Genomic DNA, 72,089 nt, shown 5'->3' with positions numbered 1-72,089 from the left:
AAACAGACCTGTCCACTCCAGAGGGGGTGGGATGAGCCCCTGCTGCCACCTCTGACCACCCCTGTGACTACTGCGGCAGAAAATTTGAGGTGAAATTTTACTTTCTTCCTATACCAGTATACTCTGAGCCAGTTCGAGCCAAACTGGACCTAGTTCGGCTCAAATTCAGGTCAAACGAGGCCCAGTTTGGCTTGACCCAAACACCGTCAAACCAGATTGTACATCCCTAGCCATAACCGCCAGTGGACATATTGTTACAGATACTGGCCACAATCCAGAGAAAAACCTTTTTAGCTCTCTGCATAGCAAACTGTTTTTCAAATAATTGAATATAATTTTTTAATTATATTCCTTCTGACAGAATCCATTCCTTCTCTACACCCACCCACATGGAAAACCACTTCTACAATTATTTGAAAAACAGTTTGGACTCATAAATCCATGCATATGCCCTAAAATAATTTTCTGGCTTCTTATGGCAGTTAGTCATAATATCATAAACTGGTCTAATTGGTCCAATTTTACAGTTTGCTATTTCTTCCATGGTTTTATGTCACATGTCATTTGGGGAATGGGCCATAATGCTTTGCATGCAGATCAGATCAGAGAGCAAGGGAGAGAAAGCAGAGATTGCATTCCTCGCCTCCAAAGAAACACAAAGAAGCCAGTAAAAGACCAGCCCTTTCCAATAGCTGCTCTCTAACCCAAATTAGAGATTGGATTATTCTGCGATGCGAAAAGAAAAATACTTCCTCACCCTCTGGGCACTCTGATTGGCTGTCTGAGGAGTCAGTCAGCCTAAGCTCTGTCTGATTGGTTTATAGAGCAGTCCTTGGACAGCCCATGCTGCAACCCTGTGCAGAATGTGAGTCCCTGAAAACTGAATTTTAATATTGAGCATTACTTCACGTGACCTAGAGCTGAGCAGAACTGCCTGTGATTTCATTTAATAAAGTTTTTCATTATTTTATCTCCATGATAAGAAAACTACAACTGTTGAATTTCTGCCTAGCATAGAGTGATGTGTTAAAGGCACAGAATACCTGCTAGAAAAAGAATAGCAATACAAATCTAGGAGTGAGTCCAGCTAAACCTTGTAGTCTATTGTTTCTGATTTAGGCAACTACTGTACATGACCTGGGAAACACACTCATACATACATATACACATCTTTGATTCAAAATGTCATTTTCTGTCACAATACTGTTGCTTCATAATAACAATTCACAAAAAGGTTTTCCTGAACACAGCTTTGAACTCAGATGTGTCAGTCATCCCCCCACATTTCACCCACCCATCCGGTGGGAATAAATGAACTGGCAGCAGTGGCTTACAAAGAGCAAGAAGTAGCTATTACTGGGCAAAGAGATGTTTGTTGTGTTCTGTTTGGTCAAACATTTCTCTCTTATTTTGCAGGCCTGCTCTTCAGCCTTGAAAGCGGGCAGACCATTGGGCTCCTGTACAGTCTAAATAATTTTTAACAACTTCATTTTGGAATTAGTTATAATCCAGTCTTTAAAATGCTGGCTGGCGTTCTGTGCAGGCTATGAAAACAGAAGTAGCCCTGAGGTACAGTTGCCAGCTAAAGACTTTTATAGAGGACATGCAACTATAGAGGACCAAACAACCTTTTTGCATTAGGAGGACAAGAGAGAATATTCTGCAGGACCAAACAACTTTTTTTGCATATGTTGTGGTGTCTGAAGTTCTGGGAAGCACCTGGGACATTTTCAGCCGCGGATGGAGCCAAGCAACGGCCTAGATGCTGCCTCCGTCACACACACCCCAGCCCCACCCCCTGCATCCGACATCATCTGCAGGGAGCATTTAGCCATGCCCCTGTGTCTGACGTCAGACACAGGGGCATGGTTTCACTTCCAAATGGGGCTGCGTGGCCCTGTTTGGGAGCTCAGTTGGCCAGCGCTGTGGCCAACTTTTAAAGGCAGGGAGAGCTGCTCTGGCCATGCTATGAATACAGTGCTGGCTGATCTAACTAGCAAATGGGGCCACACAGTATTTTAAAAAAGCGGGGGGGGGGCAAACACCTGGCTGAAAACAAATGTCTTCAATAAGGTTTTGAAGGCTGAAAGGGAGGAGGCAGACCAAATCGGGGGTGGGGGGAGAATTCCAAAGTGAAGGGGTGGCAACAGAGAAAGCCCTTCCATGGGCCCTAGTACTATGGACCTCTCTGAGACCAGGGACCAAAAGAAGGGGCACCTGAGAAGATATCACAGGATGGGCCAAGATAGGCCGGGAGAGGCGGTCCTGAACAGGTGGTAAGCCGTGAAGGGTTTTAAATGTAAGAACCAGTGCTTTGAATTGGACCAGGAAACAAATAGGTAACCAGTGCAGCGACCGCAAGAGAGATGTCACACTATCATATTTTTACCCGTGTATAGTTTTTCTGTTTGTATTTTATAGATTTTAAATTAGATTTGTTTTATATTTCTAGCTTAATATTTTTATTGTCATTTTATTGTATGTTTTTAATCCTTGGGATTGTTTTTAATGAAAGGCGGCATATAAATTCAACGATAGATAGATAGATAGATAGATAGATAGATAGATAGATAGATAGATAGATAGATAGATAGATAATCTCCTAGCACCCATAAGCAAGCGGGCCACCGCATTCTGGACCAACTGAAGCTTCTGGGTCATCTCCAAAGGCAACCCCAGGTAGAGCTCATTACAGTAATCCAAGTGAGAGATGATGAAGGCATGAGTTACCTTTGGCAGGGCCTGCTGGTCAAGATAGGGCTGGCAGAATGTAAAGCAAAGCAAATACATTGTCAAAAATGTAGAGCAAAGAGCTGCACGGATTTCTCTGAGGTATGGGGAGGTGGACATGGGGACAGGAGCCAAAAACCACCCGGCTCCTCTGCTGCTTACAAAGCCAAGGGTAGGCACGTCAACGACACCTCTTTGTCCACTCATTAGAGGAGCTCTAGCAAGTGGTCCGCCTAGTGAGAGGAAACTGGTCTTCCCTGGCATGTCAGCCAAAAAAGTGCCACTGCTGTGCCTGCCATTACCTTTGTGAGCAGCAGAGGAGTCAAGTAATTGTTGCCTTCTGTCTCCATCAGCTAGGGACTTTGTATGTGCCTTCAGCTTACTTAAGTTTATAATTTTCTATACATTTGGTGCTTTCAGTACTGAAAGCCAAGGTCACTAATGTTCTAATTGTCTTAATAATTGATTTGCAAATGTACATATATCACTGGATGACTGCCATCAAGTAATAGACATACATGTGTGAATGAGTCATTACAGATCCAACACCTCAGGTAGAATTTTTATTTTACCCAGTGCCATCTCAAATAAATTTTTTAAATAGAGTCAGTGGATATATCTAGCTGCAAGTTGTCAAGTGATATACATGCATGCTGTGAACCAGCCCATAGTAAGCCTTTCCCCAATAGCCTGGAGCCTCAATAGCACTGGCTTCTATCAGTAAGATAGAAAGATAGCAAGAAATTAAGGTCCTTAGTTAAATAACTAAAATTGATTGATATGTTTAAATCCAGAGGGCTATAGTAATGGAAAACTGAACATCATTAATTTTTCATAAACATCCTTCTATTGCAATATTTAATTCTCAATATTAATAGTTCATGAAAATTGCCATTCCAGGAATCAATTTTCTTCAGTGAGTGGCAGTAGTGGGCTACTATTTGACATTATGTATTTGGGGCAAAGAACTGAAATAGTTTGTGTTTTATGGCATGCAAAATAAGAACATAAGAAGAGCTGAATTGGATCAAAAGTCCATCTAGTACATCTTGCGCTGTTCAAATGAACAGTGGCAACTTTATGTGATAACATTGGGGCCACGGTGAGAATGCACCCCACGCCCCAAACATTACTAAAAGACATGTTGATGTGATCCTATCATATCCTTTAATTGTGTATAAGGGGTGTTTATTGATAGTGCTTCTACTTGCGCAACAAAACCCTGATTAAACCCTGTTATTGCTATGGCCCTGACATTATTATGTGTAGCTGAACTGGCCCCTTGTTTTCCACCAGATGATTATGGGAAACTCATGAGCAGGGCATGAAGGCAACAGCCCTACAAGGCTCTGCAGATCTTTTTGTTTGGGGGAGGAAATCTTGTGCATAGATTGGTTTGGCAGCTCTTTACAATAACTAACTAGCTCAGCAGATAAATCAGACTTCAGCCAGTTCTGTGCAATCTTAGCTGAGGGTTGCACAGTCCTCAGGGACATATTCCTGGAAATAGAAACACCATGATCTGGGAGGAGGAGAGAGCAGCAAAAATATTGCCCTCCTCCCACCTGCTGCTGCTGGGGCTGCAAGGAAAGTCTGGCACACAGTTAAGCTCCAATCCATTTGCATTTCCACACGGTAGCATTGCCAGATTGCAGGGGTGGGGGGGATCAACCTCCATCACCAAAGAAAGTGGAAACAGAGGATGCATTTAACAAAAAAATAAGTCCCCACTTTGCATAAAGTGTGCATATGTTTATTGGTATTATATATGCATATTGTGATTTTAAAAATTGGATAATTTGACAATAAATACAGCTCACCATTGTGAAGTTGATGACCTGTATGTATGCTCAGTCTGCTGTCTAGGTCAGGCGCGGGCCGTGAATGCGCCTCCGGGGTGGGGCGGTGGGCGGCTTCTTTAAGTATAAACGGAGCAGGTGATCCGTGCCACCCAGCAGCCCCCGCGTCGGGGAATCGCCTCCGCCACTCACCTGGCTCCCACGGGGGCGATCCCCAGCCAGCGGCCAGGTGAGTGGCGGACATGATTCCCCACCACGGGGGCTGCTGGGCAGCTTGGAGCACCGGCTCCATTTACATTTAAAGAAGCTGCCCGCCACCCCTCCGGAGGCGCGTTCATGAAAATGACCACCAAACCAGTTTGTGCATATCCCTAGATAGAATACTGAGTTTAGATTAAAGAGGATCCCAGTTTCTGCTTACCATGAAGTTCAGTGGGAGTAATTCCCTCTCCCAGGTTTGCATCAGTAACATGATCCCCCCCACCCCCGCTTTGTCTTTAGATGTGTGTTGGAGACAAACATATTTCCTTATCTTACGGAGGCCTAATTAGTAGGTAAATGTTGGGAAACCCTCATTGTCAAAATGATGTCTTAGCATGTTAGTCATACTGCATAAATTGAAATATTTCCCCACACTTTCTCCATGAGTCATCTTGCTACAGTTCTTTTCTGCATAATCAGTATAATAAGTAAACCTAAGGCTGCAGCCCTAAACACGCTTGCCTGAAGAATTCCCACTAAATTCAGGCCAAATTAGACAGTGGTGACATCAGGGGGAAAATGAGGGGGGCATAGAAGGGGCAAAGTGCATTAATGGGTGGGTGAGCATTGTCCCACATATTAGATTTCTGAAACATAAATGGGGGTGGGCAGGCAGACCACTTGAGGGAGGATTTGTCACCCTTGCCCCCCTCTGTTGCCACTCTTGAAATTAGATGTGGCATTATTTAAGTGCTTCACCATCGAATTAGGAATGTACATTTACTTGAAAGTAGCAGCTACACAGGTGCAATTGAGATTGTGGTGTGAATGTAGGAAGTGTTTGATTTTTCACTTCCACACTTGCTTAAAGGTAAAGGTAAAGTGTGCTGTCAAGTTGATTTCGACTCTTGGCGACCACAGAGCCCTGTAGTTTACTTTTGGAAGAATACAGGAGGGATTTACCATTGCCTCTTCCCATGCAGTATGAGATGATGCCTTTCAACATCTTCCTATATCGCTGCTGCCCGATATAATACCAGCAGGGATTAGAACCAGCAACCTTCTGCTTGTTAGTCAAGCATTTCCCCACTGTGCCACTTAAGGTGACCCACACTGTTTAGCCACTGAAAATTCCTCCCTGAATCAACTATTTAAATTTGAAATTGTCATTTGCCACAATGGCACTTGCAGCATTAAATATTATTATTCTTCATTCGATTTCAATACCACCCTTCCAAAAATGGCTCAGGGCAGTTTACATAGGAAAATAATAAATAAATAAGATGGCTCCCTGTCCCCAAAGGGCTCACAATCTAAGAAGAAACATAAGATAGATACCAGCAACGGTCACTGAGGTACTGTGCTGGGGGTGGATAGGTCATAACAAATAGCTGTTATGGGAGGTGGTTTTTGGTGAGAACACAATGTAGGAGTGTCATAGGCCTGATCCCAAATTGCAGCAGCATATAGCTACTACTTGTGAGTAAATTCAAGCCCATAATTAGTTGATGCATTTTACATCTCTTATCTATCTATCTACCTACCTACCTATCACATTTTTATACCGCCCAAAAGGTGGGTTCTCTGGGCGGTTTACAAGACAATAAGATCTTCTGGCTTGCCTGTCCGTAATACTTCCTGCCAAATAAACATGCATAGGATTGGGCTGCCTGTGGATTCCAGCATGGGGACCTATTAAGAGCAGCTGCCTCAAAGAACAGGTTTTCAGAGTCCCTTTCCCCGCAGAAAGACCTGCAAGGAGTTATGAGGAAAGTGGCACTTATTTTGAAACAGAGAGCCACAATTTGGTCTGGGTGTGCATGTGTGCTGTCACTTGTGTGTATTTGAAAAAATCATGGTGGGTTTTTTTTAAAGGTATATCTTATTTAATTGCCTTTCACAATATCACATAAGCTCTAGACATATTGTTAAACATACATTGAATCTGCATACAGCTTACAAATATAGAGACCTGTATGCATGTACAGTTATATACATGTTCAATGTACAGGTGGCCCTCATTATTCGCAGGGGTTCCGTTCACACCTATAGGCACAAATACAGAAGCCATGAATGATGAAACCTTATCCCTATGGAAATCTAGGGGTTAGATTCCTACCCGCACACACCACTAAAAATTGGCGGGAGCATAAATAAGAAAAATAAACTACTCTTCCTTGCTCTCCAGATCCCTAGCAGTGCCCCTCCCAAACCCTCAATTCCTCCAGTTTTAGCAAAAAAATCCTGGCGGGGTGGGCTAAAAGAGCCACAAAATGGCTCCGCACTGCCTCCAGACCTGAAATGACTTTTGAAGTCATTTCCAGTGGCCATGAAACACTGACAGATGAAAACTGCCAATTTTTGCACCCATGGATATGGAAATCAGGTCTCTAGTACCTCACCATGGATACACGAAACCGTGGTTGCTGGAACCTCAGATAACAAAGGCCACCTGTACATAGAATAGTACAGTATTCTTCCTATCTATATCTGCAAATTGAACCTGTACCCAGATTCACTTTTAAAATGAGCACATGTACATGTTATATACACAAAAATCTCTACAGCATGTGTAAAGACACCTGCACCATGTTCAAACAGGGCTATAGTCACAGCAAAATCTGGTGTCTTGATCTGAGCATTAAGCAATTCAGACTTCAAGCAATGACAGAGTGTTGTATCCCAACAAAGAGAGGTTCTTTTCTGGGTCAGTTGCCAAACACTTCACCAGCCGAGAAGGATGTAAAGGCTTTATTTGCTCTATAGTAGCAGAGGTGCTGCTTGGCTCGCGCTCAAAGCAGGACAAAGACCCAATACAGAGAGCAATACATTTATACTCTAAATTATTCTTCAGAAAACAACTGCATAGAAGAGGCAGATAGTTGTCGTCACCCGTGGCCAAGGTTCCTGCCGTTAGGGAATAGGTTACAAGATATGTGTGCAAGCAGTCGGCCAGTCTGTTCCAGCCTTATCTTACTTGCGGTTACTCTGACTTTTGCTAACAAGGGAAAACTACCAGCAGGGGTGAACAGTAGTGAAAACTACTGACAGGACTTTTCTGCAAAGCAGATCCTTGAGACTAGTTAAACAAAATGGCATAGCTTATGTCAAGCTGTGCACTTCTATATCTAATTTGCCATACAGCACTTACATCTCTACCAACAAGCAGCAGGATCAGTCAATCCTCTGTAGCAGTAATTGTTCCTGTAGTGTTTCTGACTGTACATTCAGTCAACAAACATATGATACAGAATATAAGTCAAACTATGACTCCCAGAGATATTTGGCATGGGAAACTTCAATTAATAAGGCTTTGAGGCCTACTTAAGTTCTGACGAGCAGCCCTTCCTTGCTGCTGCAATGCAGATTTTGAAGAAAGAGAGAAGGGAGCACAGGGTCCTCACAAGGGGGTGAAAGTAGGAAAGCCCCATCAGGGAAAGGGGTGGGGCTTCCTTCCTTGATTCTTCATCACTGGGATCATTCTGGGCATTCAGAAAGCACTTGGAAAAAGCAAACCCAATCCAAATAGAGATGTTCTTACCCATCTCTACAGATAATAATGAGCTACCTGACTAAACAGGGATGCATTTGAATCACTCACATTCAAACCTGATACTCTACCCATTCCATACCAAACTCCTTTAAATTTGTTTCTTTTAACACTGAAAGTAATGTAGAACCTAAAAGAGGTCCCAAAATATCTGGCTAATCAAAAGTTAAAGATAATTGGGAGTGCTGCTATAATGGTTTAAAGACCCATGGCAAATTCCAATGATCAGAAACATCAAGTATCTGAGGTTACTGAACTCTCTGCTTAAGACAAGATTTGTGCATCATTATTCTGAAGAATCTACTCCCTGTTCCAGAAGGAGATCAAGCCAGATACCCATTGAATTTCAAATATAATGGCCTGAAGGACACCACAATATGGTGGGTTGCCTGTCATCTTTTTAAATAAAAATTCTTCTTTTTTCACCTTTCAAATATATAATTTAATGAGAGGCTATGCCCTTCTTCAGGATAACATTTACCTGCCTTGATCAGCTTTGAGCATCCTCATCCTAAAATGTTCTAGAAAGCATGTTAGTTGGTTCCTAGTATAACTGGATGAAAAGTATAACTGGATGAAAAAATAGACCTAGATATCTTGTTACAGTATATTGTGTGGATCCAAAGAATAGTGGCTGGCATCCAGACTAACAAAGCACGGGCACTTCTGAAAAGTTCATCTAATTCAGCTACACTACTGACTCTGTGGTGGGGGCAAATTCCAACAACCTCCCCTTCTCCAGGATGTTGGGATTTAGGTGTATATACGTTGTCTTTGTCCTTGCCCCGATGTATATTATGTATATGTGTGTATAGGCTTGAGGTAGAGTTTAGAATGTTCATGTCAGTCTTCTGCAGACTGATTGGTCAGTTTGTATTTCTTACTGGACGCTCTGAGACCACTTTCAGACTTATTTTTCTGTTAGGATTATCTTTCACTCAGAGTAGTACTGTTTATAATTTGGTAATAATTACATAATAAACCTAAGTAACGTTGTTCAACAAACTTAACAAGTCTCAGTTTCAACTCTGAAATACAGGGTTATAGGCCCAGAGTGCTGGGACTAATAACATAGGCAACAAGAAGTTTATGAACAAGAAATTGCTACCTACAGGTCTACACAGATGCATCCAGCTGAAGAGATTCTGAGTGATACAAACTATAGAAGTTGGTCTTTTAAAGTAAAGATGTGGCTAAATACTCTTGGACTGTCTTTTGTACTAGAAGAGCAGAGATCATCAGAGAGTGAAAAGAGCAGCAGGCATGGAAGCTATTCTCACGATCAGTGGAAAGCGGGCTAAGGGTGCTTAGCCTGCTTCCCACCGATCGTGAGACTCACCGGGCTTGTAGCCAAGCCCAGTTTAGTCAGAGCGGGTAACCCGCTTAATTGCCCCTGCCTTAAGCCCAGGTTAGCAGAGTGAGTGCTCTGCTAACATGAGCTTTCTGATTGTGAGTTGCTGCGGTGCAGCTCTGTGCTGTGGCAACTCACGAGTAGACCCCCAACCGAAAAAGCAGCCTCCTGGCTCGTGAGTCTCTCCAGCATGCCCTGCATGCTCGTGGCCCCTGATCCCCCCAGCCCCCACCAGCTCTGTAACGGAGCCAGCAGTCGTGTGGGCGACTGGTTCGGCCGCCCGTAGCAGACTTGACTGCTTGTCTGCAAACCCCATCCAGGCTCTTCTCACTGATCATGAGAAGAGCCTCATGGTGTGCTGCAAACATGCAGGCCATGGAGCATATCTCCTTAACTGTAAGTGATAAATCGATATATCATATAGAAGAAAGAAAATGCAAGTTAAATGTGGGAGAGATTAAAGGAGCTTTTTCAACAACAAAAAACTATCGCCAGTCAAGTCTCTTTCATGCTAGAGTTGTGCAACAAAAGATTCAAATAAGGAGAAAATTACAGGAGCGCATAGGCTCTTTCTTGGGAGAGTTGAAAGAATTAGAAGAGCAAGAGATAAGATTACTTGAACCAGCCAAAATCGGGCTCTTGCTAAATACTTTGCCTAAGCATTTCAAAAGTATTATTAACTTCCTGCAAATAAAGGAGAATGTGATTTGAAGCTTTGTTCAAGAACATTTGTTGGCGTTTGATCTGGGAGAACAGACAGAAAGGGAAGATGCAGTCCAAGATTATACTCATAAACTTACTAATGGCAGGCAATGTTTTGTGTGTGGAAGTACTCGATATTTAAAGAGTACATGTACTAACAGAGAACAGAAAAACACTATGAAGGATAAATATCAGAAAGGTGGTTTTTTGTTTTTTTAAAATAAACAGACTTCTGCATGTAAAAATGAAAGTAAAAGAAAGTTGTGAATACTGCAAGATAAAGTATTTGCAGAATTAATACAAACCAGAGTAAACACAAAATATCTGTAAACAGTGGAACAACTTCACATTTCTTTAACAATCTTCAGGATTCCTCAGACATTGATATAACCTATAAAGTTAAAATATTCTTGGTAAATAGTAAGTCAATTTCTGCAGAAGGAAAAGGCACAATTCTTCTAAAATGTAATGTTGGAGTAGGTGAAATAAATGAAGTAAGCATTCCAGAGGCCTATTATGTGCCATGTTTGCAAAATAGTTTACTGAGTGCGGAAACAACTACAAAAAGGGGCTGCAGATTTATTTTTAGAGGAAATTAGGGGTATGCACAAAACTGGTTTTACTGGTTCAGTTTGAATCTGAACCAGATTTGAACTGGACCAGCACTGTCCCCAACCCTAGACAGAGCCCTGGCTTGGTTCACATTAGAACGGGTTCGGGCCTGGTTCGAAGCCACTTCAGCGTGCTAAATATGTTCAAAAATTAGTACTCACAGTAGCAGCAATGGCTCCCTCAACCCACACTGGCCTTCCCATGCGTCCCAAGGGCTGGTCCAGGGCCAGTCTGGTTCAGTCCTTCTGCCTGTTTTGGCCTGTTTCTGGCCGCTGTGCATGCATGGAGGCCATTTGTTTGACTTCCGTGCATGTGCGCAGGCCATTTGTGTGATCTGGGTCACACAAATGGCCCGTGTGCATGTTCAGAGGTCAAACAAATGCTCTCCATGCATGCGCAGAGGCCCAAAATGGGCAGAAGGTAGCCTGGCCCATCCCTCTGGACTCGTGGAGAGGCCAGAGGTGTTGGGGGGAACTGCTGCACTATGGCCACTGTGAGTACTAATTTTTGAACAAATTTAGCACACAGTAGGGGCTTCAAAACGGGTATGTACCAGCTTGGCCAGCTCAGCCTAGAACCGAACCAGTTCTGGTTCAGTTCTAGGGTGAGCCTTCAAATTGAGCTGGTTAGATTTTGAAATAACTATAACTTGAGCCAGTTTGCACATCCCTAGAAGAAATCATTGTTTTGTGTTTAAAGGAAAGTTATTACTTAGAGCTATGTTAAAAGCTAATGAAATCTTTGAAGCTGATTGTAGAAGAGAGTTGGCAAATGTAGCAAATGACTGTGTACACAAGGATGACCCATTCTACCTTATGGCATTGTAGGATGGGTCATCAAAGTAAAGATAGCATCTTCAAGCTGGAAAAGGAGCAGCTGGTGAGAGATATAAAAATAAAGCCATGTAAGTTTGAAGACAGGTGCATTGAGTGTGTTAAAGTGAATACACACTCTTCCACCATGGAAATGGAGTCTAGTGAGGTCTTGGACTTAATCTATAGTGGTGTTTGTGGTCCCTTCCAAGTTAAAACCCCAGAAATTCATATTTTCTTACTTTTATTGATGACATCTCTCTCTCTCTCTCTCTCTCTCTCTCTCCACACACACACATTCAGCATATATAAGTATATATATTATATATATTCATTTGCTGAAGGAGAAAAGTGAAGTATTGATGACTCAGAGAGTATGTGAGCAGAGTCACTAACAGATTTGGAAGAAAGCTAAGTCTTTGCATACTGACAATGCTGGTGAATATTGCAGAAATGACAAAGAACAGGGAATTAAGCATGAAAGAATCATTCCTTATACTCCGGAATAAAATGGAGTCTCTGAGAGGAAAAATAGGACATTACTTGAAATATGCAGAAGCATGCAGAAGGACTGTAAAATAAATATGGGGCGGGGGAATTATTAAGACAGCAATTTATCTACAAAACAGATTACCTACTAAAACCAAAGATCTAACTCCTTTTGAACTGTGGAATGGAGTAAAACCCAGTTTAAAGCACATCAAAGTGTTCAGAAGTAAGTATACGCATACATCCCCAATGAGCAGAGGGGAAATTGGACTGCAGCACTTTTTTGTGGGATATGAATCAGGCAGTAAAAAAATATAGAATACTTGACCCTGCCACAGATACTATCATGTTGCGCAGTGTTGCTTGTTTTGATGAGAAACCAGAATCTAATGTCAGCACAATGTCTCATTGTGACTTAGTTTTTCCAACAGGCGAAGAAGCTAAACAGAAACTATGGTGTCAAAACAAAGAAGTAAAAAATCAATCTTGATGTTGCAGAGAGATCTGATCAAGAAGGGGTGATTGAACCACAATTATAGGTGAGATGTTCAAATAGGATTAATAAAGGGATTCCACCTAAAATATTCTGTTTTGAGGCAAAAGAGGAGAAAATACCTGAATCTATAGATTGGCATAAAATAAAAGAAATACTCAATTCAGAAATACATAAGTGGATACAGGCTGCTAAGGAAGAGATTGGTTCACTTCATAAAAAGTGAACCAATAAAAATAAGTGAACTTCATTAAAATAAGACATGGACACTTGTAAAGTTACCAGAAAACAGAAAGACTATAGGATGCAAATGGATGCTTAATATTTCACCATTAAGTATGATGGAAAAGGAGACATTCAGCCAGGTTGGTTGCTAAGGGGTATGCACAGAAATATGGTGAGGCTATGAAGTTACTTGTGTGCCAGTAGTTAAATACACATTGATTAGACTGTTACTTGCAATTGCTACATTTAAGGGAGTGTATGTGCATCATTTAGATTTAAAGACTGCATTTTTATATGGTGATATCAAAGAGGATAAATATGTGCAGCAACATCCAGGTTTTGATGAGTTAGGTAAAGAAACTCTTGTGTGTAAATTACAGAAAATGTATATATGGACTTAAACAAGCAGCCAGAGCTTGGAATGGTAAATTAAGTCCATTGCTTTTGGAAGAAGGATTTAGATAGGGAAAAGCTGACCTTTGTCTGTACAGTAGAAATAAAGATGGAAGATGGACATACATTATTATATATGTAGATGATCTGATTGTTTGACATCAGGATAAGAAAGGATTATGATGAGATAGTGAAAATTTAAATAAAGTAGAACTTAAAGATTTAGGTGAAATATCTTATCTCGGGATACAAATAAAAAGGTGAGATGATGGAAGTTTTACACTCAATCAGAGGCAAAAAATCATAGACAACTGAGCATTTTGGTTTAACAGAGTCAAATAACATGAGTACTCCAATGGAAGTGGGTTTCTTAAAAGGAGAAGGAATTCGTTGAGTCTCTGGAAAGCAATGAAAACTACAGAATGAAAATTGGAAAGTTACTGTTAACAAGTGTATTGCTTCCTGATGCAACAGCTGGAATATTGTGTAGGGAAATGAATTCACCAGCAAAGGACTGGGTTGCACTTAAAAGAATTGCACAGTATTTAAAGGGAACAGCAGTTTTGGAATTAGTATTGCCAACATGTGAGGAAACCAGGTTAATTGGATACATGGATGCCAACTGGGCTGAAGATAGAGATGACAGAAAGTCAACTAGTGGCAAAGTGTGTGTGTGTGTGTGTGTGTGTGTGTGTGTGTGTGTGTACACACACATACATATTTGTGGTGGTGTGGCAATCTCATGGTTATAAGCAAGAAACAATCTATTGTAGCTTTATCTTCAACTGAAGCTGAGTATATATCTGTGGCACAAACTTGTCAAGAGGTTATTTGGTTGCATAAACTTCTAAAAGATTTTGGAATAGTTGCATTGAAGTCTACTATAATGTATGAAGAATCAAATTGTCTTATTATGTCACAAAGTGAGAAGGTTACATAGAGAAGTAACCATACTGATGTGAAATATCACTGTGTAAGAGAATTACAGGAGAAAAGTTGATATAAAATACTGTGCTTCAGAAGAATGGTTGAAGACACACTGACAAAACCATTAAACAGAACAATTTCAAAATTTGAGGATGGCAATTGGGCTTATAAATTAAGGAACAAGACAAAGAGAAGGGAATTGTTGAGACTTATGAGTATATACATTGTATTTGTTCTTGCCACTAATGTATTGTCTGTATATTTGTGTATAGGCTTGCAATAGAGTTTAAAATGCTGCTGTCAATCAGCTTTGTAGACTGAATTGTCAGTTAGTATTTCTTACTAGATGCTTGAGACTTATTTTTCTATTAGGATGATCTTTCACTCAAAGTAGGACTGTGTTTATAATTTAATAAGTCTCAGTTTCCGCTCTGTTACACTCAGCTACACAGGAAGTACCTAAACATATGTCTAAGGGCTGCAAAGGCCTTAGGGACATATTGACACAGAGAGTTTTCATGGAGAAAGGAGGTCACTGAAATTCCTTCCCTCCCTCTCCCCCCTCTCTCTCACACTCACACACACACTCGCACCCATGCAATGTTAATCTGAAACTCTTCAGAAGCACTGATGCTACATCAGTAGTTCTCCCGTTGCACTGATGCTTTGTTAATCAGGATGTCAGCCACAGAATGGAAGAAAAATAACTGTTAGCATTGTTCCACAGATGCTTATGAAAGAGTTTCAAGTCCATGCAGCACTGTAGTGGAAATGTTTGACAGGATTTTTCATACTCCTGCTTGTGCAAAAGGTTGTGCAAGATCTTGCATGACTGGAAGAGCATGACTGGTTTTGATTTCATTTTTCCTGCTCATTGCCCCAGCACTAAGTGTAACATCCCTTCCATGAGCTGAATATGTTTTTACCATGTAAAAAGGTGCCTTGGGATAATAAGAACAGCCCTGCTGGATCAGGCCCAAGGCCCATCTAGTCCAGCATCCTGTTTCACACAGTGGCCCACCAGATGCCACTGGAAGCTGACAGGCAGGAGTTGGAAGGTTAATCTGTGAAGAGCAGACACAGCTGAGAAGGTGGGCAAGCTGTTCTAAACATTTAGCCTTTCCCCCTTAAAACAAACTAACAGAAAGAGGGGAGATTTCATGGGCTGTTTCTCTTTAAGGGGTAGGTCTTAGGCTCTCTCTGTGTGTATGTGTGTGTGTGATTTGCTAGGGTTAGAATTTCCCAGGGCTAGGATTTGCTAGGGCTACCAAACTCCAGTGTTTTACTTTGTTGTCCCTGCCTGGAGGGGGTGGAGTCAGCTAGGGCTGGGAGAGGCCCCACATTCCTTTGACTCACATCCTATGTCTCAGTTGGAAAGCGACTCTACATAAGAGTTGAAGGCCCAAGAGCATAGCGAATAGAGCATAGCGAACAGGACATAGGAGTTTTGCAGGAGTTTAGCGGGAAGTGTGCAGGTGAGCCTGGAACAAACCCCTGTGATCACAAGGAGCCTGGTGGAGAAGAGGACATAAGTACAAACCCCTCCCTCATATCCCTCATATTCTTGGGAAAGGCTGTTTGGACAGATAAATAGCTGACCATTACAGCTGAGACCTATCCTTCTAATAAACTATCTAATAAACAGATAATAAACTACTTCTAATAAACTATCTCTAAATACTGTAAAAAGCCAACCAAAAACAGTATGAGGATAGAAAGTCAGCCTCAGGGATGTGACTGAGGCATCGCACTCCAGGGCTGGCAGCAACTCTGCTGTCAGGGAGAATGAAGGTCTTGGGCAAGGAGGACATCAGTCTGAGGAAGAGGGAAATGCTCCTTTAGAAGGGACCCCTTCCGTGGTTGATGAGCCCATATCCACTCGCACAGGGGATACTCCGCTGGGTGATGGGGGCCTCCTTGTAGTGGGTGATTCGATCATTAGAGGTATAGAGAGATGGGTTTGTGACCTACGTGTTGACCGAACGGTGAATTGCCTGCCTGGTGCGAAGGTTGTGGACCATGGTTCCATCAAATTCAGCATACATGCAGGGAGGAATCACCAAGGACGTCTAACACAGACATTTTGAATTTCAGAAGAGGAAACTTCTCCAAAATGAGGATTATGGTTAAAAGAAAGCTGAAAGGGAAAATCAGGAGAGTAGCATTGCTCCAGAGTGCATGGAGTTTACTCAAAACCACAATACTAGAAGCCCAGTTAGATTGCATACCCAAAAGGAGGAAAGGTACCACTAAGTCCAGGAGGATGCCAGCATGGCTAATGGGTAACGTCAAGGAAGCCATAAAAGGAAAGAAGAGTTCCTTCCGAAATTGGAAGGCCTGTCCAAATGAAGAGAACAGAAAGGAACACAAACTCTGGCAAAAGAAATGCAAGGTGACAATAAGGGAGGCAAAAAGAGAGTTTGAGGAACATTTAGCCAAAAGTATCAAGGGGAATAACAAAAACTTCTTTAAATACATCAGAAGCAGGAAACCTGCCAGGAAGGCAGTTGGACTATTAGACAATGAGGGAGTGAAAGGGATTATTAAGGAGGATATGAAGGTTGCAGAGAAGCTGAATGAGTTCTTTGTGTCTGTCTTCATGGCAGAGGATACTGAGTATATACCTGTTCCTGAACCAGGCTCTTCAGGGATGGTGGCTAGAGAGCTGAGTCAGATAAAAGTGACAAAAGATGATGTTCTAAACTGCCTGAAAAAACTGAAAGCTAACAAAGCACCAGGGCCGGATGGCATCCATCCAAGAGTCCTCAAGGTACAAAATGTGAAATTGCCAACCTCCTTGCTAAAATATATAACTTATCCCTGAAATCGGGCTTTGTACCAGAGGACTGGAGAGTAGCACATGTAACACCGATTTCCAAATACCGATCCAGGGGCAATCCAGGAAATTACAGGCCGGTTAGCCAAACATCCGTTCCAGGCAAATTGATGGAAAGCATCCTCAAGGATAAAATTGTAAAGCACCTAAAAGAACAGGCCCTGCTGGGAGTGAGCCAGCATGGCTTCCGCAAAGGTAAATCTTGCCTCACCAACCTTTTGGAGTTCTTTGAGAGTGTCAACGAGTGTGTGGCTCAAGGTGATCCAGTTGACATAGTATACCTGGACTTCCAAAAAACAATGGACAAAGTTCCTCATCAAAGACTCCTGAGGAAACTCAGCAGTCATGGGATAAGGGGACAAGTACATGTGTGGATTGCTAACTGGTTGAAAGACAGGAAACAGAGGGTTTCACCATGGAGGGAAGTAAGAAGTGGGGTCCCCCAGGGATCTGTACTAGGACCAGTGTCTATTAATTTATTCATAAATGATCTAGAAGCAGGGGTAAGCAGCAAGGTGGCCAAATTTGCAGATGATACCAAACTCTTTCAGGTAGTGAAATCCAAAAAGGATTGTGAGGAGCTCCAAAAGGATCTCTCCAAACTGGGAGAGTGGGTGACGAAATGGAAAATGCAGTTCAATGTTGGCAAGTGTAAAGTGATGCATATTGCGCCAAAGAACCACAACTTCAAGTATAAGCTGATGGGATCTGAGCTGTCGGTGACTGACCAGGATTGGGATCTTGGGGTCGTGGTGCACAGCGTGTCGAAAGTGTTGACTCAATGTACAGCAGCTGTGAAAAAGGCCAATTACATGCTAGGGATCATTAGGAAGGGGATTAAAAATAAAATGGCTAATATTATAATGCCCTTATACAAAACTATGGTGCGACCGCACTTGGAGTACTGCGTACAGTTCTGGTCACCACATCTTAAAAAGGACATTGTTGAACTGGAGAAGGTACAGAAGAGGGCAACCAAGATGATCAGAGGCCTAGAACACCTTTCTTATGAGGCAAGACTACAACACCTGGGGCTTTTTAGTTTAGAAAAAAGATGACTTTGGGGAGACATGATATAGGTCTATAAAATCATGCATGGTGTGGAGAAAGTGGAGAGAGAGAAAGTCTTTTCCCTCTCACACAACACTAGAACCAGGGGTCACTCCATGAAATTGATTGCCAGGAGGTCTAGGACCAACAAACGGAAGTACTTTTTCACACAATGCGTGATCCACTTGTGGAACCCTCTGCCACAGGATGTGATGATAGCCAGCAACCTGGATGGCTTTAAGAGGGGTTTGGATAACTTCATGGAGGACAGATCTATCATTGGCTACCAGTCGGAGGGCTGTAGACCACCTCCAGCCTCAAAGGCAGGATGCTTCTGAGTACCAGTTGCAGGGGAGTAGTGGCAGGAGAGGGGGGATGCCACAGGGGACGCCCTGTGGCTTCTGGAGGCATCTGGTGGGCCACTGTGCAAAATAAGATGCTGGACTAGATGGGCCTTGGGCCTGATCCAGCAGAGCTGTTCTTATGTTCTTATGTTGAGGGCATGTCCTCTCTCCTGCTGTTACTCCCCTGCAACTGGTACTCAGAGGCATCCTTCTTCTGAGGCTGGAGGTGGCCTTTAGTCCTCCAACTAGTAGCCGATGATAGACCTCTCCTCCATGAAGTTATCCAAACCCCTCTTAAGGTTATACAGGTTGTTGACTGTCACCACATCTTGTGGCGGAGAATTCCACATGTTGATTATGCTGTGTCTGGAAACGTGCGTATGTCTGTTGGTCCTAAATTTCCTGGCAATCAATTTCATGTGATCCAACCTATTCTCCTGTATCACCCAGTTGCTTCAGAATTAACTTAAACTTTTCAACAGCATATCACATGGTGTACATAAATTGAAACAAAAAGTGATTTTAATTAACTGTCAGCATACTCCAATTTCATTTGTGTAAGACAACCCTCTTCCTTACAGTGTTATTTCACCTTGCCTTCACATCTGTGCTCATCAACTTTTGCTGAGAACTTAATATCCATTCTTCCCTTCGAGCCCCCTTGCGGTGTCTCAAGAGATGTTACACCATCAGTATTCAGGATCAATCCTGGCATGAAAGATGTTGTGTCAGTTATTTCTAGCAAGGTTCCTTCCTTCATAGCTTTAAGCAGTTACTTGGGATGGTTCTAAAAGCGTAACAAAAGTTATTTCCTTTTTCTGTGTTAAAATCCATCTAGCCTGATTTAGGCTAACCTGGACATTTAAAGAAAAAACAGTGACACCTGTTATGAGTGGCAATAAAACTGTCTGGATGATGATCAATCTTGTTTCAGGCAAGGATAAAACTCCTTGAACTGAAGCATAACAATCAATCAGATTGACAGGAATATTACACACGTTATCTCTTGAAGTAGTATGCTTCCTAGCAAAGATTCCTAATTTGTCTTTCCTTTCCTGCCTGTCAGGCACCAGATCTGCCATTCATGCCGTTACTAGCCATAAGCAAAGTGCAGCTAAGCATGTCTCCATCTTCAAAGCAGGACTGTATTTTTCAGCAGTCAGATCCCATCATTATCATCATGAAATGGCATCTATTTTTCAGCCACACACACACACTTCTCATTTGAACTTGACCTTTGGAGTGGGTCACTGAATAATTAATTTTTGGGGAGTGGGGGGACACCTCAGGTCTTCTAGTCCTACCCTCTGCTCAGTGCAGGGTCAGAAGCTACTACTTACCAACTCTCACAGCCTGGTATTCAACACAAACTCATCTAGAATAACTGTATCATCTCCAGTTCTGTCATCATCTCCAGTAGCCAACATATGTATTATTTTAATAAGTTCTACCTGCTTTATTGTTCCAGATTAAAGACCCTAGAATAATCTTCCATTGCATGCATTAACGGTAAAGTGTGCCGTCGATTCGGTGTCGATTCCTGGTGACCACAGAGCCCTGTGGTGGTGTGGGGTTTTTTGTAGAATACAGGAGGGATTTGCCATTGCCATCTCCCACACTGTATGAGATGATGCCTTTTATCACCTTCCTATATTGTTGCTGCCCAATATAGGTGTTTCCCATAGTATGGGAAACATACCAGGGGGGATTTGAACCGGCAACCAGACTTCAGATCAGCTGTTTGTGCCAAACAATGGTAACTGTCTTAAAATTGTGGAGGTGATGGGAGAGCTTGATTCAGTACTTCAGGAGCATCTAAGAAGCATTCCCATCCAAGAAAGCCACACTCACTATCTGGGGAAAACAATGAGAGGCAGCATAGTATAGCGGTTAGACTAGGACTGGGGATACCCGAGCTCAAATCACCATTCAGTCATAGATGGACTGTCACCGGGTGACTCTGGGCCAATCATTTATCTCTCAGTCTAACCTACCTCACAGGATAGTTTTGAGGATAACCAGAACCATGTATACTGCTCTGGGCCCCTTGGAGAAAGAGCAGGATATAAATGTAATAACTAAAACACATCATCCAGTTCTTGGTGACACAAATCAAACAGAAGATTTGGGTGCTCTCAAGATCTGCAAAATATTGCTTTGTCATTCTGTACACTGAACATCAGTCAGACTTAACAAAATGATTTCCATGTTGCATTTTGTAACCGCACCAGAATCTAATGTAAATGTGCTTGCTACAGTGAATGTCAGAGATCTTTTCCTGGATTTCATTGACATAAATGATACTGCAGGAGCTGGGATGAAAAATGTGCTTCTTCAAAAGAGGAAGAAATGGGAATTGAAGAGGCAGGTCTAGGATAATGGAACCAACTTGGAAGGGAAGAACAGGGGCATACAGATATGAGTGAGTGAGCTAAATCCCTGCACTGTATTTGTCCCTTGCATTTCCCTTGCATTCATTGGAATGGTGCCACAATTGCAGTTATGGAGGATGATGCTTTGACAGGAGCTACTTAAAACAAAACAAAAGCAGAAGGAAAGGGAAAATATGTAACTTCACCTTTCTCTGTGGTTTGGTGATGAGGCATTATGTACTGTTTGCAAAGAAACATAGCAAAAGACACCAAGGAGTTGATGCTGATGGTTCTGGAGCAATACAACAACTGCAGCCATAGTTACCGGGATCTGAAAATGTTCTGAAACGTTCACAGAAGTTGGCGGAGGAACTTCATATTGATGCTGCTTTCCTGTCTGTACAATAATGTTGGTCTCACCGTAGAAAACACATGTTGATAATGAGAGGATCCCATCATAGACCTCAAACAACAGGTCAAATAGGAATCATTTTACCAAGTTATAGGCTGTGCAATCCAATTTCTTGCAGCTCAGAGAACACAGTTGTATTTTGGGGGCGTTCTACCATATTTTAAAACTCAAGAAAACTGCACCTGCAAGCAGTGTGAGGAACTAGATATAAGGTGAGCACGTGGCATATTGTGGGACACTAATGCATCTGACATATTATGAACAGGAAGCACGCTCCAGTTATAAACCTGCAAACTCAATCCCAATGGATGTCCTGAAGAATGTCTGTGCAAACAACATGATTTCCCTCTTTCCAAAGGCCTTTATTTCTCTGCACAGACTCTTGACCCTTCTTGTAACAGGTGCCAGTGGATAGCTTTCTCGAAGCTGAAACAAAAACATACCTGCATTTCACAACACAGAACATGCCAGAGCCATGTGCTTTGAGGACACAGTTTGTACTTTTGTGACTTGTAAATCACGAAGCAGCAATTTGATTATTTGAAAAAAGGATGGGAGAGTCAGCCCGCTGTATGCAGCCAGAAAAGTTGAGTTTGTTATTTGGAAGTGTCAGAGTTAGAAGACTTTGAAACCCCCCAAACAGCTGCTCTCACATCACCTTCCCCTTGGAGAGTGTGTACTTCACCTAATTTGCATCCAGGACAGGCTGGCCCCTTTGGTAAGCCTGCAGCATCCTGAACCACTTTTCCCTCCCTTGTGTGTGTGCACTTCCTAACTTATACACTCATAGGAACATAGGAAACTGCCATATATTGAGTCAGACCATTGGTCGATCTAGCTCAGTATTGTCTTCACAGACTGACAGCGGCTTCTCCAGGAGGGAAGACGCAACCAAGAGGTTCACGTGGATGAGACAGTAAATCTCTTCTGGAACAGTTTGTATGGTTATGTGCAAAAAGACAAGAGTATCTCTTCTAAACAGCAATGGGTCAAATTGTGGAAATGGACATCGGACGTAACCCCCCGATTACCTGATGTGCCTTGAAATACCCCACCCCCGAGTTACAGTACTACCTGCATATACTTCATAACCTTGTGGGTTTCCAAATCCTTGTGTGTAAATCTTTGTAGATATATCATGTACAAACAACCACTTTGTATATAATTGTGCTTTGGCAACATACTGTATGCTTTGGTAGTTTGTTGGTTCAATAAAAAAAATCTTGTCCTATCTTGGAGAAGCCAGGGAGGGAACTTGAAACCTTCTGCTCTTCCCAGAGTGGCTTCATCCCCTGAGGGGAATATCTTGCAGTGCTCACACATCAAGTCTCCTATTCAGATGCAACCAGGGCAGACCCTGGTTAGCTATGGGGACAAGTCGTGCTTGCTACCACAAGACCAGCTCTCCTCCATCACGAGCATGGGCTCTTTACCATACACTTGCAAGTAGTTCATATGCATCTCACTTCAAAATTACTTTTGAAATACACCCTCAGAAAAAGACAAGAGAAATGCATTGACAGCAATGCTGTTTTTAGACATTCACAGCATCCTGGGTGTCTTCCAGATTACGAGCTTTGTGCTGGTAGAAAGTGTTGCAAGGTGCACCGGAATGGTACGACGTTTCCAAACCGTGAGTAAAGGGTTGTTCAATGCTTCGTGGTAGGCTGGTGGCTGTTCATATTGCTGTCCACTGCAACATGGTTTCCAGGTGGGGGGTGTCCATTGTCTCCTTGAATCACATTATCTGCCCCTCCTCCTGCTCCATTTTGGGCCAATGGGGTCATGGAGGGCAGGGGGGTGACATGACAACCTTAAAAAAAATATTTCTGGGCTACCTTGTGCAAAGCCGTCAGGAGGGGAAAGTGCCATTCCAAAACAAAGATGTAATTGCAGCATTGCACCTTTGCACAAGCGCGCCAGCAAAACAAACACACACAACAGCAGAGAGGGTGGTGGCGGGGGAGTCAAGGCAGCTGTCCCCCTTGCTTTACCCCCGCAAAGCGGTGAGCAAAGCAAGCCCATGCAGAGCCCCTTGGAGCCCCCTTGCAAAAAGCCTCCATCGCCTTCATTTGCAGCCAGCACATAAGAGCCTCCACCTGACCCTCTCCATGAGCCCTGAGGCAGCAGGCAGGGCAAGAAGGGGTGGCTGCACGCTGCTCCCCCTTTGCACAATGAAAAATAAGAAAAATCAGGAAAAACATGAAATAAAAGATTTTTTAAAGAGATAATAAAATCGAAGCGGGAAGGGACAATATGGACAGATCACTCTCCCCCTCGCTGAATGAATGCCACTTACACAGCAGAAACATTGTTGCAACCCTCCTATAAGGGAAAAATACTGCTACTTGCCTGCAATGCAGATGCAACGTTGTACTGCTTGCAGCGCAGCAATAAAACCTCAAATAGGGCATCAGAAATATGGACGGCACCTTACTGCCAGTGAGGTCAGAACGCAGGCAGTACGGAAGCACAAACAGCAGACATGTTGTGAAACTGTTGCAGCGTGTAATCTGGAAAATGGACTGGAGAGCTTAAAACATACATTCTGTGCATCTGATGGTTGTTCTTTTACATAATGGCTCCGTTCACAAGAGCCATTATTTACTAACTTTTAAAAAAGTTCTACCCCATCATTCTACAAGAGACCCAAGGCAACCTACCAAAAAACACAATACAAATGTAATACAAACAAGAGCAATCAAACAATTACACGCATAACTTAACCACATAGACACACCAAGATGGGATCCAGAGTGGTCCCATGAGTATATGCTGGGAGTGTTACACACCACTGCAAACTAAGCTGCCACCCAGACTGGAGAGATTAAAAGGTGCCTGTTATGACTTTCTAGACCAGCAGTAGGCAACCTTGGTTCTCCAGCTGTTATTGAACAACTGATGGGAGTTGTTGTTCAGGATGCTGTAGAATGATGGGAGTTGTAGTTCAACAACAGTTGGACAACCAAGCTTGCCCACTCCTGGTCTAGAAACTAGAAGGCAGCCTTGGGGCGGTGGGAGAGACACAATTCATCATTTGGCTCTTGGGTAGCATCAACGAGGATGGCCCTTTCATGAGGCAAGATGAGGTGGTTGCCTCAGGCAGCAGATTGTTGTGGCGAGAAACACCTCATCACTGACATTACAGCAGCTCTTTGGGACCAACTAGGGATGTGCACAGAACCACGGAGGTGTGGTCCGGCACTGGGGGGCATGTAACTTTAAGGGGGGGTAGTACTTTTCCCCCCCCGCCACTCTTCCTCCTCTGGCACTGGTGCGTTTTAAAATCTTCCTGCCGCGCACGCGCCTTGATGTATGCAGCACGCGCATGCCAGCGGCAAAGACAAGCGTGCGCGCCACGCAGGGTGCATGCACGCCGCTAGCTTTACTCCTTTGAAGGCTTTGGATGACAACGATGGGGACAGGGGCGGCAGGGAGGAGCTCCAGGAAGATTTTAAAACGCACCAGCGCCGGAGGGAGAAGAGCGGCGGGGGGGGTAAGTACTACCAACCCCCCCTTAAAGTTACATCCCCCTGCCCTCCCGAACCTCCGAACCGGTCCGGCGGTCTTTTACATTGTGCCCGGACTGAACCCTGCACACTCCTAGGACCAACTTAATCCTAGCAAGTTTTTCAGGGAGAGCATCTCTCCTGATACTGCTTGCCCAGGTGCTTTTTATTGGCTTCAGCTGATATGCCAGCTGCGTCCGTTTCTTGAGATGAACGACCTCAAAACAGTGATACATATACTGCTGACCTCTAGGCTGGATTACTGCAATGTGCTCTATGTGGGGCTGCCTTTGTACGTAGTCCAGAAACTATTGTTGGTCCAGAATGCAGCAGCCAGGTTGGTCTCTGGGTCATCTAGGAGAGACCCTATTACTCCTGTGTTGAAAGAACTACACTGGCTGCCAGTACGTTTCTGGGCAAAATACGAGGTGCTGGTTATTACCCATAAAGCCCTAAACACCTTAGGCCCTGGGTATTTAAGAGAATGTCTTCTTCGCCATGAGCCCCAACTGCCTGTTAAAATCACCTGGAGAGTTTCGTCTGCAGTTGCCACCAACTCGTCTGGCAGCTACTGCAGAACAGGCCTTCTCCGTTGCTGCCCCTGGACTTTGGAATCCTCTCCCTGTTGAAATAAGAGACTCCCCATCTCTGGCAACTTTTTAAAAGGCACTGGAGACACATTTATTCACCCAGGCTTTTAATTAGATTTATAGTTCTAAAAAAATTAATACTGGGTTTTAAAAGTTTTTAGTGTTTTAAATGATTTTAATTGATAACTGATTTGATGTTTTAATGATTTTAATTGTAAACTACCCAGAGACACAAGTTTTGGGTGGTATAGAAATATTTTAAACAAATAAAATAAAATAAAGTTGCATTTGAAATTCTATGCAATGAACAACTCTCACATGGTTCACAAAGGAGGCACATTTTAAAAGCAATGCATGCTGAGTGCAGCTCTAGGCAATTCATCTCTGGTTGTATACTACAAAGCCATTTTGTAGAAGTGTGTGGTGCTAGCCCAGCGGTCTGCCTGGAATTAACTGAATTGTGCTTCAAGAGGCTCAGACAGTTTTTTGTAGACTTATGAAGACTCACATGTGTTCTGAGTCACATGTTTTTTGAGGACCCCCTATGCTCGAAGGTTTGTTTTTCCCCCATCAAAGATAGACTTAAAATCCCACTTACAATGTAAACCACTAAGAGACTGTGTGGTGGTGAAATCACTTGTGAATGGCTGAGGGGCTGTGATGTCAGTGACATGGAATGATCATCAATAGTGACTGCTGAGGGAATGAAACTGCCAACAATGGAATGTTCGCAAGCAATTTTCTTTGAGCCAATGGAAAGGTCATTTTGCCTGGGACCCCTTACTGCATGAACTGTGTAGGCAGCACTTAGAAATAATGAGAACTAGTGGGAAGCAGTTCCTGGTGATAAGGAAACCACATATGGCAGCATAGCTGAAGAGACTAAGTGATCGTGTTAAGAAACAGGAATCTAAGAGTGGAATAAGCAGAGGTGATAGAAGAGAAAGAGGAAAGGGAATTTAGCAAAACAGGCTGATAAATGAAGAGGCTGGCAAAGGACAGAGGCCACACAGTGGCTGGCTTGGGGTCCCTTTTTTCAAGTACACATTCTATATATATGCAAAACAGTTTTGAAGATTAACCCAAACTTGTCCAAGTAAATTCTGGTTTCATGCATGTGTTTCAGAATGTAGTTTCACATTTGTTCTGCCCCAACCATGTTCAGAGAGATTATTATTATTATTTCTTGTTTACACAGACAGGTGTTATTGACTGGTTTGTTTTATCCAGACATCGAGTCCCTCCCAAGGACCTGGGATGCCAGAATTTTACTGTCAGTTGTTATAGATATTGTCGCAGAATATAGGCTGTTCCCAGTAAAGCTGCTTTTTGTAATTGGCTGATGGTGATTTCTGTGGCCCCTATGGTGTGGAGGTGCTCTTCAAGGTCTTTTGGAACTGCACCCAGGGCACCAATGACCACTGGGATTATTTGGGTCTTTTTCTGCCACAGCCTTTCAATTTCAATTTGTAGATCTTTGTATTTGGTGATTTTTTCTAGTTCTTTTTCTTCTATTCTGCTATCCCCTGGTATTGCTATGTCGATTATTTTCACTTGTTTTTCTTTCTTCTCGACTACAGTTATATCTGGTGTATTGTGTGGCAGATGTTTGTCTGTTTGTAGTCGGAAATCCCATAATATTTTTACATCTTCATTTTCGACCACTTTTTCAATTTGATGGTCCCACCAATGTTTGGCTACAGGTAGCTTGTATTTTTTGCAGATGTTCCAGTGTATCATCCCTGCTACCTTGTCATGCCTTTGTTTGTAGTCAGTCTGTGTGATCTTTTTACAACAGCTGATTAGGTGGCCCACTGTTTCATCTGCTTCTTTACAAAGGCGGCACTTGCTGTTTGTGGTTGATTTTTCGACTTTTGCTCTTATTGCATTTGTTCTTAGTGCCTGTTCTTGTGCAGCCAGTATTAAACCCTCTGTTTCTTTCTTCAAGTTGTCATTCTTAAGCCATTGCCAGGTCTTGGTGATGTCTGATTTTCCACTTATATTGTGCAAATATTGACCATGTAGTGGCTTATTTCTCCATTTTTATGCTCGGTTCTTGACTTGTTTTTTCTTGTAGGCCTGCTTTGTTTCATTGGTGTTGAATAGTTTTGCATTATTGACCATTTGAAGTGCATCTTCTTCACTGTCCTTTATATTATTATTATTATTATTATTATTATTATTATTATTATTATTATTAATTTACATTTATATCCTGCTCTTCCTTCAAGGAGCCCAGAGCAGTGTACTCCATACTTGAGTTTCTCCTCACAACAACCCTGTGAAGTAGGTTAGGCTGAGAGAGAAGTGACTGGCCCAGAGTCACCCAGCTAGTATCATAGCTGAATGGGGATTTGAACTCAGGTCTCCCCGGTCCTAGTCCAGCACTCTAACCACTATACCACGCTGTGCCAAAGAGGCCAGAACAGCTGGATGGCCCTTCATTCCAGACAGTTTAGGCCAAAGAACGTCTACTTCTGAATAGGTCCCCTGCACTCTCCCCCAGTCTAAGATCTGGGGCTATGAGAATCACATAGAGCTTCCTAAAACGGCAACCCTGCACAAAATCTGCTGCCGCCACCAATGCAGACTGATTTTTCACTTCAGGGTATTTTCACCTATTTAGCTCTGGGCTGCTTTCACAACTGAAATGATAGCAGGAACATCCATAGGAACTGCGTAAGAAACCAGACCCATATCACCACCTCTTGGCATGGCAACATTTATTTATTTATAAATTTATAATCCACTTTTCTCCACAGATGTCATCATGCCCAGTAGCTGCCAAACACATCAGATCCATATGCTATAGCCCATTCTTAGACAAGGCCAAGTGCCTTCTCCAGGTCTAGGGACATTCAGTCCTGGATAATGTCTGTGAGGATGCTCAGTTGTTCTGTATGCTCTCCTGTTTCTTTGCTCATGAGTTACCTTTTCAGGAGAGGAGAGCTGGTCTTGTGGTAGCAACATGACTTGTCCCCTTAGCTATGCAGGGTCTGCCCTGGTTGCATATGAATGGAAGACTAGAAGTGTGAGCACTGTAAATCATTCCCCTTAAGCAGGCCTGCTCAACTTCGGCCCTCCTGCAGATGTTGGCCTACAACTCCCATAATCCCTGGCTATTGGCCCCTGTGGCTGGGGCTTATGAGAGTTGTAGTCCAAAAACAGCTGGGGGGGCCTAAGTTGAGCAGGCCTGCCCTTAAGGGATGGAGCCGTTCTGGGAAGAGCATCTAGGCTCCAAGTTCCCTCCCTGGCTTCTCCAAGATAGGGCTGAGAGAGATTCCTGCCTGCAACCTTGGAGAAGCTGCTGCCAGTGTGAAAACAATACTGAGCTAGATAGACCAATGGTCTGACACAGTATATGGCAGCTTCCTATGTTCCTAACCTACTTCACAGGGTTGTTGTGAGGAGAAAACTTAAGTATGTAGTACACCACTTTGGGCTCCTTGGAGGAAGAGCAGGATATAAATGTAATAAATAAGTAAATAAATAAATAATAACCTTATTCAGACAGCTCTTAAGAAAATAATTTTCCCTGGTGTGTCCTTCCCCCTGCTAAGATCCTTGGTGAAATCAAAGACTCCATAAATCAGCAGCTTCCTTCCTACAGTGATAAGATCAAGAACCTCTTCAGGGAGTTCTGCCTTGCAAAGAGACTCCCATCAAGACACAGCTTATAGACTCAGAGGCTAACAAATTCCAACATGTTTTCAAAATTTAAATATTATTACACTTAGAGGCCACTTTTCTTCCATCATGGAATTCATGGCAATGATCCTAGGCAGCCTCTAAACCAGCTGCACTTCAGCAAGATGACTATCATGTGCCCTCAGAGCATGCCTGCATCCAAGAATTGCTCTAGTCCATTTTCTAAAATCCAAAATTATTCAAAAACCCTTCAACATCCCATCTCCAGTGGACATATGTGGGGTGGAGGACAAGGATATGGGATTGCAGAAGCAGGCCCTACTCCAAACCACGTACATTCATTTGACAGTCAGAATTCTCTCTCTGCATAATGAGGAACATGACTTTTTCAGCATATGGAGCTCTATGCACATAAGCACGTGAAATCATGCTGCTGCTGCTGCTCCTCCTCCTCCATGCATTCACTGAATACTGATTATCACCTGCAAATAGCTAGTGCATTTTCCAGGACACCCCACATACCCCAGAAAAAAAATTAATGCAAGTGAGTACAAATAACTCACTTGGGCACAGTTATCAGATAGTTTAATGATTTTATGGTCATTTCCCCCCAAAGAAGCCTTGGAAATGTCATTTGATGAGGATGCCAAGATCTATACCTTGGCACCTCAGCAGAGCTACAGTTTCCAGGATTTCAATTTTAAATTTGGGGAGTAGATAAAATAGATATGCCCTAATTATGCTCTCTAAAAATCTTTCACCAGTTTCACAACTCTAGCCACAGCAAACATCATCCTAGTTATAGGGATACTCAGCTGCAGGATAGATGGTAGTCATGGTCTGTTTTCATAAGAACATAAGAACAGTCCTGCTGGATCAGGCCCAAGGCCTATCTAGTCCAGCATCCTATTTCACACAGTGGACGACCAGATGCCGCTGGAAGACACAGGCAGCAGTTGAGGGCGTACCCTCTCTCCTGATGATACTCCCCTGCAACTGGTACTCAGGCATCCTGCCTTGGAGGCTGGAGGTGGCCTATAGCCCTCCAGCTAGTAGCAGATGATAGACCTCTCCTCCATGAAGTTATCCAAACCTCTCTTAAAGCCATCCAGGTTGTTGACTGTCACCACATCTTGTGGCAGAGAATTCCACAAGTTGATTATGCGTTGTGTGAAAAAGTACTTCCATTTGTTGGTCCTAGATTTCCTGGCAATCAATTTCGTGGGATGACCCCTGGTTCTAGTGTTATGGGAGAGGGAGAATTTCTCTCTATCCACTTTCTCCACACCATGCATGATTTTATAGACCTGTATGTCTCCTCACAGTCTTTTTTTCTAAACTAAAAAGCCCCAGGTGTTGAAGCTTTGCTTCATAAGAAAGGTGCTCTAGGCCCCTGGTCATTTGTTTGCCCTCTTCTGCACCTTTTCCAGTTCTACAATGTCCTTTTTAAGATGTGGTGACCAGAATTGTACGCTGTACTCCAGGTGTGGCCACACCATATTTTTGTATAAGGGCATTATAATATTAGCAGTTTTATTTTCAATCCCCTTCCTAATGATCCCTAGCATAGAATTGACCTTTCTCACAGCTGCTGCACATTGAGTTAACACTTCCAACAAGCTGTCCACCATGACCTCAAGATCCCTCTCCTGGTCAGTCACCGGCAACTCAGATCCCATCAGCATATACTTGAAGTTGGGGGGGGGGGGGTGTTCTTCGTCACAATGTGCATCACTTTACACTTGCCAACACTGAACTGCATTTGCCATTTTGTTGCCCACTCACCCAGTTTGGAGAAATCCTTTTGGAGCTCTTCACAATCCATTTTGGATTTCACTACCCAGAAGAGTTTGGTATCATCTGCAAATTTGGCCACCTTGCTGCTTACCCCTACTTCTAGATCATGTATGAATAAATTAAAAAGCACCGGTCCCAGTACAGATCCCTGGGGGACCACACTTCTTACTTTCCTCCATTGTGAAAACTCTCCATTTATACATACCCTCTGTTTCCTGTCTTTCAACCAGTTAGCAATCCACACATGTACTTGTCCCCTTATCCCATGACTGCTAAGTTTCCTCAGGAGTCTTTGATGAGGAACTTTGTCAAAGGTTTTTTGGAAGTCCAGGTATACTATGTCAACTGGATCACCTTGATCCACACACTTGTTGGCACTCTCAAAGAAGTCCAAAAGGTTCGTGAGGCAAGATTTCCCTTTGCAGAAGCGATGCTGGTTCTCTACCAGCATGGCCTGTTCTTCTATGTGCTTTACAATTTTATTCTTGAGAATGCTTTCCATCAATTTGCCTGGAACGGACGTTAAGCTAACCAGCCTGTAATTTCCCGGATCACCCCTGGATCGCTATTTGAAAATCGGTGTTACATTTGCTATTTTCCAGTCCTCAGGTACAGAGCCCAATATCGATAAGTTATATATTTTAGCAAGGAGATTGGCAATTTCACATTTGAGTTCTTTGAGGACTCTTGGATGGATGCCATCTTGGCCCTGGTGATTTGTTAGTTTTTAGTTTTCCCAGGCAGTTTAGATCATCATCTCTTGTCACTTTTATCTGACTCAGTTCTTTAGCCTACATTCCTAAAATGCCTGGTTCAGGAACAGGTATATGATCAGTATCCTCTGCTTTGAAGACGGATGCAAAAAACCCCTCATTTAGCTTCTCTGCATCCTCCATAATATTCCTTTTCACTCCCACATTATCTAATGGTCCAACCGCCTCCCTGGCAGGTTTCCTGCTTCTGATGTATTTAAAGTTTTTTTATTCCCCTTTATATTTTAGTTAAATCTTCCTCAAACTCTTTCACCTCCCTTATTATTACCTTGCATTTCTTTTGCCAGTGTTTGTGTTCCTTTCTGTTCTCTTCATTTGGGCAGGCCTTCCAATTTCGGAAGGAAGTCTTCTTCCCTTTTATGGTTTCCTTGACATTACTTGTTAGCCATGCTGGCAGACTTAGTGGTACCTTTCCTCCTTTTGGGTATATAATCTAACTGGGCTTCTAGTATTGTGGTTTTGAGTAAACTCCATGCATTCTGGAGCAAAGTGACTCTCCTGATTTTCCCTTTCACTATACTCCTCATTTGGGAGAAGTTTCCTCTTCTGCAGTTCAAAATGTCTGTGTTAGACATCCTTGGTGATTCTCTCCCCACATGTATGCTGAATTTGATCATACGATGGTCCCCAAGACCAACTGTTCTAGGGCAGAGTCATTCAGCATATCTAGAAATTTGACTTCTCTGTCACTACCTGACTATGAATTTACCCAGTCTATGTGTGGGTAATTAAAGTCACCCATTATTACAGCCCTGCCTCTCCTTGACGCCTCCCTGATTTCCTGCTGCAATCCAGTCACTGTCAGCATTTTGATCCAGAGGGTGATAGCACATATCCAGTAGCAGGTTTCCTTTCCTTTCCACTGAAAGTACTAAACTGCCGACACCTTGACAAGGTAGGGGGAAAGAGAGGGTGCAACTGCTGCTCCAATGGAGGTGTTTTAGAAGAAAACAGGTTTTCCCCCTTGCACTCTAAATTAATTTAAACTTAATTAAGTGAGAAAGTCAGGCAGAGAAGTTGTGTTTTTACTCAGAAGACCAAACATGCAGAAACCTAATCATGCCAGTATGGAAACTCCTTGAACCAGAACTCTTCATTGAAAGACCAACTGTTTTGGTCTAATAAAAAGGAGCTATTTATTTACACACTTAAAACATCTGACAGATGTATGGTATTCCAATAATATGTACTTGGAGTTTAGCGCATCTGCCTTTCAGCACTCTGCTCATCTTCCTGACCAAGCTGAAGTAAAAGGAAAAACACTACATGAATAATAAACATGGATTATCAAACAGTTAGGGGGAAGGGTGGGAATTGTTGGAGAAAAGAAACCTGGAATGACATTTGCCGCTCCAACATAGAAGGCAAAGATAGATTTCAGTGAAGCCACAGTGCCCTCTTGTGGAAGCAGTTCATATCCACAAGACAAGATCCAACCAGAGTTCACATCAAGGTTGCCTCACAGATATGAGCACCTTGAAGCAGGTTTTGCAAGTTGCCTCCTTTGAAAATATTGTATTTGAACTTTCTTATATTAGTGTCTCAATCAGTAGTATTTGATTATGGTCATTACTAGACTAAGTCACACACTTGCATGTTGCTAACATTGTACAAATGGTTAAAAAGTTTCACTCCCATACTTGATGGCTTTCTCAACATCTTGAGTTCATAGATATCTTTGCCTCCTTATTTGATGCTCAGAGTCAGTAATAGATTGGATACGGGCAAACAAACTGAAGCTTAATATAGAAACGACAGAGGTACTCCTGGTTAGTAGTACTAAGTGATGATCTGGGATTAGGCATTTAGCTTTTTCTTGGATGAAGAAGCACTCCCCTTGAAAAGCAAAGCTCACAGTATAGCTGTTCTTTCAGTTTGGTGGTCAGTTGAGTGCCATGGCCAGGAGTGCCTTGTTCCATTTGGATTGGTACACCGTGTCTGTTCCAAAACCAAGAGACAAATCTGGCTATGGCAATACATAGCCTAGTTAGATCCTATTTGACAAGAAGCTCTTATTCAGAAGAGCTTCTTGTCAAATAGGATCTAACTTTGTCTTTGGTAGAATACAGAAGGGGTTTCCCTTTGCCTCCTCCTGCACAGTATGTATTAGCGTGGGAATTGTGTACTCCTGATAGCTCCTGAGCTCAAGTGTCGCACTGCAGTGATTTGAACTATCTGAAGGTTCTGAATAAGTTCAGAACCTTCAGATAGTTCAAATCACTGCAGTGCGACACTTGAGCTCAGGAGCTATCAGGAGTACACAATTCCCACGCTAATACATACTGTGCAGGAGGAGGCAAAGGGAAACCCCTTCTGTATTCTACCAAAGACAACCACAGAGCTCTGTGGTCGCCATGAGTCGAAAATGGCTCAACGACACACATCAGTGGCTTCCAGTCTGTTTCCAGGGCAAATTCAAACTGCTGGCAAAGACCTTTAAAGCTTGGTATTCAGCAAAAAAGGATCACCTTATCTCAAACAATCCTGCCCACTAAGATTTTCTGCAGACGCTGTTCTCTATATTCCGAGAATATAAAGTGGTTGGTGGGGATGCAGGAGAGGACGTTTTGTCATTATGCTCATCTTGTTCCTTTTCTGATGACCTTCTACCACTGCACAAAATTGTTCCTTTTTCAACAGGCATTAGGTTAGCAAATCAAATGATTAATATTTTAATCTTGCAGTCTGTTTTATATCCTGTGCTCTATTTAGGATTTTAAAGGTAAAGTGTGCCATCAAGTCGGTTTCGGCTCCTGGCACCCACAGAGCTCTGTGATTTTCTTTGGTGCAGAAGGGGTGTACCATTGCCTCCTCCCACATAGTATGAGACGATGCCTTTCAGCATCTTCCTATATCGTTGCTGCCTGATATAGTAGCAAGATTTTACACCGCCATATTTGTTGGGCATCTGACAAAAAGGCAGAATTTTTTAATGCAGGAAAAGTAAACTTATTAAATCTTGTTGAAAGATTGGCTGAGTGTCCATTATCTATTCTCAGTGCACTGACCCTTCAAGTAAATTGTTTTTCTCCTTCTCACAGTCTTATGGAAGCAACAGAAGAGAGCAACATTCATGCTAAAACAGTGGACAAGTCTTGCATTTAATTAAGTTCTACCAGTCTCCATGTTTTTTTGCAATCCTCCTGGTCATAATTTTCACAAGTCAGTATCCAAACTACAGGAACAAATCTAAATTCTAAATTTTAAATCTTTTAAATGATTTTAATTGTTAATTAGTTTAATGTTTTCAATCATTTTAGTTGTAAACAGCCCAGAGACACACGTTTTGGATGGTACAGAAATATTTTACATAAATAAATAAATTCCTAAATCAGAATCAAGAGTAACTATTTTAGGGAGAAGCTTTTAGGTCAGTCTGTGCAAAATAGGCTCACTCTTTCTGGAAACAATTCACATAGAAAGTTTGGCATGGATCTCTGGACATGACCCAACCCTGACAGCTCACTCTCTCATCTTAGTTTCAATTGTGGTTTTTCAGTATGCCTTTCTTTCCGGACACTCTTTAGCAGTGTTATGACTGTGAGCCTTTGCCTTTGAAAAAGGAACAAGCTAACCTGTACCGTAATAATTCTATCATGGTTGTAAGCCTCATATCGCCTTCTATCACCTACTAATCAGAGCCATAATATTCTGAGAACACATTGACACAGCAATGAGAAAGGCTTTCAGTCTCTGACAGTTATATTTTTACTAAGCAAGAAAAAGCAGGGACTGGGTGAAAATAAAGATTGGAGCCCACCCCCAGTAGAGAGAGGCTTTTGTGGTGGAATGTAAATTGATTTTGGCAAGAACTTGACACTGAGGCTCTCTGCATAGAAATAATTGTTCTCTATTAATTTCATATTGTATGCTTTGAATGCATAATACATTATAGTTAGAAATAAGGCCAGGTATTCTTCAGAAAATTATCAGTTATACTTCAATCAAGGGCAAGTAAAAAAGTTCAGTTAAGATGAACTCTAAATGCTGGCCTCTGAAAACGCTCTAAAGAGTAACCACTTTTAACCCAACTTCAACATTTTCATAGTTTATACAATATGCACTAGAGTTGGAAAATAATGCAAGACAGGCAAAGGTTTTTTTGGGGGGGGGGGTTGCTTGTTTTCCTACACAAATCATTACACTGCTCCCTTCAAAAATGATGATTCTGTTAAATCTGAACATGTTTAGACTTTGGCTTCAAGAAAACCATCGCCACAGTGGAATCTACATTTTTTAAAAAAATATGGCTCCAAGCTAGCAGATTGATGGCTAATAAGCTCACAGATGGAAAAAGAACAGAGGGTCCCCTTCCAGCCCTAGTGTGGCTTACTTGGTCACTTCCAGCAATATGGAAAGCGGTGCTGTAGCTACTTGTGTTTGTATATAGTGTTGCCACAATACAGTACGGTTAAGTGCACTTAAGTAGCGTCCTCTTATTTTTTCTCATCTGTGTGTGGAATGAGTTTTGTTCTGAGTATCAAGTTTTGTTCCGAGCGTCAGGGGCCTTCCTGATTCAACCAGAGCAGGACTGAAAATTAACTGAGCAGACATCCAAAAACTTGTGAGCATGTGCATGCCTTAGAGGGAACACTGTACTTGAGCCCTCTTCAGATATTAAAAAAGCAAGGACACTGTACTCATGCACCCCACAAGCCCTGCTACTGTGCTCAGAAGCCCCATCTACATGCTGTCCTCACTTGCATTGTTTGAGACCATACCCTGCAACCATGGTCAGTTTCTGCACATGCTTGGAATGCTAGGCCTTCCAAACCCAGCCTTCCAATCACAGGCAGAACCAGTCCACATTTACCAGGTTGGTCCCCTGAACCCTGTAGGGGCGGAGCTTGTGCGTAGATACTCAGGACACTGTACACAAAGAACAGCATTTCAACAACATCTGAAGGCGGCTGTAAGCCTCACTGGGGTTGTATTTCATTTGAGAGACCTAGGCACAAAGACTTCTGGCAATAGCAGAGGCTTCAAGAAGGCAAGACAGTCTGGTTTGATCATGACTATAGTCCTCATGAAGAACCTCAGTCACAAGGTCTGCACCCAGTATAACTGAATTCAGGCTTACCTAGCTACTAATACCATCTGAAAGCTACATGATGGCATTACAACCAAACCCACTCCCCTGCAAGGGAATCAAGTTATCTTATTTTCTGTCAAAGTTCAGGGAAAACACACACACCCACACCCATATGCGCGCGCACACACACAACAGTAAGAAATAGTGCTTTAATACAAATTATACATACAATCTACAAATTTTAAAATCTTTACATTTCTCAGAACATCTGATCTTTGTATAAATTTTCAATTCCCTCGCCCTATTAAATACATTTTGTAACAATGACATGTTAAGCTAGGGAAGGAAAAAAACATATTGCACATCATAGTGAGAAATTCAGTCAGGTTATTTATGTTGATTGGCAAGTTATCCAAGCAATGCTTTTGACTTGGCAGTAACACTAATTTTTGCATTAGAACAAACTGGTCACTTTGCATGAACTGGAGTGACATTTACAGAATAGTACTGGTAAACTGGAAAATGTACTTTAAGTAGGAGAGAAACTGGGAATTCTAAAGTCTTTAGCTTGACAACTATTAGATCAGATCTTGTCCCCTCATAACACCTAGTTATTGACATAGCTTTGGTTCTATCTATGTGAATATGCTGAGTGTCCATTTGAAGTGTCACAACATATAGGCATCCTCACAGGGGGCATCAGACACCATCTTCTAAGGAAAGGAGACTAAACGCCCTCATCAATATATGTTATTTATTCCTGCACCAAAATAAAATTTAAATGCTGGCTGAATTGCATGGAGAAGAATGCCTTACTTCTGCAGGAAGCACATGTGTTCTATGAGTGCCCAGTCAGAATTTATAACTAGCAGCCTGTTTGGGGAAAAGTGATTTGCCTCTTTCTTCTTCTTCTTCTTCTTTTTTTTTTGGGGGGGGGGGGGGGAAGAGAAGCTCACATATACTACTTCGCAACACCAGCCAAGTTGTAACTCATTATTTGGACACTCAACATTTTAGAAGGCACAAACTTTGCTAAATGGAGTAAGCGGGCCATGCAATCTGCATTTAAAAGGCTCTACAGTCATAAGCGCTAATGTGGATATGGTGGGGCAATTTCACATCCAGAAAAATCTATTACACACACGCACACCCACTAATCTTGAAATTGCATGCATTGACAACATGATTACAACAGTGGTAAACTGAACAGTTTTGGTTTACATTTCTCTTCACATTGAGGGTTTAGATTCATGGACAGAGCCCAGAACTGTGAAACTAGTTCTGGGAGCTAAAGGGAGTCGTAGAATGTTTAATTTCCATCCCCACAAGGGTCAAACTTCTTTTGAAACAGAGGAGAATTTCAAAAGCAGCTACTGATATGATGCAGGAGTGCGGGATATCTGCTGCTCATAAAACCCACTGGGCTAGCTAAGTCCCTTGTGTGAACTAAACAGTCACAAGTGTTCAAGTCATCAAGTGAAAACCCAGGCCATCACTTTGAACTGCTCATTCTTTTGCTCCTCCTGAAAAGAATGTTCTGCTTTTAACAACGTAACTGACACTGTGCTCCCTGTTCTAGATTAATAGAGATGCCTACTCTAAACCACTTGTCATCAGCCCATTCAGTTTTATCACCTTCATTCTCTTTACAACTTTGAAAGTTTTGCTTAGTTTCAAAGCCAACTATTATGTCAGACATTAAAAAAAAAACACAATTAAGACATGGCCTTTCTTATAGAGATTATCAGTTTTTACAAAAAGTTTTAAAAATCACAGGGGATTCTGCTCTGCAAATTTTCAAAAGACTCTCCCCTCAAACAGCAACATTGTAAACATTGGAAGAAAAGACTAAAGAAACAAAATCTGCTAGGCAAACAAAAGTGTACTTTAAGATCCCTGAGATATGTTTGCCAAAGATTAAGCCCTAATTATTTCTGTGCTAAGGTATTAGGTGATTTACTTGAAATGTGTTTTGAAAGCAATACATGTTTAATGAAAAAACAGAAAGGACATTTTACACATTGCAAATTGGAAGTTGGTCTAAATTTTATCCTATTCTTCGAAGGAAAATGCTTATGCACTGAAGTTTGCATTTTCCGTTGACAAGGAATACTAATATCCATGTTACAACCTGCTGAAAAGGTTTCATTTGTGAATTTTGAATAATTAAGGTTGCTTTCCACAAGATCTGCAAGCAAGCTTATATTGTGTTCTGAGTCTTAGTGAAGGAAGGCAGATATCACTTTCCACCCAACTAGCTACTAGGAGCAAGAAGAGACTTTACTCTTCACTGGAAACAAGACTTCAGGCCATTTTGGTTCTTTTGCCCCAAGCTGTTTAGGATTACACTCTAAAGACATTCACCCAAGAATTAAGAGCAGGAACCAACTGGCCAGCTCCTCTCCACTTCCTGGCTATAAAAAAAATACTTGTCAGAAGGGCCAGCAATCACCAGTAATACCCAATTCACAAGAAGTGTGAATCAGAGCAGAACCCTCAAATACTACTAGGGATGTTAACAGATGTATTGTTCTAGTACAAAGTTATTCCAAATAATTAAAAAGCAGCTATTCTTTTTGGAAGAGAAAGAGCTAAAAACCTTGGATCTCTGAGTGACAAAAAAAGGCACTAGCTCCAAAAAGCTTGCATATTTAAAGTGACAAGGAATGTGAATACTTGGATTATGTATTAAGGTAGATCTCCCCTAGAGGCACAAAACAAGATGAATATAAAAATGGAAGAATGTTGTGAATCTCTCTTCCAATCAGCAATACAAGGTTATCCGGTGAGTGAGATGAGTGGCTTTATGCATTAACCTACAAAAGGCACCTTGTTTTACTGGTTTTAGAACCTAGTAAACTACATACACCTTTTAATGTGCAATTCAAATCAAGAACACTGTTTTCAACATCATCCTAGATGTTAGTCCTGAACACACTGATGCAATACCTTGCTTGGTATTACCACCAGCTGCATTTTCATTTTGAGTAAACCAGAACCTATGGGTATTCTCCTACCTGAGCAACAATTAGTATTGTTTATTGCTAGTAAACATAATCTAATAATTAAGCTTGGTGAGAGAAATTGCACATTTCCTTTTATTTCCTTCATCCCAACTCTTTAGAAATATATTTAAAGTTGTAGGTTCTCTCCAAACTCTCTCATTTAGAGGACAAATAAGAGGTGGTGGCAAAAGAGCAATTCATTTGCAAAACATCTGCTCCCCGCCACCCCCGCAGTCTTGGATTTTTTTTTAACATCTTTACCAACAAACTTTGAAGTTCCACACATGAAAACATAGCTCACATAGTAAGTGTGCCTCCTTTTAGTACATTTAAGTTACAACAGCTATACCCTGTAGCATGGTATCTTCCATCCAACATGAAGTGAAATTCTTCATTCAACAATTGGTTACCTAAGAACCTGCTGTAAGCTGTGTAACTCACAAGAAGCATTTGCTTCGGAACGTGAAGTTGCCTTGTGCCTAAGATTAAGCCACACCAGAAAGTTTCTCAGATCAAGCCCACCATCTGATCAATCTGTCGCATATAAATACTCTTCAGAGGCAGCAGGTATCTCCTCTCATCTGGTACTCTGTTACACTGCAAACAGAAAGAGAAACTCCTATTTAAAAAAGTAAGTTGTGAACAGCCACACACTTGCGTAATTCTTGGATCATTTTTAAAAAACCACTGCTCAAGCACAAAATACAAGTAGCCAAATCTCAGAGAGGGGAAACACTTAAGGCCTGCAAATAAGATGTTGAAGCAGTACTACTTAGGGATGTGCATGGTCCGGAGCAGTCCAGACCAGCACCGAAGGGGGGCCTTCCTTTTAGGGCGGGGAGGGCTTGCTTACCCCTCCCGCCTCTTTGCCCCCTCCAGCGCCCGTATTCTATTGTATAATTGGGGCGCTGGAAACCAGCCGCCACAGCCGCCCCCACCCACCCCCCCGCAAGCAGATTAGGGGCAATGAAAAGCTACTGCCGCCCTCCCGCCCGCCCCCCCCCCCGAGTGCTCACCACGTTTGCCGAAAATAGAGAGGAGCTCGCGAACAGAGCTCCTCTCTTGCCAAAGTCTCCGGCCCAACTGGGGCCTTGGGTGCGCGCGTGCGCGCGCGATAGGACTCCTTAGCTAATAGAACTTTCGCAGGAGGCCCGGTCTACCCGCCGGGAAGAAGCTGGGTAGACCGGGCCTCCGATCGCCAGCAGCTTTTCTTTGCCCCTAATCCGCTCACGGGGGTGGGGGGGGGCGGCGGAGGCGGCTGGTTTCCAGCACCCCAATTATACAATAGAATACGGGCGCTGGAGGGGGCAAAGAGGCGGGAGGGGTAAGCAAGCCCTCCCCGCCCTTAAAGGAAGGCCCCCCACCCGGACCGGCCGAGTCCGAACCGGTCTGGAAGTTCGGAGGCCTTTAGAATGGCCTCCAGACCGGTTCGGACACACCCCTAGTACTACTCTCCAAGGCAGATGGGCACATTCCACGCCCTCTGTATCTTTACACATGGATATTGTTCAAGCCACATCCACATCTTCGTAAAGAAATTGAGTACTCATTCTCTGTAATGAGAAGGACCTTAAAATGTATTTTATTTAATTCATTCAAAATATTAATTTTGAATGACTTAAAATTGATTCTGGTGATCTTCACAGGAAGTACAACCACATCTGTTAGGGCCTGATCAACTGCTATGTATATAATAAATAAGAGAACTATACAACCAATATTTATATACTGCACAGAAATCCCCAAAGCAGTTTACACAGATACTAATAAAATGGTTCCCTGTCCCCAAAGGGCTCACAATCGAAAAAAAGAAACATAAGATACGTAAGATAGACACCAGCAACAGCCACTGGGAGAGATGTTGTGCTGGCGATTGATAGGGCCAGTTCTCCTCCTGCTCAATAAAGAGAATCACCATTTCAAAGAGGTGCCTCTTTGCTCAGTTGGCAGGGGACTCCCTAACTCCCAACCTTGTACTATCTTGCACATGCACACAGATCTCCAGTTTATTGCAGAGAGAAAATAAATTTATTAAACAGGCTTTACTAAAAACTTATCTAAACACATATTCATTTAAATTTGATAATAAAGAGGACTTGCTTCTAGAGACCAACTGGATAACCAGTGAAACATTTAAAGAATGAAGCTCCCTAGCTGACCACTGCGGAAAGTAAACAATACCAATCAGATACAACCCAGATCCTTCACTGTTTTTCAAGTTGGAGCTACTTTGGCAGTAAACCTTCAGTGTGAGAGCCTTTTCCCACCAACCTGACCTCCATGCAGTGCTGAACTTTCTTCCAGCACCGGGGGCGGGGGGTCCCTTTAAGAACAGAGCAATGCTGAGCAGGCTTCCCTCTAAAGTGTGCATGTGCAATCGGACCAACCCCTGGGCCCCCGCGCAGCCATTCCTGGCGGGCGGACAGTCTGCCATGCCCGCACAACTGCCCAGCACTCCATTGCCCTGGTCGGGAAGGGAAGCATTGCCCCATTTCCCCTCTCCCGGCAGGGCCACCACCACTGCCTCCTCCCTCCCCTGCAGCCAGACCTCGGCTTCCTCATCCAGCCAGAGGATGGTGGAGGGAGGGTGACAGGCGGCGGCTCCCCCGGCCCCCGGCAGCCCAAAGAGACTGGAGGTGGGGTAAAAAAATTTCCCTGTCACTGTCAGAGTTTCTCCCCCAGGAAATATAGAGTACAGACTCTGCTCCCTCTTCCTGTGTTTTGAGTCTGTCACCTTAAAAATAACCTTGGATGGAGAGTGCTTTTGAGTATGTGCAGAGCTACTCCTAACTGGAGAAAGCCTTTTTAAAAAATGATGTAAGAATAGTGGCCTTGAGTATATGTAAGCAGACAGTTTTAAACAAAACGATCTGTTTCCCAGCTATTTGTAACATCACAATACATTGTAAATAAAGAAGCATGCTGGGGGAAAACCTAGTGAGATCTAAGCTGATGGACTTATATCATCATATATGTGTTCCTTCTCTCTCCCTCCCTCCCTCCCCCCCTTCCCTATCTCCCTTTTGCCTCCTATGCTCCCACAGCCTCTTCACTTCCCTTCCAATTGTGTGTTCCTCCTCTCTCTCCCTCCCCCGTTTCCCCAATTCCTTCCTTCATATATTGTGTGATAGCCATTAATTCCTCACCCCATCTTGTATCGTTTCATATTTTTGGTGCTGCAAAGATTGCCAAATACTGTTATTCACACTGTGCTTCTGCTACAAAAGACTTCAGCAATGTCCATTGCTCTGTTGCTGGCTCAAAAGATCTTCTGTGAACAGCTAGAGAGGAACCTCGCACATACCTGCTGCAGTCTCACCTTTGCTATGCACAGGTTCAACGTTGGATATTGTGCATTACTACTGGAGTCAGTCCCCCCAGCCCAGCATTTTGGTTTTCAATCTTTTTGTATACCTTGATCTTTTACTAGGATAGTTTACCCTTCTAAGGCCATGTTTATACATGAGAGATAATAACTAGGAGAACACCTGGCATCAAGTTGCACAACCACCCAAGTTTGCTCCACATCTGAAGGTCCCTGTCTCCCCCCCCCCCCCGCCCCTGCCCGCCCCCAGCTCTTGCAGTCTGGCTCCTAAAATTCTGGAACTGTCTACTTTCTCCTTCCTGGAAATAGCTCAATATAAGTGTTCTTCATTACCCAGCATGGCCGGAACTTTCAGTTGCTGCTGTAACCTAAAGAGGTACCAAGAGTATATCTGCTGAAGAACAGAGGTCCTCTCTTCTGCTTAAGTCACCATGCTGCATATCAAGTTTATTTAAGTTTACTTCGCAAAATTAAGTGTTTGCCAGCCCTTACTACTATATGCAATCTACAGACTAAATCAGGCACTGTTTACTACAGACTAAATCAGGCACTGTTTACTACAGACTAAATCAGGCACTGTTTACTACAGACTAAATCAGGCACTGTTTACTACAGACTAAATCAGGCACTGTTTACTACAGACTAAATCAGGCACTGTTTACTACAGACTAAATCAGGCACTGTTTACGCTTGCACTGAAAAAGACACCAACTATACAAGGCGTTTATACTTGCATTAGATGTGGAATTGATTGTCCTGGCTTCATTAGTCTTTAGCTTTTCAGCTTTATTTTGCTCTTCAGGGAGAGTATCTTGCCATAGTGAAACACGAAGACGCTTATCCAGCGACACTATATGCCCCTCTGTGGTAAACATGTATCTGTTCCCAGATTTGTGCACTGGGTTTTCTTCATCAAATAACTGGAACAGGGGGAAAAAGTGTATATGTTCTTAGTGCCCCAGGCTTTGAACAACATATGATAGCAACACTGCACCCGATTACAATGCAGCAAAATGTCACAGTTACTACTTTCAACACAAAAAAGGTTTACTGGTTAACAGACTTGTTAGCACACCACAAGTACTCACTTCTCCAGTGTGATATGTACACAGTTATTATAAAGCATCCAAACATTGTAGCATGAATCATTCTTGGTACATCTACCACCTGTTGGCTCATTAACAGTTCTAGTGAGAAAGCATATTTAAAGAAAGAAGCTCCCAGAGTCAACCACTGAGGCAAGTCAATACCCACCAAATACAAGTATTTACATGTCTCGCTGAGAAAAAAGCTCTCCATCCGATCCTCTTTGGACTTCTCTATGACATGATGCAGAGTAGCATAACCACACCTGAAAAATAAATTTGAAGTAGTCATTTTTCATTACTTTTTTTAACCTCAACTGTTAGAAATGCCACCAGGCACAAGAAACTAAGCCACTGATTTTACAGAGATCTAACAAATGCACTACTATTATTAGTTTGTGTATAATGCCTTCTTTTTCTGGATGCTCAAATATGAGATTCAAAAGTATCAATAGTGCCTCTATGGCCATCAAGATAAAGATGCCAGAAGAGAGAATACACGAACAAACACACACACCACTTTCCTTTGTTCTCTCTGAAGCCCAGGCAGGTAAGTTGATGTGAAGGGCAATTAGGCCATCTGAAGACCATTTCCACACACAATACAATACAATACAAATTTTTTTAGTCTGGGGGGGGGGGCGGGAGTTGGGGAAATCAGTGTATCAAGAACAGAAAGGAGAGGACTTTGGCCATATTACAAAATACAAAATGTGTAATCTGCCTTTACACAATACAAAATAGGATAAAAATTATGCCTATTAAGACATATTCCTTAAAATTCATTTGACAAATAGGCATGTTTGAAGTAACTGAAAAAGGAAGATTTTGCTAGAAATCACAGATACGTTTGCCAATAGTGAAGCACAGGAACAATGTAAAAGGCTGAATTTGAAACTCACTTTGCTTTTGTGTATTTCTCCAGACTCTGAAGAATGTCCATTCCTACATGAAGATAAAAAGGATTCTTTGTGGCCTGGGTAAAAGGGGGGGAAATGACTTTAAGAAAACGGGTAATATTTAAATCAGTAACCACCACCACTATAGAAAATGTCAATATAGCAAAAATATAATGTGAAATAATTCTCTCAGCATTGCACTGGAAGACACCTGAAAGTATTCCTTGCTTTACTACGACTTGGTAATACAAGTATCCTTATTTCTTCTTCATGACTACAACTATACACTCATGCACCATGATTTGAAGAGCAAATGTATTTAATCTTTGAATGAGATTCTTCAGAATGGAAAAGTAAATGTTATCAGCAGACTATCTTCCTAAAAGCCTCTTCATTTTAAAGACTACATTCCATCCTTTCTAAAGAGTGCTCAAGGAGGTCAAACCCATGGATCTCCGCAAACAAGAGTGCAGATCGAGTAACACTCCCTAGCAAAAAGCCATAAACCAGTGGTCTTGTCCAAGTTTAATATTGATTAAGCCAATATATGGCATCCACCCTGAAACATCTAAGGGGCATTTACTCAGACTTGTGTTTTCACTTTTCAAATTGCTGAAACAGGAATACACACACACATTCTGGAGATGGAAAGCAATTAATTCAGCAAGCAGTTAGTATTCACTTACATAAACCAAATAGTTTGTTCTTGTGCCCTTTTCATTTTTCTTAAATTTATATATTCTCTTTCAACAACAAAAATTACACACAGAAAAAAATAACATGGTCCCTTGTCCACAATCTAAAAAGAAGCACAAGGCAGACAACAACAGCCACTGAGGCTAGAGACACTGCGCTGGGGTTGATAGGGACTGTTTCTCTCCCCCTGCTAAATATAAAGGGATTCACTACTTTGAAAGGTGCCTCTTTGAACTTCAACACTGTTGTTCATGGCTTGCCTCTTTATAGTTGGAAGCTGCTCAATACACTAGTGCAAACTGCAGTTCTCTTGCCTTGAATTTCACAGCCAAGCACAATAGATGTTGCAGTGGTGAAAGCAGCAGAGAAAGATCATGTTTCCTGGATGGCAATCTGTAACGCAAGTACTCCTTGAAAGCAAAACTGTGATTGGCTTGCCGACGCCATGTCTCTGATCTCATTTGTGAAGGATACTGGGTCATTCTTATTTCTGCAGGAAGATCTCGGGGCTAATGCCAAACCAGCCAAGATGTTGGAGATCCATGATCAGATCTGCCATCTAATTTGTTTTTAGAAAAAGCAGCTGGGAATTATGTCTTGATGGGGCACTGGGAAAGTGAAATTTAAACATTCTTCCTATGTCATTTTCCCTGATATATTACTGCCCATTTCTCAAACACTTATTTTTCCGGTAAAGGAAAACAAATTACTGTTTCTGTTATGAAACTGATGGAATCTATACTGGTAAGTAAAGAATGAACAGAAGTAGGGGTTTACACCCACAGAGTACACTCTCAATTGTTAATGGTTTGGGAAACCTTACTAACATAAGACTGCGTGATCTACTTACTGCAGTGAACATTTCTTTACCTGTAGAAAGTGTACATTTATTTTAACTGACAGAGAGAATACTGATGCAGTTTCCTCCTCTACCACACTGTGAATGTTTACAAATGTTGCAAAATAGATGAACCTATGTACATAGAATACACATATGATTAAGATGTGACCAGAATGGGTAACTATCCAAGTTTTGTCTTTGCCAGCAACCCTCCCGCTAAGATGGCAGATAGCTCATCTGTAGGATACTAAGTTTTGAGGCTCTTCAAGCACCTCCAGAGATTAACTCAACTGTAGGGGAAGTCCCTACACTCTTCCCTAGAGAGGCGAGCTGGTCTTGTGGTAGCAAGCATGTCTTGCCCGCTTAGCTAAGCAGTGTCTGCCCTGGTTGCATATGAATGGGAGATATCTTTATCTGAGAACTGTAAGATATTCCCCTTAGGGGATGGAGTTGCTCTGGGAAGAGCAAAAGGTTCCAAGTTCCCTTTCTAGCATCTCCAAGATAGGGCTGAGAGAGGTTTATTTATTTTTGTTTATTATGGATTTATTTAATTAATTTCTATACCACCCTTCCAAAAATGGTTCAGGGCAGTTTAAAAGTTTACACAGAGAAACAACAAATAAATGAGATGGATCCCTGTCCCCAAAGGGCTCACAATCTAAAAAGAAACATAAGTTATACACCAGCAACAGTCACTGGAGTTACTGTGCTGGGGTGGATGGGGCCAGTTGCTCTCCCCCTGATAAATAAAGAGAATCACCACATTAAAAAGGTGCCTCTTTGCTCAGTTAGCAGGGGTTCTAACCCCTGTGCAAGGGGCTCCTGCCTGCAACCTTAGAGAAGCCGCTGCCAGTCTGTGTAGACCAGTGATTCTCAAACTTGGGTTCTCAGGTGTTATTGGACTTCAACTCCCATAATCCCCAGCCTCAGTGGCCTTTGGTTGGGGATTATGGGAGTTGAAGTCCAATAACACCTGAGGACCCAAGTTTGAGAATCACTGGTGTAGACAATACTGAGCTAGATGGACCTATGGTCAGACTCAGAACATGGCAGTGTCCTATGTTCCAATCTGGAGAGGGGATTTCCCTGACTGTGTACTAACTAGACACACTGAATGTGGCAAGATGTCTCACTACTTTCAGACTTCCTCAGAAGCTTTGCACAATTCTGACCCTCTTCTGACTCTGGAGGAGGTAGTGGTCTTCCACAAATTTTAAAAAAATGTGACCATCAGTGGCAAGCAGGCAAAGAAATGTGAATTGCTGAATGTGACAAACATGCTTTCATGTGGCTCTCTTTAGGTATCAAATGGAAAGTAGCCACTGGACTTTAGATGTGAACCCCTAAGCTACAGTGCAGGTTTTTGCAACTGGGCTGTTTTGGTATAGTTGGCACATTATTTTAAACATCTCAAGTGTTGCACAGTTAGTTTCTGAAGGCCAGTCTCCATACTAATCCAATAGGTGAAGAAAGCCATACAAATAACCCAATCTAGCCAACTTAAGCTACCATTTTTAATAAGTTGTTTTAAAGTTACATAAGTAACAGAACCACCAAAGCCAAGGACTTTGATGCATAGAAGACAACAAAGCATTTCAAGCAGTGACAAGTCTGCCAGACTTGTAGCATTCTTTTTGCAAACCATGCGTGCTAGTTCCTCATCTCTGGATATATTACACACTAGGATAAAAAATGGCTGTCAGTTCGGTACAACTAGCCAAATTTTAATAGCAGATATGCTTCCTTTCAAATTCTCTGCTGTCTTTGTGGTGGTTCATGGGTTACAGGTTAGTTCTTTCCTCAAGTCTCTACCAACCTCTTTGAGGATTCCAGTTCTAATGGCAGAAACTCACAAATGAAAGCTATGCAAAGTCAAGAGGAAGGCTGGGTGTGTGTGTGTGCATATTTCAAACACTTTTATAACTTTAATCTGTATGTTTCAACCTCCAGAACAAAAGAGCCATGACTATTACACTAGCACTTAGCCATTAACTATGGCTAAAGGATTAGTTAGACTGTGCATTTCTCTCCATCACCACCTGTTCAATTCCTCCTCCTACCCCAATTTACAATGGTGATGTATTATTGTTTAATTAATATTTTCCATGTTTAACACATGGTGTGTATTGAACCCAGTTCCTCTTTCGAGGGCAAATTTTTGGCTTGGAAAGAGGGGGCTGCTGTTTAACATGAACCATTCCCTGGCCATCAGATCCCAGGAAAGAGGACACAATGCAATTCTCAATTCTTCCGATATTTAACTTTATTTCAGGATATTTAAATATCCTGAAATAAAGTCCAATCCACATGCTTTTGGGAGCATCAATTACAGTGCTCACAGAGAATACTGAATTTGCAGTTTTATAATCAATTTCAAGGTGAATCATTCACTACACCATCATTTAATCTATACACTTCAGAAAGTGGTATTCATACTCCAATTTGCCAGGGATCTGAATGCTTATCGCAAAGCAGTAAACCACATGTTAAGGAAGCTATTGCCAACCAGTTTGAAAATAAGCAGTTGTATATTTTTGACATGCAAAAACTGAAATACTCCCTAGTGAAGTGGATATACCGCTCAAGATATTTTCAGGTTGGGGGGGGCGGCGGAGGATTAAATACCTGATAAAGAAGATAGGTAGATTCTACTAACTCTGGCCTTAGAGGATAAAAGAGGACGTCAGGTGCCTGTAACTGCCAATTGTACCTCTCTGGAAGAGCTCCATAGCGTTTCCATATGGCATAATAAAATGCATGAAGGCAAATGGCATCTTCTACATCACCTATTAAAACCTAAAGAAAAGCAAAACTGTAAGACTACACAGGTAAAATGATAGCTCATTAGTAATAAAGGAAATTGGTAGCCTTTCACTGTTTATCTATGAATATCAGAAATTCTAACAGCCCACATTATCAATACAAGCATACAGCAAATCTCTAGTCCAAGAATGGTACTGCACAACAGTCAGATGCACACTAAATTGGTTTTTGGAGACACCACTCTAAAGCGATGTGACATCACATAGCAAAGGTTTGCCCAAAGGAACTCTGGACAGACTATCAACATTGGTCTTTCCATTTGCACAGAGGTCTCTGACCCAAAGTCAGCCTAGAAAAACTACATGTGGGGCTAGTTCTATAGCACAACCAGACTCTGGTAAACACAGCTGATGCAATATGCTGTCTAATATGCAATCAGCAGTTGAACTGCTCTATAGAAAAACAATTTATTGAGAAAGAAAAGCATCATGAAATATTGTATTAGAAAGATTAGAAATATTATTTTAGAAGGATTGGGGCCACGGAGTCTCAGTGTCAGCCTTCTGTTCTTCAAACCACTTGCTGTCCAACAACCCTAATTTCAAAGCCAGCTATGCAGCTGCCAGGCATCTTCTCAATGATCAAGAATAGGTCAGTGCACTGGGTAGCATCCAGACTAAATCAATTGAAATGAATAAAGCTGTTCATGACTAACTTGCCTCAGTGATTTCAATGGTGCTTAGTCACAACTAAATAGATGCTGCCTATTGTTCTGTCCCCACCCTGCAGAAGATTATCCTAACAGAGAAGCTCAATTGTGTCAAATGTTCCTGGTAAGTTTAGACCTGAGAGTTTCATGCTGGATAGAACAGGTGCAAGCCAAGATTCAGGGCTGGACATGAAGAGTCTTGACTGGCAGGTGCTAGTTTTGAAATAAGAACCAAAGGACTCCATTTTCATCTGGGAACATAAGCTTCTGGTAGAATACCAGTACATCTCTTTAAGGGCTTTCTGCATTCTTCACACCATATTGAAAATACCTGAAGTCCAGGAAAAAATGCCTGAAGAGAATCAATCCAGGTGTTCATTAATTGCCCACTGAACATATTCACATTAACATAAAGAGGTGGATCCCCTTCACCTTCATTGCAGGCTTCTCTCCTAAAGAGAATGACAAATAGGTTTTGATCAGAAACAATACATACTCATAATACCAAGGGGGCATATGGTGTAGGTGGAAGGGAACCGTTATTTGTATCTATGTAACCATAGTTTCTATTATGAGAATACGGTTTGCTCTTATAGAGAGCATTCTCAACTGGCCTAGAAGGAGTGTCCACAGCTTCATTTTGTGAAACTGAGCAACCTGAAGACAGTTTTAAGACATGAACTAGAGGGCTACAGCAGAGCTCAGAAACTTGTCTCTACACCAGGCCTGCTCAACCTAGCCCCCCACCCCCAGATGTTTTTGAACTACAACTGCCATAATTCCCAGCCAAAGTGGCCAACAGCCATGGATTATTGGAGCTGTAGGCCAACATCTGCAGGAGGGCCTACGTTGGGCAGCCCTGCATACACAGACACAAGGGCCCATGGCAAAAATGTTGAGGTCCATTGCAGAAGCTCCCTCACACAGAAAGTGTGTGAGCCAGGAGAGGCAAGGATACCCTGGCTTCAGTTAGCACTTCTGTATCACTCAGCCTCTTCTCTATTCCTCCCTCAAAGGACTGCAAAAGAAGATGCCCCTTCTCGTTGCACCTGTAGTGCATGCCCGCCAGCTAGTCCTTGCGAGTGTGACTGCTGGTGCTGCTCTGTTCACTCCTTCACTGCAGCTGTGCCTCCACTTCCCTCCTAGACTTGAAGTGGCAGCCAAAGCCAAAAGGGCTGCCTGCAGATGGCGAAGCAGAGAGGACTGCTGCTGCTATGCGCGGAGAGCGGGAGAAGCCATTTTTATGGGAACCTACTTCAATCCCCAGCTGGTGATGCCAGGGCAGCTACAGCCTGAGGCAGTGAGAGGCCCCACCCCAGACTCTCTTCCTTCTCACTTTCACGATGTCCTTATGTATGAGGGAAAGATGATGAAAAACAGGCTCTGGGCTGGTCGACCCAGGCCATGGCTGACAAGGAGGTGAGAAAGGTGCATCTTTCCCAGCTTTGCAAAGCCTATGAGTAGGCCGGATATGATAAGCAGACAGAGGCACTTGCAGCATGGAGGATTAGTTTTGCAAGGTTGGCAAGCTCTGCAAGACGTGTTTCCTGACCCAGCAGCACAGCCGGGATGACAATGGAGCTACTCCAGAAGGCTCTTGGGACTGAAAGCCATAAACCCCAGCCACTAAGTGGGTCACTAAATCTACTCATTGCGTCAAGTGTCTGCCATACCTCATAGTAGTACTGACCCCTGGGCTAGAGTGGCCATTAAAGCAAGAATGGCATGAAATAAGCACACACATTTAAAGGCTTGCAAAAGGTATTAAAATGCTACTAGCCAACCCGGCACAGAGCATCTGTGCGCTCTTTGTGGCCGGTGGTTACCTCTTCCCCCACCACCTTCTGTCCCAGTCTCCACTGCCAGGCCCAGTCGCCTCTCCTCCCTACCTCCATTCCCCCCCACCGGGCCTTGCCTCCAGGGCTGGGCTGGGCCCGCCGCTGCCTCTGCAGCCAGGCCTGCCGCTGCCGCGGCGACCAATCCTCCTGGGTGTGCCTCAGCCAATCAGACCCATCTGCCACCCAGCCAATCAGCTAGGCGCTGGGACGCACATTCCAAGGCACACCCAGGAGAATGACAGATAGATAGATAGATAGATCAATCATGTGTTCTAAAGGAACAGAGCCAGAACCAACTGACAAAATACACAAGAATCTATTCCATCCTGGCTAGGCTTAAGCATTACATTCTTTTTAAAAATTGTATCCTTAAATTACATACCCTCGCCTTAAGTAGTTCTGAATACTCCGGTAAGCATCATTGAACATCTCTAGATCTTCTCTCTCTCCAAAGAGGATATAAGATTTCAAAAGGTATTCATAGAAAGAGTCTAATCCTGCTCCCAAACCACTCTGCTTGCCAACCCAGTGGCCAGTTTGAATATTCACAACATTGCCTACAACACAAATAGGAACAAATAATTATTCAAGGCTAACTATATATATATATATATATATATATATATATATATATATATATATATATATATAAATTAATGTAGATCCTGCTTGACAAGGCTCAAGGCAGCTTAAGATGCACTCACACACCCCACTTCAATTATAACCACCAATTAATATATCAAAATAGTCACATAACATAGAACTGGAGAAGATGCAGAAGAGGGCAACCAGGATTAGCAGGGGACTAGAGCACCTTCCTTACGAGGCAAGGCTACAACACCTGGGGATTTTTAGTTTAGAAAAAAAGATGACTAAGGGGAGATATGATAGGGGTCTATAAAATTATGCATGGCATGGAGAGAGAAATGCTTCTCCCTCTCACATAACACTAGAACCAGGAGTCATCCCATAAAACTGATTTCCAAGTAATTTAGGACTGAAAGAAGGAAGAATTTTTCTCACAACACATAATTAACCTATGGAATCTTCTGCCACACAATGTAGTGACAGCCACCAGCCTGGACGGCTTTAAGAAAAGCTTAGGTAAATTCATGGAGGACAGGTCTATCAATGGCTACTAGTCTAAGGGCTATAGGTCACTTCCAGCCTCAGAGGCAAGATGCCTCTAAATACCAATTGCAGAGTAGCAGCAGCAGGAGAGTGCATGCCCTCAACTCCTGCCTGCCCTCATTTTATGGAAAAAAACCATTTTCAAAAAAAGGACACTATGCAATCGTGTGTCCCTAGGCAGCTGACTACAAGGATCACATGCCAACACGCACAATTTCTGGTACTACGGTAGCACCATCACAGCTATACAAGTGTTGAGGAGCAGGCTAGAAGTAACATGTCTCATTCTTAATTATGGGATGCATCCAACAAGAAAACTAAGCACCTAATAATCCAGTGTCATTGCTCCTGAGACTCCAGAGTGCTTTCACAGCTCGCCGGGCAACCCATTCAAAAGTAGAATCCCCAAGAAGCCGGCTAAGAATTCCAAATTCCACCAACAGAGAACCAGCTCCTGCAGTGCAAGTTTCATTATTGCTGCCAGAAGGAACTCCTGTTCTTAAATTTACCTACAAATATAAGAAGTTTTAGATGTGAGTTTCTTGAGAAATAGGCTCCATTACATTCCTATCCTTCATAGCCCTAAAAAAGTTACATTTCTGTACACTTTATAATAAAATGTGAACATAAAAAGATGACTCGTGTGTTTCATCAGGGCTCTGTCTTGAAGTTGCATCATATGCCACAGGGAAATGCTCTTATAGGAGTATTGAGATTGGCATTAACCACGTAAATATCCAGCCACAGGGCAAGGTCAGTAACTGGAAAATCCTCCTAATGGAGCACCTCCATGAATTTAATTATGTACCACAGTGAAGAAGTAGCAATTGACCCAGCACACCTAAAAATGGCTTTTCAGAGGACAAACAACTTCAGCACCACATTTTTCAGCTGCCTACATTTCTAGCACTTGTAACCATGGATGTTCCAGATCAGACATTACTTCCTCCATGGGGCTGCTACATAAGGAGGATTTTCCAGTTTTCAAGCAGGTTTTTCAAAGCTGACTTGATTTTTATGACATTAAGGGCAAGAGTTGTAACACCACAAAAGGAAAAGCATAAGAGCAACTTGCACAAACACAGGTCATCATGGTTTACCTACCCGAGGATAAGGAATTCCAGTTTTAGTGTTCTCAAAGGCAGGTAACAGCCTTACTGCCAGGTCATGAGCCATATGTAAGAGTTCATTCTCATAGCCCTTAATACTCATATCACCAAAAGGCTGCTTGACATCTGTTATTATTATGTGGGCCGAAAGCAAGCTTCCCAGAACTCTATAAGAAAAGAGATGAGACATTTTAAAATGAAACAATATAAAATGTGCTACATTACAAATCATTTATACATTGTTTTCAAAATTACGTTTATGTGCAGGAGCAAGAAGTAGTAAGACCACAATACAAGCAGATGTTAAAAACTTATCTTGGAGTCATGGGAGCCATTTCTCATCACAATTTTGTTTGCCAATCCAGAATTAGGAACATTTGATTGATCTGTCAATTATTTGTCAAGTTTTCTACCTATTGCTGTCAAAATGTCCTCATCTCAAAGTTTTCAAATGGCCTTGTATCCAAGCTTTGGGCAACCAGTCCAGGTGTCTGAAGCTGAACACTGATTATCTTACAAGAGAGAATAGGCAACACTGAGACTAAATCTCATTGAAATGGATGGGACATAAGTCTAACTTGTCAAACTGATTTCAATAGTACTTAGTCATGACTAAACAGTCTCGATGCTGCCTGGTGTGTCTTCTGCTATGTTCACACTGCATTTCATGCACATAACTATTCAGCTGAATAGCTGAAATGATGCTTGCATGTCCCAGGCAAGAACTGCATTGGTGATCCTATCTTGCCAGGAAACACCAAGGATGCTAATGCTGAACATTTTTCAAGTACACGATTGAACTGAACTCAAATGACTCAAAAACCTGCAATGAGCTTACTGAGTCTAGTTAGCCTCTACAAAGAAGCTCAGGAAACCCACAGAACCTTCCAAGCCAGTTTGCATATTAAACTGAGACAGGAGGCTGTACTGCAGTAAGCTATGTAGTCACTACAACTAGAAAGATATGGGAGGTCCTTTGGTGAAGCTCACATTTCCAACATAATTAACGCAGAATTAATTTTATGAAGTTATTCAGGGGTCACATACAAATGGCATCTGTATGTCATAGCTAGAATTGGTAAGGGGAATAACATAAGCTTCTTCAAATACATCAGAAACAGGAAACCTGCCAGGTAGGCAGTTGGACCATTAAATGATGAGGGTGTGAAAGGGATTATTAAGGAGACTACAGGGAAGCTGAATGAGTATCCTCCGCCTTCATGGTTGAGGATACTGACCATATGCCCGCTCCGGAACTAAGCTTCTCAGGCTCAGAGGATGAAGAACTGGGCCAATTTGAGGTGACAAGGGAAAATTTTCTAAACTGTCTTGAAAAACTAAAAATTAACAAATCGCCAGGCCTGAATGGCACCCACCCAAGAGTTCTGAAGGAACTCAAATGTGAAATTGATGATCTCCTAGCAAAAAATATGTAACTTGTCCCTACAATCAGGTTGTGTACAGAGTATGGAAAGTGGCTAAAGTAACCGCAGTTTTCAAAAAAAGATCGGGGGGGGGGGTCCAGAAAACTACAGGCCAATTAGCTTAACTTCTGTGCCAGGTAAATTGATTGAAAGCATACTAAAGGACAAAATTGTTAGACAGAAGAATGGGCCTTGCTAAAGGAGAACCAGCATGGCTTCTGCAAGGGAAGGTCTTGCCTCACTAACCTTTTGGAGTTCATTGAGTGTCAACAGGCATGTGGATAAAGGTGATCCGGTTGACATAGTATACTTGGACTTCCAAAAAGCTTTTGACAAAGTTCCCCACCAAAGGCTCTTGAGTAAACTTAGCAGTCATGGGATAAGGGGACAGATTCATGTGTGGATTGGTAACTAGTTGGAGGACAGGAAAAAGAGGGTAGGAATAAATGGACAGTTTTTATAATGGAGGTAGGTAGAAAATGGGGTTCCCCAGGGATCTGTACTGGGACCAGTGCTCCTAAACTTATGTATACATGATTTAGAAGTTGGGGTAAGCAGTGAAGTGGCAAAATTTGCAGATGACACTAAACTATTTAGGGTAGAGAAATCCACAATAGATTATGAGGAGCTCCAAGAGGATCTCTCCAAACTGGGTGAGTGAACAACAAAATGGCAAATGTGGTTCAATGTTAGCAAGTGTAAAGTAATGCATATTGGGGCAAAAAACTCCAGTTTCCCATATATGCTGATGGAGTCTGAACTGTCAGTCAAGGACCAGGAGAGAGATCTTGGAGTCATGATGGACAACTCGTTGAAAGTGTCAACTCAGTGAGCAACAGCTGTGAAAAAAGGCCAATTCCATGCTAGGGATCAATAGGAAGGGAATTGAAAATAAAAATGTGAATATTATAATGCTCTTAAACAAATCATGGTGCGGCCACATTTGGAACACTGCATACAGTTCTGGTCACCGTATCTTAAGAAACATATTGTAGAACTGAAAAAGATCCAGATGAGGGAAACCAAGATTATCAGGGGCCTGGAGCACTTTCCTTATGAGGCAGGACTATAGCATCTGGGGCTCTTTACTTTGGAAGAGAGGCTACTACAGGGAGACATGATAGATGTGTACAATTATACATGATAGAGTGGACATAGATAAATTTTTCTCCCCCACAACACCAGAACCAAGGATCATCCCATGAAACAGAGCCAGGAAATTTAGGACCAGCAAAAAGGAAGTACCTTTCACACAACACAGTTACTCTATGGAATTATCTGACATGGAATATGGTGATGGCCACTAAGATGGATGGCTTTAAGAGGGGCTTAGACAAATTCATGGAGGACAGGTCTATAGATGGCTACTAGTTTGGTGGCTATAGGTCACTTCCAGCCTCAGAGGCAAGATGCCTCTAAATACCAGTTGCAGGGGAGCAACAGCAGATGAGAGGGCATGCCCTCCCCTCTTGTCTATCAGCTTCTCAGGGGCATCTGGTGGGCCACTGTGTGAAACAGGATGCTGGACTAGATAGGCCATGGGCCTAATCCAGCAGGGCTGTTCTTATATTCCTATGATCTTATCCAATAACAATTTCCCCTCAAAATAATACATATGGAAAAGTTGCCTGCTTTAACCCACATATCAAAGGGGATACTTTGTCTTAATTCTTGGTCCCTCTATCCTGTAGTGTTTGACTTGCTTATCCTCACAATTAAAAACACAGCATTTTAATAGTCTGCAATGGGCATGTTGATTTCAATGGTAGAATCCTCAACTGAAATAGCTTAAAAACCTTAAGAGTCAGGTGAAGTGCAATTCCTATTTTTAAGGATTTGAAAGTGGTGAAAACTGCAGGTGTTGGAAACTGGGCTGAAGGTGGCACGTTTGCTGCTTTTTAGGTACACTGAACTGATTAAGTGGTACACTTATTGCTGTTTCTTACAACATGCAGCAAAAAATCTAACATGGACAGTCAAATACTCACCAGGATCTGAAATATACAGCAGCCACCCCTGAGCATTTCTGAATGTGCATAAGAACTGATCGCTACAGCAGCCAGCAGTCCCTCCTGCTTTGCTGGAGGACACTCCAGAAGGTCCCTCAGAATTGAAGAGTGGCCTTTTAGGGATAGGTGTGTGCAAGAAGCCATTAAAGGAAGGAAGAAACAGTTGCCTTTTCCATCTGGATGTGCATTCTGAAGCTGCCTGTAGCAGGGCCCTGAGTAGTTGCACTCAATCTCTGGAATACTCTCCTTAAGAAATTCTACCTCTTATTTGGTGTCAGATCGAAGTAAAGATGTATATATTCTGCCCGACATTTGATACCAAAGGACTGGTCTTAAAGCTACAGTCAAATTATCTGCTGGTACTGAAAGTGAAGTGTGTCCTACTCACTGTATTTAATGTTCTCCTCCTTTTACCATCTATATTTTGCCTTAGTTAATGTAAGACTTATTGTTCCGAAGTACTGTTTTATTACACCACTGACATAGAATTCTAGTGTTGTGAAGACAACACTTTTGTCTAAACACCCACATTGCAAAACTATTGTTGTACAATGCTCTTATCAGATTTTAATAGTAACTTACCTAATTGTTGCCTCAAAGACTTGGACGGTTGAATCTGTGTCAAAGGATACCGTGTCTATCACTAGCTTTACTGCTTTCTGGAACTCTGAAGAATTTCCCATTACCTTTAAGACAAAAAACGAGTAAGATCAAGTTGTCAAATGTTTTTGCACTAATGTTACTTCTAACTATAAATATCAACACTTATTAGATACCTTAGAAGAACATTTCTAAGTACATTTCTTGTGTGACAAGACACTAAAAAAAGTCAAATGCTGGAATTTAAGTACAACAGTTTAATAAATTAGAATACACACAACATAACAGCTGAGAACCAACTTGCAAGAAAACTTCCAGGAATAAAATAGAGTAACTAACTCAAAATGCCATGTAGAAGAACTATAGTTCTTTGGTCAAGCTAAAAACACAATCTTTGAGCACAACTAATATTGACACAAAAGGAAAAAGGAATTATAAGTAATCAGCATGTGGTGGCATCAAGGACATTCCATCAGAAAGAAAAGGATATAGAAGTCTATTGTAGCAAGGGACTTTCATCATGTTCAAGAACTGGAATGGAACAAACATTTTTAAGAACAAGAGTTGAGCCTCTTCCCCAGAATAACTACTTGAAAAATGAAATCCTGTAATTAAAAAGCTAACTTGGCTGCAAGACCATCACTGCAACTGAACCATTTGTTCCTACATTGCTTATAGCAATAACCCTAAAATTAAATGCAGCACAGAAGCAGAGGTATACAATGTTTTGGCCCGCCTTGATAGCCAGCAGTTATTGTGGTTGTCCAACCTCACCCCTCCCAGTGACTCTTCTGGCACATACAAGACACTCTTGTCACTACTGAATATCTCCAAAACTAGGCATGAAGTGAGAGAACCAGGATCAATCTCCTCCATCCAGCCCAAAGTAAGACAACCCTAAATTATCTTCAGTATGCAGAGAAGTCATAAAGTGCTCTGAAGGGCAGCTAGACATTAGAATGCCAAGATGGGGATTTTTCTGGGAAAATTTCCTATACTTTTCCCCCCATGGAAAATGCCACATTTCTTTTAAAAAAAAAAAAAAACCTTTGGCAGACATGCAGCAGTGCAATTTCCAGATTTCTACCAAGCTGTTTGAGTGAGGCAAGGGGCCATTTCTATTACTCCCATTACCGCTAAAGCCCATTGTGCATCACCAAAACTTGTCTGAGGTTATGTGACCCTCAAAGACACATTTTGGTGATGTACAGTTTGCTTCAGAGAGAAACAAGAGATCACAGAAAATCACCCCTTCCCCTGCTCAAGCATCAGTGCAGCAATAGTCTAGAACTCATACTGCTGCATGTGTGCAATTCCAGTTATTTCAGGAAATTTATTAGGGAACAATGAATATATGTCAGTCCAAATATTCGGCAAGCGTGGTCATTTCAAAATTGTAATTAATTCTTTTCTGGTGATCATCCTAAGGAAGTGGGTGAGTGCACATTTTGATTTGAGTATTGAAATAAAAATACTTTCTACCTAAAGCTTTTAATTTGTTTCAATGTGACATTTAAACCATTGTTTTTATTGATCCTCCTGAGAGATATGCAAAATGTTTCGACTCAAGACGGGCTATTTCGAGCTTGAAATAAACCACCCTTTAAATAAAGCGCTCTTTTCCAAGCTCAGAACAAAACTACCCATTTCGGGCCCCATTTGGGGGGCCTGTTTTTCTCTTGCTAACTGGTTTTCTGGCACTGGCTTCTGATTGGCTTGCAATCTGCTTGCTTTTTGGTTGGCTTGTTAGCATACAAGTGTTGGCATGGTCAGCTGTGCCCCCACTGGTGGTGGTGGGGAGCCAAAAAGGAAGGCATTTCAAAGTATTCAAAGGGACTAGTATCCTGTGCCTCTTTTGAAGAGGTTACATCAGGAGAGGAAGGTTTTGTTTTGTTTTCTCAGCACTATACTGTGCTATTTACTACTATAACTATCTAGTTTTTGCTAGATTGACAAAGGCAGAACCTGGGTGCCTGCCTTCCTTGAGTTATGGTTTGTTTTGTTTGTGAGATAGTGTTGTGGTAAGAAATGCACAGTGCAGCTGTGTGTATAAGTAATATTTCTTGATCACTGCTCTGATGAATGCCATGTCTTGAGACTAACTTGTGCTTCACTCACTGCTCTGCAATCTGCATTGCAAGGTGTACTCAGTCAAATATGGCTGAAGTTGAGCTTATGGCTATGCTTGCTGCTAAAGGTGCTGCTGTGGCAGTTGTTGCAATGCTAGGCAGTAAGGAGTCATAACTGTGTGAGAGAGCAACTTGTGCCAAAGATGTTACTGCAACGCAGACACTGTGGCTGGCAATAGATTCTGGGTAAGTGATTCTTTTTTGGCCATTTTTGAACAGTGAAATGTGTGTTCTATGTTGGGAGGGACAGATTCCCTTTTTTAACTTTTCCCACAAACCCCCATAGGATCCTATGGGGGTTAGGAAGAAACGTTTAAGAATTGGTTAAAAATTGCCCACTTGCCCATTTCTTTTGTGGGTTGTGTGGTGGATAGCATGCATCATGCCCAGCATCCAACTCACTTTGGAGTTCCTACAAGCTACCCATGGGGGAAAATGAGGTGTTTTGAGTTTCTCATTGTTCCCTATGGTTGAAACACTCAAAATCTCACTAATTTGTTTCATAGAAACAACCAGTTCGACCATCTCCATTTCGTTTTAAACTCAAAACAAAACACAAAATCCATTTGGTGCACATCCCTAATCTTTCTCATTCCAAATACTTCAGTTCAGCTACTTGAAAAACTTCACACTCTTAACACAGCATGGGAAACTAATGTTGTAGATCCACCCCATCCCACCCTCAACCAAAAAAATTATCAGAACATACCAGATCAGAGCAAATAGAAGTTAAGGCACCAGAAGAGTTTGCATAGTAAAAAAAATTGAGGAAAATATGAACGTTTTTATACAAATGAGGGGGGAAATTGCATGGGAAAGGTTTCTGGAAAAAAGAAACCAAAAGAAAGTTTCCAGGTCAAAGTTTTCCAGAAAACCCACACATCTGCCAAAATAAGATTTATAGTTGCTGCTGGTGACCACATTAGTAGACTTCTGCACAGGCAACATCCTTGTTAACTAAGATGAGGTAGGAATATCAGAATGTACAATTTCCTATATTACAAATATCAGGTGAACTAAGATTTTTACATCAAGATACTTGCATCACAATTTATCCTCCACTTAACTACTTCTGATATTTGAGATTTATGTTCTGCCATTATTAAAAAATGAATTTTTAAACTCACTGCTAGTGTATCCAATGCATCAATCAGAGTAAGCGAGTAGTTTCCCAGGACATCATTGATATTCAGATTTGAACTGAAATAAATTTGGTTAGATGTTAGTTCTATCAATTTTTTTTTAAAGTATGTAATCTGTAAATAATGTAGCCCAATCCTATGGACGTTTACCTGGAGACAGGTCCCAGTGAATTGAATAAAATGATTCCCAGCTAAATGCACGGAGGATTGTACATAACTTAAATCCACTGTTAACACAATCTTGCAATAAAATCACGTCTACTGTCTAAACATACTTTTAATTCAACCACATGGAATTTCTTTCATACCAAGGCAGAGATCCTGTGTCTACCTTCTTGGACACATTGTCTACTGAAATCCCAAACTTGTTTAGAAACAAGATATAATGTATGAAAAAACTATGGATTTTTTTTTAAAAATAAACTTTAGAGAAAGGCCTAGGAACTTCTGAAATTTTAAAAGCAAAATAACTAACTAGAAGCTGTACTACAGTCAGCAAACTGATAAATTGAACTGATGTTCAATTTTATTTTAATTGATTTGTTTTAGCTGTTTTTAATGGTTATTTTCTTTAAACAACCTTGAGATATAGCAGGCACTATATAAATGTTAACAAGTAAAACAATTGCCTTGAAAGTGGGAGATGCATATTAAAATGCCAGTTGGGTCATCACATAGCTCTTTGAGATACCTTCAGTAACTCATTTGTTCTATCTGTGCTACACTTGAAAAATAAGAAAGGTTTTTCATTACAAGGCTGTCATAATAGTAGTACGTTTTCTCCATTGACCAATCTTACTAGTCACGATTGTTAGAACATGTACTTGGAACACACACTCACACTCTCTCACCATCCTAAAGCCAGGGTTGATCTGATTTAAATCAAATCTATCACAACATAGGACTCAATTTTAATTATTTAAATCACAATTGACATCACTAGTCAGGAAGATTCTATTTAATCATCATTTTCTAGTAAAAGTACATTCTTGTCTAATCTAATATAACCTTAATACATATTCAGAGATGTAGATTTCATTTTTAGAAGGTAGGTACACACTTCTCATAATGCTGTTTTATTCAGGCAGCCAGGCCTTGCACTTCTTTGTTACACTGTTTGCATTCCACACATATGCCTGTCTGTTCCACAGGTACAGGTATTTCATTAAAATATTCCCAAGTGGTTTTTGTTTTATGTTTTAAACTGCCTGCTTTGTCTTGGATGTTTCTCTTCTACAATGGAGAATATGTTCGGAAAACGTTTACTCAGGATTGCATGAATATGTTCTGTTCACTTTCTATTCCCCTCCCCTCCCATTTATATCCAGACTCCTCCTACTCGCTCAGATATACTTCATCCCAAATCCTCCATTCATTGGCCTTCTTTAACCCAATGCAGACATCATGCTGTACAAGAATACAGATGTCTGTACACATTAGTGTGAATGACTGTCCCTGGGATCATTTTAAAAGTTAACCTGGATACAGGCCCCTCAAATGCATGGTACAGACAGGAAGTGTACTGCTGTACCTACATTCAACATAACATGCAAATGTTATGTATCTGTGTAAGATCTGTACCTGTGTACAATGTACACTCGTACGAGTGTTGAGCCTAATGTGTGAATGTGCTTAATGTCTTTGCACTTTTAGAGAAAGAGGGGGGCAAGGGCCTGTCTGTGTGTGCGCGTGCGCATACTGTATGTACAGCACCTGCAGAATAGGATTGACCAGGTCTGTTATCTCTCAATCCCATATACTGCTGTTAACAAGTTCACAGAATACAATTAGTTATGATTAACATTTATGATTATATCTTTGACCTAGGTTCTTTTTAAAAAAGAATTGTGCGTGTTTTAAAAATTAAGATAAGATTTAAATAAAAGCCAATTTTTAAAACATTTGACTTTTATCAACCCTGCCTAACACACAAAGCTATAAAAGGGTTTTGCCCCCTTTTCAAAATATACATGCAGCATGCACCCTTAGGGTGGTCACAATGAAGGCAGATAGTATAACTAGAGCTCACCTTGCCGTTTTTGCTGCAGCCATTCAAAGTGCTTAAAAGGCAAGCCACCATTCAGTCTAAGACTAGCTTAACGCCTTGAAGGTGGGGACTACTCAAGAGTAGCAAGCAGCTCAGCCCACCCCCCAAATGTCCTCTCTTTCAATGAAGACTTTAGATTCCTAGTACTCCTATCAAGAAGGTCCTACAGTAAGTGGCACACCGGCATGATTTTCTAAAAGCAATAGAACTTGATACATTCTCATACTTGCTCAAGTCTGACATTTCCATACAAGAATAAGAGTGCAAGTCAAACCATAAAATCATCAAGGAATGAGCAGTTCTAAATTGGTGGGAAAGAAAGAAAAAGCTGCTTTGTAGAAAAAAATCGGTTTTTAAAAGCAAGAACAGTTGCAAACATACTATAACCATGATACCTTGTATTATGAACAGCTTTAACCTTTCATTTAATGCAGCAGGTCCTTCTAGCTCTCTTGGCATAAAATGATTAAGAATCTGGGACTATTATGAAGACTAATACAAGCAGTTATAACAAAACTGAAGTTTTATTTATTTATCCTGAAGGTCTAACAACCAACATTCAACACTAGAGAAGACTGAGATGAAGAAACCATCTTGTGTTGAATATACGAAACTATAGTTAATATTCAGTTGTTTAAAAACCTGCTTGTTTAATTCTGTTCTTAATGTTCTCTCAATCTGGCTCAAGCACCATAAAGACAGGAAATTGGAACCTAAGGCTGATGCCTTAACAGATGTGCCATGTGATCGGTAAGGATGTTGTGTAATATCACAAATTGTGCTCACTTACAACTTGCCTTTCATGCACCCACACGTGTCCTTCGTATTTGATGCCCAAATCAAGTTCAACAGGATTGAGTGCCTTGCACCAGGAAAGATGCCCTACGTTGTCTTGGTCCAGTGCCACTTTATGAAACATCTAAGCCTTTACTACAAGTTTTTCAAATGTGGTCTGCCAGATGTTCTACTACAACTCCATCATCCCCAGGGTCTCTGGAGATGATGGGAGTCAACCCAGGTTTGAAAATCCTTGCCTTATACTGTATTCTACAGGAAAACCCATTATGTTACTCTGGATCTGGGAATGTAAGAATCTTCAACTCTCACATCATTCAGCAGGGGAACTCCTAGGGCTGGGCAATGAAGTCGGCCCCCAGAGTGACAGGGCAAGCCTCCCTGTGTGAAGCACTATGAATCCCTTCACCTGCCAGAAAAGCATCCTTCTTCTCTAGTGCTCTGTGCACCAGCTGAGGCTTTAAAAAGAGAACTGTAAGGAACCAGAGACTATAGAAGATACTAGTGGCTCTAGCACCTTCTATAGTCTATGAGACCATCTTCTAAGTCTATAGTCCCTGACAAAAGAGAGGCAAGCCACTAATAGAGAAGCATCCAATAACCTCTCTCCCTGAGCTTGGGATAAGCTCAGGATGGTGCTGCCATTCAGCCTTACTGGAGTGCACCATAAAACCTCCTTTCTTTTGAGTCAGGATAAGGATGATAAAGGTGCTAGGATCCCAATCATTTAACTTGTCTTGCTAGCTAATGGTTTAAACAAAAGTCATGCATCAACTCACAGGAGAATTCCTGTAGCAAGTGGTGCTCCATAAAGGTAGTACAGGAACAACAACATGGGTCACCTCTGTTGGTGTCAAACACTCCATCCTTCCTATCTTGATTGGGCATCAAAGACCAAGAAAAGTGTGGGTGTATGGAGGAGAAGTTGTAAGCAAGCACAATTTGTGACACTGTACATCACTACCAATCATGTAGTACACCTGTAAGCCTTCGGTTTCGGTTCCAATTTCCCAGCTTTGTGGAGCCTGAGTGAAAATAAGGTAGTCTTAACTCTAGTCTCAAACGAGCAGATTTTTTGACAATTGAATTTCCATAGTTTGAACAGGGGGGAGAGAGAGTGTGTGTTTGTGTGTGTGTCTTGCATATTTCCACGTGTCTGGTTGTGTTGTACATCTGTGTTGTGTTTGTGGGAGTACATATGCGTGTGTTGGATGCACATGTTTATGTGCCTTTGTGTTGTGTGCATGTGTTTATTAGTGTGACCGTATCTGTGTTGTGTGAGTCTGCACATGTTCTTCTGTTTTTGTGTTTTGTGGCATATGTCCGAGTGGCTGCAGGTGTGTCTGTGTGGAGCCTGCTGCATGCCCTCGTGTGGGTGGTGTGTGGCTCATGAGCATGTTGGATGTGTTGTGCACAGCAAGCATTTGTGTGTTTGTGCATCTGTGTAGAGTATTGCACATGTTTGTGTGTGTTGAGCCTATGTCTGTGTGTTTGTGGTGCATGTCTGCACTTATTTATTTATTTTAATATATTGTAATACCGCCCCAAACAAGTTCTCTGGGCAGTTTACAAAACAATAAAAACAACCAATAAAAAGATTAACACATTTCAACAATTAAAATTTAAGAAGTTAGAAGTATTAAAACTAAATTAAAACACAATTAAAACAAAATCTAATTAAAAGCCTGGGTGAACAAATGCCAAATGCCTGGGTGAAAAAAATGTATGCAGTTTGTGTATGTGTGCGTCATGTGCATATTTGTGTGTTGCATGTTTTGCGTTTATGCTGTGCATACTGCATGAATTGCACATGGCATACATTTGTGTGTGTTGCATACATTTATATAACATATGGTGCAATTGTGTGTGCCCATTTGTGTGTTGCATACACATTTGTTGGGTATTTGTGCATGTGTTGCATGCATTGCACACTTGTGTCTTTGCATGTGTTTTTTGTTTGTGGCTTGTGTGTTTTTTTGTTGCATGTCTTGTACATAAAACAATGTAATGTGTTTGTGTTGTGCATGTTTCTATGTTGCATACATGTGTTTTTGTTTCTGTGTTGCATGTGTGTCTGTGTCCTTTGCATGTGTGTATGACTGCATTTCTATGGGCTGTATGTGTGTGCACATATTTGTTTTGCTGATATATGTGAGTGTTTAGATGTATGTGGTTTTGTGCATTTATGCTCTGGACACATGCTTGTTGTATGTGCACGCATTTGTGTTATGTATATTTGTGTATTGTATGTGTTTGTATGGCATGCATGTATTTGTGTTGCATTCCTGCTTATGCCTACGTGGAAGAGGCATGTATTTGTTTTGCACATTTTTGTGTGCCATGTGGTTGTGTTTCTGTTTGCATCTGCAAGCGTTTCTCTGTGCACATATTTTCAAAATCATTCCATGCACCCCCAAAACCATCAGGACATCCCACCCCCCGCAAAGTGCTCCTACTTCTCACCTGGCTTGCCCCACTTGCACATTCCATGCTCCACATACCCAGTTCCCCGAGAGTCCATGTTCCATAACTAAAAGAAGAGGCATTGCACCTGCAATAAAATTGAATGGCTGGCTCCCCCTCCAATCTCAGTGTACTGGCAAAACATGTCAGCATTGTGGTTTCATAATCAAAACAGTCATGCTCTGCATAACTTTGCCAGAACTTGCTAGCCAAAGGCTTTAATGGGGCAGGAACTTCTGAATCACTGCTCCAAACTTCATCAAACCAGCCAACAGAGGATTGGCTTCCTCAACAAGCCTGAACAGATTACATCAGTCATTTTCATTCAATTTGAAACACTGTATATGATACGCCTAGATAGAATTTGGGGGAAAGGGGCCAGAGTGCAAATTTTCAGCAATTTTTAACTTGCCGTAGCAATTTTTAGCAGATCTACTTGAAATCAGACCCATTTGTACACCTCATCTACATCACGCACACCAGGAATTAGCTCAACAGTTGTCTTTTTTTAATGCAACAACATTTTGAGGTTTATAATGGCAGAATTTTTGCTATTTGCCTTAATTAAAGGGGGACTCCAGTGGCCCTTTAATGTCCTGTAAGAATCAATTTAGAGAGACGCCACCCAGAGACCTACGTTTGAGCAGGGTATCACTTTGATAAATAAATAAAATAAATTTTAAAATGAACAGAATCCTTGGAAGCACATATGCTTGCAAGTAGCTGCAGTGGCAATTATAGTCAACAGGCACTGGGTTGACTATGGTAGGTAGAATCCACAAGGCATTACATGAGTAGCTTAAACTTTTAAAAACTTCCAATTGTGCAAACATCACATTCCTATTCTCTCCAACAGAATGTCACAGTACTTTAGTAGGTACATGCATTCAATTAACTAAAAAAAATTACACAAGTCTGGCCAAGAAAAGAGATCTGATATACTAGCTACTAATTTTACATACAAAGCATGCAACAGCTTCCCAAGAGGTAGCTTATGTTATTCTGTTGCAGAAAATTTAAGGTGGTACCTTAAAGAATAATGAATTTAGCCCACTTAAGCTAAAACAAATATGGTTGCCTTTAAAACACCACAAGACTCTTTGTTTTAAAAATGTAGCCAGTCTATATTAGTTAGTACCCAGAAATCAAGCTCACTGTGAAGTTTTCTACCTTCATGTAACTGGATCACTCAAACTGATTAGCATCAGAAGAATGATGATTAAGATCATGTTTATAGTGTTAACTTCAGCATTAACTTTAATTAAAAGACAAAACAATACATTTCAATGAAGGGGGATTGGTACAGGTGGAAGCAAGCAAGATGGGGGTGTTGTGGCATCAGGAACAGGGTGATAAGAGATAAGAAAGCCTGCCCAAGACTCACAGCTAAATTCTATCATGTTAATTCAGAAGTCAATCACTCTGTGCTAAATCCCTGGTATCTCATGTTGAGGTGGTAGCCAGAGGGGCTTTCTGTCAGCTTCGGCTGATACGCCAGCTGTGCAGCTGCATCCGTTTCTTGATATGAACGCCCTCAAAACAGTGGTACTTATGCTGGTAACCTCCAGACTTGACTTTTGCAATGCGCTCTACGTGGGGCTGCCTTTGTACGTAGTCCGGAAACTTCAGCTGGTACAGAATGGGGCAGCCAGATTGGTCTCTGTGTCATCTCAGAGAAACCACATCATTCTTTTGCTGATAGAGCTACACTGGCTGACAATAGGTTTCTGGGCAAAATACAGTGCTAGTTATAACTTATAAAGCCCTAAAAGGCTTAGGCCCTGGGTATTTAAGAGAACATCTTCTTCATTATGAGCCCCAAAGCCCACTGAGATCATCTGGAGAGGTCCATCTTCAGTTGCCGCCAGCTCAGCTGGTGGCCACACAGGACGAGCCTTCTGGCTGTGGAATGTGCTCCCTACTGAGATATGATCCTTCCCATCTCTGGCAATTTTTAAAAAGCATTTGAAAACCCACCTCTTCGCCCAAGCTTTTTCAGCTTTTAAAAGTTTTTAGGTTTTAATCTGTGGTTGACTTTTAAATTGTTAAATTGTTTTAAGTTTTTGTGTATGTTTTTAACTTGTTTTGTGCTACTGTTAACTGCCAAGAGATGAAAGTTTGGGACAGTGTACAAATTAGATAGATAGAAGAATGTAGCTTACTTCCAGATAAGTATAAGGACTGGGAGTTCCTAGAATTTCAGTAGTGAATTCAAATGCTTTTTGTGAACTTTACAACTAAAAAGTATCCTCTCCATATCAGACTTTTGCAGTGCTGAGAATGCTATTTTGTTGTGCCTTCACTGTCCAAACAAGGCAAAAGCAAGCAATTCTTCAATGACTGTCCTGCAGACCCCAAATGCTTCAATAATTTTTCCATATGTGCACAGAGACAGGAAGGGCAATGTTTTGTTATTTAAACAGGTCTTAGCAACAACTCATAAGCCAATCAAGATAACATTTTAAAATATTTATTTTTACTAATATAATGTTATTTCTGCGTTTACCTGCCCCTCAATGTCCAGAATAGTATCATACTATTTTGTATGACTTGTACTATGAACCAAGTAAATACTAGAATCTGAAGATACCTTTGTGAAAAATCTGAGAACTGACAAGTGGTTGAAATAGATTTAACTCAACTAAAACTTGTAACAACCATTTCCATGGTCACTTGTGGCAAATAAGAAATCCCTTCCAATGGAGAAGCCTATGTGAACTGAAGCAGTTAAACTTAAGAGGCTGCTATACAGAAGCATGGTATTAGTCCTTCTAGTACAACTCTGTCTGCTCCGAGTAGCAGCACAGTTCAATGTCTCACAAAGAGATCTTTCCCAGCACCTTTACAGAACCTGGGAATTTATGCTCTAAGGTAAAGTGTGCTGTCGAGTCAGTGTCAACTCCAGGGGACCACAGAGCCCTGTGGTTGTCTTTGGTAGAACAACAGGAGGGGTTTACCGTTGACTACTGAGTTATTGTGGATCTTACCTAGAAGTGATGATTTCTCAGTTTCATGCCATTGGTATTTAAAAGACATGTACGGATTATGAACTTTGTGGACTTGATACATGATCATTAATTATGCACTGAAAATCAACCTGCAGAAAAGCAAAAAGAAGGTACTATATCCTCAGGGATTTGTTGGCCTGGTACCAACATTGTGCTGTGTTAAATCTTAACTTGTAGCCAGTCACTAGCAAAGAGATACACACCCCACAGAAAGTGTGTTGATATTAATGCTAATAGCAGGGAAAGGAAGCACACAGGCTATTAAATCCCAGAGCACCAAGCAAAGCCTTAACAGTAAGTTAGTATTACACCTGAGGGATTCACCCCATGTGATTGTAGCCCCGTCCTAGGAGGAATGAAGCAACACCTATGCAATTTTTAACACACACAAGAGATCTTTGAAGACTGCAGAGAACATGCAAGATGGCATCCCTGAATACAAATCATTTGTTTAAGCTCTTGTGGAATCCAACAGGGCAGAAATGAGAAAAATATTCCAAGGAACTAATGACTGTTGCATACTTTAGTTAGCACCCTTTGTACTTTGGAAAGAGGAGCAAAATTAACAGACTATTTAACTATGGTGCCTATCTAGTTAGAAATCTTTAAAGTAATTCAGTTTATGAAGCGTATCTCTACAGGCAGCTTCCTCCTTCCTTGATCTACCACCGTTTTCATGCAGCCCCTCACATCTTAAAATCAAGCTCCTCCCTTCATTCAAATCCTGCTTCCCACTCACTCCCAAGCAATCTCTACTTTAGTTTTGATTAGTTCTCACACAGTTACTGGAGTCAATCCATTACTATCTTCAGGCTCTTGAGCCACTATGTGGTTCTTATAGTCACAGTAGTTAAAAGATAGTGCTCACCTATCCACTTTGCACAATTATAAGTGAAGGGTAAGAGTATATGTCAGCGACCACGGAGTAACAGTTATGTTCACCTCCAGCTGACCCTTTCCCAATGTCGCCCCCGCTTAAGCTAGGAACATAGGACGCTGCCTTGAGAGTCAGACCATTGGTCCATCTAGCTCAGTATTGTTTGTACGGACTGGCAGAGGATTCTCCAAGGTTGTTCATCAGCCTTGCATTACAAAAAATAGTGTCCCTACAAACCACTCTGAAAGATGCCCCAAACTCTTCCCCCTTTATTCCTTAGGCTCCACAGCTAGCTCTCCTACTTCCCATCAAGCATCTCCCGTCCCCCACACTTTCATGGGGTACCCCGCCAGCCTATTCTCTCCACCCCGCCTTTAACCTAATACGTCGTCTTCTTGTGGGGTGGGAGAGAGTGACATCCTCCTCCTCCTCCCCCTCAAGACCCCTTTACTCGACAGATCCGCACCAGACTCCATCCCAGGACCATGCGAAAGCTTCCTACGGATCGGCGTGTGCCCCTGGCCTGGGCACCTACTACACGCCTCTCCGCCTCCCCCTCCACCCACACACACACGCGCCCCCCGATGGGAAAGGGTAGGAGCAGCAGCCACAGCCCCAACGTCGGCCGGCGAAGGAGTAATGCGACTCCCGGCTCCGGCATCTCCGCCCGCCCGCCCGCGGCCCAGTTCCTTTCCGCGGCTGCTACTCACGGGTCGGCTCGGTCCGGTCCCCGCCCGCGACACTCGATGGGGTTGAGCTCGTCTTGGGGGAAGGCGTGCGCCATGTAGTTGTCGTAGCCGAAGGCGAACATATCGCGGGCGGCATCGCGAAGCTGCGTGCGGAGCTGAGACGGGAAGGCCGCGCTGTAGCGCTGCTCGTACTCATCGCCGCTGCTGCCGCCGCCGCCGGTCCTTGGGACAACCGCCCGGCCAGAAGAAGAAGAGCCGCCGCTACCGCCACCCCACGGCCTGCCCAAGAAGGAGGCCCAGTGCGGGGCCACCAAGCCCGCGCTGAGGCAGTGCGAGTTGGGCGAGGAGTCTTCCTTGACTGGGCTGCAGGAGGACGACGACGGTGAGGTGGTGGAGGAGGAGGAGAAGGCCCCGAGGCGCTGCTGGTAGAAGCCCAGGCTCGGCCCCGCCAGCCACAGCAGCGCGTGGCCGGCCAACCGTAGCGCCAGCAGCGCCAGCACCAATGACCGCCATTGCATTGTCGGAGGAGTCGCCGTCAGCTCCGCCGCCGCGCGCTCCTTCCACGCGCATACTTTAAGCGGAAGCTCCGCTAAGAACGTTCCGAGCCTTCGGAGAGGTGGGGGAGGCAGACGCCGAAATCTCGCTCTCCTCGGTTCGCCCCGCCCTCCTAGTAACTCCTCTGTCTACGTCAAAGTAGTGACGCGTCTCCTATAAGATGGGAGGGGGAGCGGTGGAGAGGAGCGAAGGATGTCTCACGTGATGCGTCCAATTCGCCCAGCTTCTGGCTGGCGACGCTTAGCTTTTTCATAGGCCAAAGCGGGGCGGGCGGTTCGCTGCCTTTGACAGAAAAGGTGGGGC

General features: G+C 42.2%; 1 protein-coding gene across 4 annotated transcripts; it reads right to left on the bottom strand.

Annotated features, from left to right (window-relative positions):
* Nucleotides 1-36,841: 36,841 nt before the first annotated feature.
* On the bottom strand, nucleotides 36,842-71,779 carry EDEM1 (ER degradation enhancing alpha-mannosidase like protein 1). 4 transcript variants are annotated; one of them, XM_053290877.1, is made up of 12 exons: nucleotides 71,253-71,779; nucleotides 61,338-61,410; nucleotides 58,064-58,167; nucleotides 54,044-54,215; nucleotides 53,265-53,448; nucleotides 52,191-52,365; nucleotides 50,302-50,422; nucleotides 49,124-49,294; nucleotides 44,965-45,038; nucleotides 44,232-44,328; nucleotides 43,712-43,897; nucleotides 36,842-40,249 (listed from the first exon to the last, which is right to left on the bottom strand). In XM_053290877.1, the coding sequence occupies exons 1-12, from the start codon at nucleotides 71,747-71,749 to the stop codon at nucleotides 40,160-40,162; spliced, it is 1,944 nt and encodes a 647-aa protein (XP_053146852.1). In that variant the 5' UTR covers nucleotides 71,750-71,779; the 3' UTR covers nucleotides 36,842-40,159. The 4 variants fall into 4 exon arrangements, 3 of the variants coding, with proteins under 3 accessions (XP_053146852.1, XP_053146853.1, XP_053146854.1); XM_053290878.1 differs by lacking the exon at nucleotides 36,842-40,249 and having other exon boundaries at nucleotides 43,761-43,897; nucleotides 44,249-44,328; XM_053290879.1 differs by lacking the exon at nucleotides 36,842-40,249 and having other exon boundaries at nucleotides 43,761-43,897; nucleotides 44,249-44,328; nucleotides 44,965-45,007.
* Nucleotides 71,780-72,089: the final 310 nt, after the last annotated feature.

The sequence above is a fragment of the Hemicordylus capensis genome, chromosome 2, assembly GCF_027244095.1.
Source record: "Hemicordylus capensis ecotype Gifberg chromosome 2, rHemCap1.1.pri, whole genome shotgun sequence".
Taxonomy (NCBI): Eukaryota; Metazoa; Chordata; class Lepidosauria; order Squamata; family Cordylidae; genus Hemicordylus; species Hemicordylus capensis.
Note: the sequence above shows the minus strand (reverse complement) of the source record. Positions and strands in the feature narration are given on the sequence as shown.

Bases quoted from the DNA above. Each gene is read 5' to 3' on its own strand.
- EDEM1 (XM_053290877.1), bottom strand. From the start codon at position 71,749: ATGCAATGGCGGTCATTGGTGCTGGCGCTGCTGGCGCTACGGTTGGCC. The intron at 50,423-52,190 runs GTATGTAATTTA...CATTCTCTTTAG, and splicing joins CAGAACTACTTAAGGCGAGG to GAGAGAAGCCTGCAATGAAG. The intron at 49,295-50,301 runs GTATTTTCAATA...GCTTTTCTTTAG, and splicing joins CATTTTTTCCTGGACTTCAG to GTTTTAATAGGTGATGTAGA.